We start from the raw sequence: 72,089 nt of genomic DNA on the forward strand, positions 1-72,089 counted from the left end.
ATTTTCAGTAGCTGTGTAACTATGTACATGAAATAACTGGTTCTGTATAAGCTATGTGATGTTGGTAACTAAAAAAAGGTCTTTAGATGGAAATTTGGGTCCAATTATGTTGGAAAATTTAGCACATATCAGTTCCTTACCACCGGTCCTGGATCGTAAGAAATTGAATTGACTTACGCTATTCATTACTAATGTGAATCATTCAGGAGATATTAGGAGTCATTCCACTTGGTGCTTCAAAGCAATCACCCGATTGCCAAGCAATTCTGCAAGGCATTCTGTCAATTACTGTAAAGAAAGTGGTGAAACTGTGATTTTCATGTTATTTTAATTGACTTTGCACAACAGCATAAATACATCACAGAAATAGCCACTGACTCCTTATTAATGGTCACACATCAGTGATATTACAGTTGTGGGAGGACAAGATTCAGCTATCAACTAAAGCATTTTGACCAAATACCTCATACTTTTTAATCTAGTGGCATTTTTCAAACTGTATACTTTATTTTGATACACACTGCATTTGTAATGTTTACATGTACGGGTGTCCCAACTTACACATAGATGGAATCAGCCAAATTTGTTGTGTTTATCAGGTCAACACAAATTTTGATATCATATCATAATCACACATTAAGTCCGTCATAGAACTCCATGTTAAATGACCAAAAATGCAAAATAATAAATCACATGATTGAACAAATTTATCAGGATTGGTAGCGTAAACTAGTAACCAAAGTTTGTAGTATCTGATCCAGATATAATACACTTACCGTGTATGTTTCAGCAACCACTGTTGCCTTTGTCAACACTTGATAAGGAGTAGTGTTCAGCAAAAAATTCATACTGAAAATCCCTGTAGCGTTGGTTGTAAGTTAAATATTTTTTCAAAAAGTTTCAGTCAAAATCAAAATATTTTGGCCAAAAAATGGCTAATTTTACATGATTTTCATAAAACTATATAAAAAAGTTCCCCAAATCGAAATCTGGGTTGGTCGGACCCATCAAACAGGGTTTTTATGTGCCTAAGCACTACTTATAAATAATAATGTCTGTACTCATCATTCATATATATTTAGAATGATCACATGTATTATGCTGTTCAGCATTAATATATCAAATCCCATGCACTGGGGATCAATTTCAGCTCAGCCTTCTGCTTCACATTTTAGAGCATGTTCAATATTGTATACCCTTTATATATAAGTGGACATTTTTGCAAGATTAACTTTTTCCATTTGGCCAATTTTGAACTGTTTCCCTTGTTTTTAAATTTGCAAATCTATGTTTCCTTACATTGGCCTATACACACAAGAAATCTATTCGCGGTGAGTTTTTTTTTTTTTGTGGTAGGAGCTATAGAGGCGAAAAGTGTGAAAATAAAAGTAGTGCAAAAAATTCCACTTTTACAGTAGTTGATATCTGCTAAATTTGTTGGAATGAATATTTTCAATACAAGGAAATACTTATTATTATAGCTTTATTTTGACACAGAAGGCCCTGTATCGGCAACATGCATGCTGTTCATCCCTGGGGCAATGGTACAGAAAAACATTATTGGTGAGTTGCTAGATCAGATCTTTAAAAAAAATCATTAAAAAGCAGATTTTTGCAAGTGATAAACCAAAAGCATCTTAATAAGGATACAATTTGACATTTTAATCAATGTTCAAAGTTTGTGTCTATACAGACACTTATAGCAATACCCAATGTAATGGGACATCACATTATTTCAGCACTGATGTTTTCTTCCTTTTGTTTATTTTTCATATAATTATGTAAAAAGACTTGTAGAAGATTAACATGTTATTAAACTTCCACAGGGATCATTGATAATGTCTTTTAAACATGGAATGTTACAAATGATGTAAAAGAAAGCATTTTGATGTGTATGTACCTTTATATAAACCCCTGAGATGTACACAGTGTAATCTCAACCTGTCTCAATAAATACTTCACCAGACTCGACACATTCATGAATAATTCAGACTGACATTTAGTACAGTTTTCATACTAGACTAGCTCACACACAGCTTTATTTGTCGTACATGTAATTTACTGCACATTAAAGAGGCAAGACTTGGGTGATCCTGTTTTGTACAGTGGCGGTGCTATGGGTGGGGGGGCAAAGGGGCATTTTCCCCAAATATTTTTCTGCCCCCCCAGTTTGCCCCCCCCCACTTTTGAGGCAAACCCCCAAAATCACGTAAATTTCCAAAATGTGCCAATTCCCCGAAATTCACTCCCCCGAAAAAAATTCCTGGTGCCACCACTGGTTTTGTACCATATAAGCGCCCAATCCAGACAGTACCCTACCATCATGTGGCAAAAGGAAGAAATGACCAATTTTATACTATTAAGATATAGGCTCAAACATTAATTTGTTTGATTTGATAAATATTGAAGAAAATACTAAGATTTTTTAGTTTATTAGTTGGAATTTATCAAATACCAACAACTTTCTTTTAAGGTGATTTCTAATTTTTATAAAATTGTCAAAACAATTGGCAATTATTTGGTCATTACTTCATTTTGTCATGGTTTTTCAGAGATTGTCCTATACTTTCTATGATGTACATAATTGAAGGAAGCAAGTATTCAACATAAGATTTGCAACTTTTTAGAGACGTAACTATACTTTTATTCAGGGGGAGATACTTGTATATAGGTGTAATAATATTACACCTAATTTATAAACAAATATCTTCCCCTTACTAATATAGGCAAGGGCGGAGCTACATCATGCCAGTGAAAATAATTGACTCGCTTGTTGCTAGTGAATTTAGCTGAATTTGTTGCTAAGCACCCGGATGTCCGCGCCTGCCTATAGGCAATAAAATGCATATTGGAAAAAAAATGGTCATTGCTTCCTTTTGTTGTGGTCGACATTTCGTTGACTACATGATCCTCCATCATTATGTGCAGAATCCAACTATATATGTGCCCATCCACCACAAACTGGTCGTAAAGTCGGCATTTTCCATTTTGAGATTATACAATCAAAAACAGTATATGGATTTCTATGTAAAGTATATTAGGAATTTGACCTTTGATGAACCGTAACTTCACTTCTGGATGTTCGATGAAGCTGGTTGAGGTGTCATTTTAAAGCTAAATGTGCATTCTTTCAAAATCCGGAATAAACAGAAAATGATCTAGAGCCGACTTTACTACCACTTTGTGGTGAATGGTCACATATGTGCTGCATCCAACTACACGTAAGGACCATCTACGCATAGTTTGGGCCATTTTTACGGATGCAATTATGTAAACAATATAAAAAAAATTAAGTGCCCACCCAAAATGACTTTGTTAACACCCTGGGCAGTAATTGGAATGAATACAGTACAAGTGTTTCTCAAAGACCACATTAATTTTGTGAATTTTATGATAGATATAGGGGCATAACCAGATTTATATTTTTTGGGTTATAACTGAACTGACAACTTGTACTGATGGCCCAAAGTACTGACAAGTTTTTGCAAAAAACTTATAATAAAATAATGGTCCATTAAAAAATATGACATATGAAAAATAAAATAAAGGTCAAGTCAGCATTTTTGCGCATGAAGACCAAATTGGTGTACATTTTGTGCATTTTTATACAAAATTGATGGATTTTACCAGCAACTGTAGACATATTGAATGCAGTATTTATTCAGTAGTCCCCACAACCTCTCTGGTTATGCCCTTGATAGATAGCATACAGGAATTGTACATAGGAGCACAAAATTGAATTTGATATTGGCAAGGATATTGTGATATATTTGTTTTGGAGTAAGTAACCAAAGCCATTAACACTGAATGACATTTATTGCTATATTTACAGCATGGTAGCCAATGAATACAGTGTTTTTTTCAACTATGAGGTTGTGTACATTTCCATCTAGATATCATATTTTTTATAATTAGAGGTTAATAACTGCGCATCGGTTATTTGGAGGGCATTGTGAAAAATCTAAACATTTTGCCTTTGGAACCGAGGAATATTCCGAGGTCCAAAGCAAAATGTTTAGATTTTTCACAATGCCTGACATATAACCGATGCAAAGTTATTAAACTCATTCATTAGCGTCACTTTGATCCCTTCACTGTACAAAATAACACAAAAGTTTGCTCAAAAGTTTGTAAAAATAGATGATTTTTACATCTTCCCATTCCAAAAATCGATCAGGCGAAAACAGGACGACCAATAACAAAAGTGCGTATCACAATCTGTACAAATATGGTAGCGCGCAATCCAAATACGGCAGCCAGCGTGCGCGCAGTTTGTTCGACGCACAATACGGCGCTCGCGGAGATTACTAATATTTTACTTTCGAACAATTACGCATTTTGCGGTCAATTGTGAGATATTAATGACCTTGATTTGCGTTCGCGTTTTCTCAAATAATTAAATGTAATTGGATCGCATGCATCGCATTTATTAATGAGGTTATGTTATGAATAATGTGATATCCTTCTTGATTCTTGACCTCGCTTTTGTTATTTTGTGAAATATGATATCAATGTGATATCAATGTTCACCCTATCAATGGTAGGAATGGTCTACTTTAATCCTACCTTCATGGCAGAATTTGCTATTTGCATGGTTTATTCACACACATATGCTTGTTTTAAAATTGCTGCAATGCAATTGTATATGTACATGCGTTCTGGGTTCTATGTTACTGATGTTGCATTAATACTTTAATATGATCATCTATAAAAAGCAATTGTTGCTTGTTTCAGAACAACCATTTGCAAGTTTGGGCATGTATATATGATTGTGAGCCCGTTACTATTCTTTGCTTCCACATGCTGTCCAAAGTGCATTTCACACATAAAAGTAGAAAATGTTTGTGTCACATAAATTTTGTGCTTTCCACACTCTTCTAAAGGCTTGTATAAAAATAAAAATGTACACAAATATTTGCTTACTCTGTTAATATATGAACAAAACTTGAAATTAGTGAAATTAAAAACAAGCCCAATCTGTTGAAATTTTAGGTTAAAAATTAATCACAGAAACTCCCCTTTGACAGTAATGGATGAATAGATTGGTAGCTGGATGCAGGGTGCTGAGGCAAGTGTACATAGTCATTTATTTGGATGACATGTTTTAAGGAGTATTAAATCTTTTCTTAGAAAAGATAATTATTAGGTGTATATGAAAACTATACACCTGTTTTATGTCAGATGGACTTTCCAGGTAGGTCATTTTGTCTCTCCCTCTCCTTGGAAGAGGCTAAATGACCTTAAAATTAACCTAAAGCTTGACAAATCTGAAAAATGTTGCAAAATTAAATTTCACAAAATGTCAGTTAAAATCAATCTACTTTGGCTAAAAATTGGTGTTTTATTTGCAAACAGCTAAAAAACACAAAACGCAAAATCTGAATTGTTCGGGCCTGTATGACTGGGTTTTCTTGTTGCCTTGTCCCTCTTTAAAATAGAAATGTTTTAAAAGTTTCTATAATTACAGATGACAACGGTCAAAAGCAGCAATTGAAATGTATCTTGTAATGTAAGTTTAATTTTCAATTTGTAATATATAGTTTTGTATATAATGTATATATTTGTGTATATTCTCAGTCATCCAGGTAAATAAAATATCAAGTTGATTTAATTAAAATCTAGTCAACTGGACTTACTATTTATTGACTGGCGACGTTTCGCATCCTATCCTGGATGCTTCCACAAGCCGTCTGATTTTTCGGCGGCGATTGGTCAGTGACCCGTGACGGGGTCACAGAACTGAGACGTCGAGGGATCTTTTGGATTGCAGAACTGTAGGCCCCCGCCAAGTTGAATCGCGGTGGTTTGAAAGAGGTGTGAAAGAGGCTGTTTATGTGAAGCGGGAGGAGCCATCTCTGAACAGAGGAGGAGGTCTACGCCACAACTTGGCGGGGGCCTACAGTTCTGCAATCCAACAGATCCCTCGACGTCTCAGTTCTGTGACCCCGTCACGGGTCACTGACCAATCGCCGCCGAAAATCAGACGGCTTGAGGAAGCATCCAGGATAGGATGTGAAACGTCGCCAGTCAATAAATAGTAAGTCCAGTTGACTAGATTTTAATTAAATCAACTTGATATATAATGTATAGCTTTGTATATTAAGCTTTTTGTTTTGTTTGTTGCTAAAAGTGTACCCAGATTATGTTTCCAGTGCAATTTTTACAGTACTTAGTACATTGCATATGGTACCGCAAGTTAGCAATTATATTTTAAACTGTAAAATTGATTTGTAAATATTAAGATTATTTGGGAAACTTTGATAATTCGTAAAAATAAAAATGAATACAAATGAAAGATGTGTCTCTAATCTGTTGGTAAAGTTATTAATAGCGTTGATGACGTCAGACCTGATTGGTATATTCGTCTCAGGTCAGACCTGAGGGAGTTTGGACTCCCTAAAGATGTTGCCAATTATCAAAGATGTTGGCAATCAAATTCAGATTTGTTTTCCAATCCAATACTCTACCCATTAAGGGGGTACTACACCCCTGCCCAATTGTGTGCCTATTTTTGCATTTTTCTTAAACATTATAGCGCATTGGTGACAAGTAAGATATGTATATTATAGGGGCAAGGACTACAACTACTGCACTGGAAATTTTATTGCAGCACAGACAACAGTTGTGGAGTTACAATCAAAAATGAGGGAAACCCAATATTTGATCAATAAATCAATAACTACTTGCCTCGAGTTGCTGAATTTTCAGTGCAGTAGTTGTAGTCCTTGCCCCTATAATATACATATCTTACTTGTCACCAATGCGCTATAATTGTTGAGAAAAATGCAAAAATAGGCACAAAATTGGCCAGGGGTGTAGTACCCCCTTAAGTTGCCACCGCCGGGAATTGAACCAATGACAAGTACCTGAACCAGTAATTAATTGATGCAATTAATATTTCATTCATTCAATCATTGGTCGTTTGATTCGAGCCCCCAATCACTGCATAGACTACTGTATTATTTATACCTTTTAGAGTACTCTGATGGTTTTGTCCCGTCCCAGGATTTGCCATGAATGCATTATCTAACAAAATTCAAGTACCGTTCTACTCCCGCGGGTCCGTTTCCTTTCACACAAAACGAAAGTTTCAACAGTCGGTCAAACAGTCAAATATTGGCGTTTTGAAAATGAATATTGTATCTTTTCAATACCATTTTCCCCAAGTGGGTAAATGCATTCTCAAGTTCATAGTTCTTAATCCAATTCAATTGCATTTGTGTTTTTCCTCGGATTTTTAGCTGCCCGGCTAAGTCAAGGCTTGACTTTTTCAACTGTGTTTGAAGATGCCTGATTGTGATTTTACTGTTAGTTTTCCTAAATGAATCAAGCCAATCACATTTCATTCTGTGGCATTACAAATCCATTATATGTCATTTGGTTGTATGCTGCCGCAGATAATATTTAATAAGTAGCATTGATGCCATATATTTTCAGTCTACGCAATGGAGAAGACTTTGATACCGGTTGAGTCTGCCACTGCTAGAGTCCCGTATTGAGTAAAAGTCGGCATCCGTGGATTATTTAGTCCTGCAACGCATACACAGCTTGATCGGAACATTCTACCAGGAGGCCCACGTATTTGATGCACTCTTACCTCACCGGTAGTTCTGCCATCATTACCTCGTCGTTGATGACAGGTGTAAATTCTCCCCGTTGAGTCACAGCATAAACCACCTGTCGCAGGATTCCGTAGCCTGAAGTAGCACAGAATTTCGAACTTGTGACAATCTATGATGTTAAGAACTTGAGCTTTAGAGTCCAGCAAGAGTAGATGTCCATTTGAGCCTTCGTGTGTGAGAGCATGGGGTATCATATGATCCATCTGGAGACTGATGCTTTGAGTTGCAGTCACCGCTTGTTTACTTAGCGTTAGGATATACAGAGTGCTGTTAGCTATATCCGTTACTATAACGTGTTTCTGATCTGCTATGATGCAGTTCAAATCGCAAGACTGCGATTTTGATGGCGTTGCTGTGAACTTGGAACTCTCGCCAAAGACATAAAGATCTTTTGTGCCGCAGACGACAACAAAAAGTCCTTCTTCAGTGACTGCAAATCGACGCCCTTCAGTTTCTAGTACAATATCTCGTTTGAAAGCCATATCGCCTTCACCAGCGTATATCATGATACGTTTGAATTGGCGAGATAAAACAGCCAGATCACCATTTGGACAGGAAGTGATGTCAATTGGATCGAGATCTTCTCCAAATTTGGTGATAAGTGTAACCACACTTCCTAAGCCGATATTGGATTGAAATCCAGTGTCGTTACTGTAGCTAACGAAATCTGAAGGAACTCCGAACGCATCGGGTGGATCTGGTCCTGTTGACAACAATTCCTCAACTTTAGTCGAAAGAGTCGAAAAAAGAGCCAAGACTTCGTCATCATTTACATCATCGGTCATGTTCTTGATTAGCTCGTATGCATTTTCGGCTTGTTTTCTAGTATTTTCACATTTGCTTCTCGCTTCTGTTATCCTCTGTTCTTTCTCTTTCTTACAAGCATACACCAAATTCAACAACCGTTGCTTTTCTTCAGAAATTCTGTCAGTCATTAGCATAGCAGTTGCTTGAATCTGATTAGCAACGTCAGTTATTTGGGTTTTTACTTGCTCTTGGAGTACGTCTAAGTTTTCGCCAGATTCTTTAAAAGTTTGACGTACTTTGATCAGATCATCCATCATACCTAGAAGTCGTTCCTGGCGTTCAGCAGATGCGCTAGAAAGCTCGGCGTGTTTGTGTTCCGGACTTGGGTGCTGCACTACAGTGCATCGTTGACAGATAAGCTCCTCGCAAGTTACACAATAGAACGCTATTTTCTCATCTGGATGATGTACACACTCCTGGATTCGTCTTCCAACTTTTGTCTTTACCTTTCCATCTTTCAAATCTTGTAACAAAGATACAGTGTGATCTTTTGTAGTTGTAAACCGATCGTGAGCATTCTTGCAATCTTTGCAGATAAATTGACTGCAATCTTGACAGAAAGCAACGGCTTCGCTACCTTCATCACAACAACTACAATGAATGGGAAATTCTTCTTTCTTCTCCAACTTTTCCTGCAATTCTACGTCTTCTATCAGACTTCTGAGAGGAAAATTGAGCTTCAATTTGTTCACGTCACCTCCAGGAACCTTGGTGGATTGACGACATGTGGGACATTTGATTGTTTTGGTTCCTTTGGGAGCATAATTGATGAGGCATTGAGTGCAGAAGCTGTGCAGACATTGCAGGATTTTAGGACTCTTGTATCGCTCGGTGCAGATGGCACATTCCAGATGAAGACGACTTATTTCTTCCAGTAAGGAATCACCCATGATGACACATCAGTCATTCAGTTAATTTGCGTTATAATCTGGAAAAGAATAAAAATGGGTTTAACAAATATTAATACTTCAATTGTCAGGACTCTGACCACCATGATTTGAAACGTTATTAACGTGTTGGTTTGGCTTAAAACGTTTAAATAACGTTTAAATGTCGGGTAATATAAAGGTCGTGAAAACATTTTTACCCGCATTTTTAAAACTTTTAATATGAAAAAACACTACCGACTATTTTTTATTGTAAAATATTGGCAAACGTATTTGGTAAATATTGTGTCAACTATGTTAGAGAATGTTTTACAAACTACACCAAGTTATCGAAAATGTTTTTTGCATTTTAGTAAAACATTGTATAGGCCTATACCGTTTGCATAACCCGACATTTAAATGTTTTCTGTAAAACGTTTTGTGTTTGCTGGGAAGGACCTAGCGCAGAAAATGCACAAAATGCATTAAACGTGGACGAATGCTACTTATATTATAAGGAATCTACAAATTATAAGGTACAGCTTATCTGCTTATGTCGTTTCGGTCTTTTCCAGAATCACAAAAACGCTAGAAAACTGACTGGGTAAAGCTCGTTTTACAGCCTGTAAGCTCATACATTGTGAACCTGGCATTTTAATTTTAGAAATGGGATGTTGTGTTTCCACGTGGAATATTATCTTATTCATAATTAATCTATCAATCAGTAGTATATGGTAGTATATCCAAATGGCAAATTGGTTCACACATTTTGGTGGTGCAGTTTTTATCTCAGTGGAATCCTGGCTATGTAGGTCAGTCAAATTAAGAAAAATAAGGGGTTAACCCACCAATATTTGCAACAGAATCCATTTAATCACCATAATCACCATTCATTTTAGAAAAGCATATTAGGCCTAAATAACACGTCAAAAGTCCCCAAAAATGCAAATAGTTTAAGGTGCCAAATTCAGAGGGCGAATCTTGTTGTTGTTGTTTTTGTTTTGTTTTGTTTTTGGGTTTTTTTTTTGGGGGGGGGGGTTAAACCATACCAATGTATTGTTCTCATTATATGGATTCAAAAAAATATAGTTTAACGAGTTTCCGACATAGTTCTTGAGTTATAGGCAAAACGATCAAAGGTTAAATTTTGGGACCCATTATTGAAATATGCTTCAAATTGAAATTAATATTGAAATATTAATCTAACTGGTCTCATTGTTCCTTTGGCAAAAATAAATCAAAATGAGGAAGGTTGCAATGTTTTGGATGTTTTGTTATATATGTATTACATCACAAAATAGGTCAAGGTCAACACGGCTTAATGGAATTTGATATTCTTTGCCATGTTACCAATGTAATAAACCACCCGAGATAGCAAAGTAACATGAGACCATTAGATCAAAATCAGAGAATTCTTTCAATTTTTGTCTCCTGTCAATGCTATGGAATCCAAATTTTGACATTTAACCTGTTCCCCTACAACTCAAGAAATGTACATCGGAGATAGTTCAAACTATACTTTTTCTGAATTCTCATGACGAGAGGAATACATTGGTATTAGTTTTAAACAAGATTTAACTAAATTTGAAATTTCACCACTGCATAAGCGGCCATTTTGGATTTATGCAAATTATGCACTGTTCCACTGCTTGGATTTTTGGGGCCCAGTTTTGATATGTTTTTGTGTGAGCTTTTGGGAGATGGATGCATGTTGCAAATGGATTCTGTTGCAATCAGTGGTGGGTGATTTTTTAATTTGACTTGCCTAATGCGCGCTATGTCAAGAACATGAAGAAGACTAGAAAAACGTTAGATAATCCGCTTCCCACGACATCTTGATGCATTTGTTCTTAGTGCACACCCGGGAGTACATGATCTCTATTTGAAACCCACGATCTCCATTTGAAACTCTGTAAATGCTCAGAGTGGATCTAGTGCAAGGAATCTTAAGGGACAGCAAATCCAAAAATAAATCAAACCTGGCTTTAATGTGTTGGCAAGATGACATTTTGGATCAATATGAATTCAAAGAATTTTGCGGCGCGGCATGAAATCTGTCCTGGATACACGCAATTCGATTTTCTCCCCACTATAATGATTCTTTTTGAAAAATATGTATTTCCTTGCCTTTTCAACCAAATTTCATCAAAATTTATAGCTTTCCTAGTTAAAATTTTCGGTTCTTCTACTAGTGCTTAACGAAATATTGTGCGTGGGCTTTGTTGTTGTGTTTGTTGTTTATTTTTGCTTGCTTGTTTTGTTTTGTTTTTTGTTGTTGTTTTTTAATATTAATTGGTTGTCTAGATGTTCTTCACGCTATTATAATTATTCTTTTCGCAAAATATTCGTTCCTTGCCTTCTCCACCAAATTTCGTCAAGATTTATAGCTTAAAGCACGGTGGCCCAATGCATGGTTAGGGCGCGAGCATCACAATCAAACGTTTGCAGGTTCGAACCCCACGACGGTAATTGTGTTGCATCCTCGGGCAAGACGGTTTAAAAAAAAAATCCATCCAGGTGTAAAATGGGGAGCTTCTGGGGTTAATCTAAGTCCACTAAGAGTAGGCCTACCTGCCCATACCGTCAGTTAAGGCCTTGTTTTGAAGCGGAAATGATTCTGATATATCCTATAAGGGAAGAAGTGCACCAAAAAGCTATTTTTTAACTAAACATGCTAGGAACTTAATACTTGGTATAAATGACACTTGAGACCAAAAAATCAGAAAAATGCACACAAAAAAACTCATTTGCATATGTAATTCGTGGCCATCTTGTATTTTAGGTGTCGGGTTTCAAAATAGAACCGGAACGCAACCGTAGATGCTATAGAGATGGAATAAAAAGTATGTGAACCAAAAAGTCTACTCTTTAACCTCACCTCAAATGACAATGAAATATGGCCATAAATGGGTGTTTTTTGCTGCACTTCTTCCCTTAAAGCCATATTATAACATTTGCCGAGGAGAACGCCCTCAAAAAAATTTAAAATTCAGGTTTTTACACGATTGTAATGTACTTTAGTAAACAAAGATTCTCTGCAAAAATCAAGACTTTAGGTGCTGTAGTGTTACCAAAATCCGAGATTTTGAATAAACCACCGGAACCGTCGTTTTATTATTACGATAGAAGTAAATTCCGATTTTCTTTGCTTTACCTCACTTGTTCGGCTCAAAATTAAAAGGGGACACATCTGACAGTAAATGCTAACATTTTATTAAACTTGAAATGAATACTAATCTATTTTTAAGGAAATGTTATAATATAGCTTTAAATGGCAGCGGTTGAAGTGTGTTGGTACTTGGGTGTAGCGCACGCTGTATCACCGACATTTATTTATGTTTTCTTTTAACCAGTTTTAAATATTGGAGATATTATAATTCAATTTTATTGAAGCTTATGGAACGTACAGTCTGCATTTATGATGAAACTCTCTTACGACATTGGGTTATTCCAGTTAAAACCATGCATTACACCCCCAGCAAATACAAAAACCTGAAAAACGTTTTAAACAAGTTATAGTTTGGGTTTTGGTTTAGGTAAAAACGTTTTAATAACATTAGAATGTCGGGTTATATGAAAGTTATGGAAACGTTTTAAAACGTTTTGTTTGAAAACACACTACAGCAATATTTTAAAAATGCAAACATTTTTTGCCAAATATTTTGTCAACATTTAAATACCATTATGTTAAAATATTTGCAGTAGGTTATCACAAAATATTTTTTAATATTATGAAAACGTTTTATGCCCCTTAGGCCTATATAACCCGACATTTAAAGGTTTTCTGCCAACCTTTTATAACCTTTTGCAAAAAAACGTAGAAGGCGTTTTGTGTTTGCTGGGCCTTCATCTCCAACACAGGGGGTGTAGATTTCAACTGGAGTCATCCATTCAGGTAATCCCATTTGAAATTGATGTCTTCCATAGGGGTGTATGGATTCAACTGGAATAGCCCATTTACAGGTTGATGTCCTTGTTTCCATTTCTCTCACGTCATAAGTTGAGATACCTTACATGTCAATGGACCCATGAGCTTTTCGCCAATAAAATTGACTGGGCTTTTAATGTTGATGCAACCGGCCACAATTCCACGAGGACTGGAAAGTGATAAGCGCTTATGTGTTCCATCCGCATCACATCTATCGTTAATTAAAGGCATTGACTTGATGTCAACTTGAAAACACTTTACTAAAGTGTTTTCGTTGTTGTTTGAGGGTGAATGTTTACTATTTAGATGATTTTATTTGAGATTCTTCCCCAATGGTACATATTAAGCAAATGCGATAAGCATCCCAATTCATGACAGCAACATTTAGCTCCTTTTCATACTGAGCTTTACTTTTATTTTTATTTACCTGTAAAGATTGAAAGTAAGCTTTTAATAAAATCACAGCAATTAGAGAGATTGCGATTTGCAAATGTATGTATCGAACGCCAGTGAAATCTATTCAAAATTACCATCATGTGAGGGGAATTTGAATAGATTGCACGCGGGAGTTCGATATGTGCGTTTGAAAATCGCAATTTTTCAAAGACAAATCACTAAAGAGGGTTAATAAAAGTCAACAAACAATTATTTATAAAATAATCTTCTTTTTCTTTTAAGTGCTTTGATAAGTACTTCGGGTATCACGACCAATAACTCATAGTTTATTTTATTTTTTCATTATGTTTATAGGCCTAAATGTTTATAATACATTTTGTATTTCTCTTACAATCCGGTCTGGACATGTTTTAGGAAAGGTCACAATTATAGTTTCCTTGGGAGCATTGTTAAAGCGGAAATTCGTTTAATTATTTTCCTTTAAAATAATGGAAAAACTAAATGTAGATCCATACCCAGGAAAACGTACATTGCAATCAATCAAACTTGTCTCAATATATGATTATGATTACATGCACTTTGATTGAAATGATATTCTATCGTGTTCTTAGTTAACCATCTAAATGATGATGATGATCATCATATGATGATGATCATCATCATCATTACACAAAACCATAGCGATAGTGTACGTGTAAACGTAGATCCATGCACAGGAAAACGTACATTGCTATCAAACTTGTCTCTATATCTATAGTAGTAACGCTCCCTACCGGAACCGGGCGTGTAGGAATTTGTGATGTGCGAGTGGGTTTTTTAGTAGTCTTGCATGAGGTGTTTCAACACTGCCGTTTTGAAGTTGGTAGTATCATGAATTTGAATTATTGAGTAGGCCTTATCATCATCATCATCGCCATCATTAGGCCTATACAAAACCACATAATAACGATAGTGTAAATGTAGATCCATGCACAGGAAAAGAAACATTACTATAATTATATCAAGCTTGTATTGATATGATTATGATCATTAATTGAAATGACATGGAATATATATATATCGCAATCATCATGTAGTTATCATCATCGACGTCGTCATCATCATTACACAAAACCCCACAGCGATAGTTTTTAAATGTAAATTCATGCACAGGAAAACACATTAGGCCTACAATTTATTTGTGATCATGAATTTGTACAATCTGACAGCTTCGTCATCAATTTGTTTTTATCCCAAGAATTAGGACTGAATCAGTCGGTATCGCCATTTGATCATTCAACATTGAAAAAATGTATCTGATTCCATTCCACACGTGTACCTTAAAAGAGACCCACGCTAATGGTTTAAATGTAGCTTATCCAATAATGCTGTTTATGACCTGGACAACAGGAGTGATGACGCATCATGCTACTGTGTTACACGTGCACGCTTATTTTATGCCTAGCTCGTTCCGTTGAACATTCTGTGCATTCGATATTCTTATACAAAATGTAATTTAATGTGCAATGAATATTCCAAGTATAGTCTCCATCATTTTGTAATAGAGTATTTTTGCCAAATGTCACCACTTAAAGCCATAATGTACGATTTCCTTCAAGTTTGAATTTTGTTATTCTTTACCTAAAATGTTGAAATAATATATTTGATAACTGCCGAGAAGGGTTTCTGTTCATGTTTAGCTGCAATAATATAACAAGGTATATAAAGTAAAATAAACCGCACTAGTCATTTTGGCCGTTTAAGATGGAGTTATATCATGTATAATGAGGAACTTAAAGTAAATTATGACTTGAGTCGAAATTACTCTACAAACACAATACATATACAATTGGCTGATTCCATATTTAGGAGCAAGTTGGGACATGTGTATAAACATTACAAATATGCCCAAATATTAGGGCTGAAAAAAATTATCCAATTTCATATTACAAGATCGTACATTAGGCCTATGGCTTTATATAGATATGTAGCCCTATTTATATATACTCAGCAAGCATGTATGAATATATATATTTATATATAGCCTACTCAGCAAGCATATATGAATAACACATGCTACACTGCACATGAATATTTTCAGATATAGTTAAAACAGCAATTTAATGAACCCGTTTATTACAAATATAAATGGTTTTAAATTAGTCACTACTTACATCAGTTGTGTTATTTGTAGACAGAAATGACAAGCGTCCATCTCATATTACCATCAGTGTGTTGTGAGCTGTCAGTACAAATTACATCGTTGTCTATGTCTGTCTACAGGTATGCTGTCTACTGAAGATAGCACGTCGCTGCATACGACGACTTCTGGTCACACCACCGAGTAACGCTATCTGTTGCACTGGTGTTTCTAGGTTGTAATTGGTCGATTGAAATGTCAATCTCTTAACGATTGATGATAGTAATCAATCTAAATAGATTAAAAAATAGATTGAAATGTTTTTTGTTTTCACTCTAACTCTCTTTGTAGACTGATTTCACTATCTAATCAAGTGTTACTCCGTATACTGCCCAATGACGTGTGTTATGTTTGGAATGAGAGTTCAAACTGTTTTAGAGTGAACATTTACAATCTTTTTTCACTGGAAAGGACTTGTCCCTAATTTGGGTTGAAAGGTTGAAAAAACAACGAAAATCAATAATTTCTACTCAGTCGAAAAAGATTTGCCCCTAACTTTAATCGCTAAAAGATTGTAAAAGAGATACAAGACACATTTTACTATTTTAATCAACTAGTACATTTTAATTTATTATTATTTTTTTATATTTCAATGTTTATAACTTTTATTCATTTCAGCAAACAAATTAAGAAAATCAACAACAAATCACAAAAAAGCAGCAAGAATTAGAAATATTAGTACAAAGTTATGCAGTCACACTATACATTCTAAGTTACATAATAAAATAACCATATCAGTCCCAAAATAAATAATACAGTTACACATTCCTAAACAATACAAGCTAAAACTGAAACTAATATCAAAGCTATATAAAGCTCCGAAAGACCCTTGATTTTGATCATTTCAGCTCTAAAAGCCCCAAAAATTGCTCATTCCTCATATTTCTTGTTTTTTCAGGCGATTTTCAACCAAAAAGCCAAGAAAGACCCTTGATTTTGACTTTTCGCAGCTCCAAAAGACCCCATTTTACTTGTTCACAGCCCGGTTCACAGCTCCGAAAGACCCCCTTTTACCGGTACGCCGTCAGCTCCCAAAGACCCACCACCTCAAAATTCCGGGGGAGCATACCCACCAAATTTTTTTGATGTGCCCCCCCGGGCACTTGACATCAATGTTTATCAACAAAGGCGAGGGATTGGTCTTTCGATATGCTCGAACGAACCGCTTGACTGTTCAATGGCTTTCTTGTACTAGCCTATATGAAATATGGTGGGAGATTTAAAATACACATGCCCTGAGCAAACTACGATGCGCACGCACACTGCAGGGCAAAGAACAATGGAAAGTGCCACAATGCGTGCGCATACTGCCGGGCAATGACGTCACATGTCAAGTGGTCTATACGATGCAAGTGTGCAAGTGACGTCACGATGCTATGTAATATGTGATAGGAGTATCATTCTTAGTGAGAAACATGTTTTTTGGCCATAATGACCTTGACATGACCTTTGAGCCAAACATTTTCACGTAACATTTATGGCACCCCAATGGTCATAGTAACCAAATGTGGTCAAAATCGACAAACTCATATGGCTATGATGGCTTATTATACGATTGATAGAAGAACCTGACAGAAAGAGAACCTTAAAGTATAAAAGAAATGTTCCACAATAAACATGATAAAGATTCAACTGGTACTAGTATATTGTTAGGGTGCAACATTGTTGTTATCATATATAGCATCGCAAAATTTCATTTAATTCCTGAGGCAGGTCCTTTTCAATTTGACAGTAAAATAAAGTAATCAATGAAGTGGCTACAACGATAGCAAATCCAAATTTGCACGATAAAAATTGGAGATTAGAGAAGAAATTGAAACGTGCCTACTAAAGACGAAGGACAAGATGAAGAATTGATTCCTTCTGGATGTTGTAGTCTGAGAGAGTACGGCCATCTTCCAACTGCTTGCCAGCGAAGATAAGACGCTGTTGGTGTGGTGGAATACCTTCTTTGTCTTGGATCTTGGCTTTTACATTCTCAATTGTGTCACTTGATTCAACCTCAAGGGTAATGGTCTTTCCAGTGAGGGTTTTGACGAAGATCTTCATAACACCACGCAGACGGAGTACGAGATTGAGTGTGGATTCCTTCTGGATGTTGTAATCTGAGAGAGTACGGCCATCTTCCAGCTGTGATATGTGATATAAGAAGTTCATTACATGTTATATTTTCAATTTCACATAAAACGATAATATGAAAAAAAACACATTTACCAATCATAACGATCATCACCTGGTATGTTGCGATAACAAAGTTAAAGGATGTCCCCGGCAATCACCACATTATGCCTTATATGTAAGAAAAATAATTATCATGCACGAATTACACGGTTTTATTTCAAACAAACTCATATTGATCATCAAAAAGAATAAAAACAGCCGGCTCTAAACACGCGATATTCAAATTCCCGCCCCAAAATTGTCGAGTGCAACAACGTTGGTTATCTGTGCTCAATTGGTGTTAGCCTTCATTGTATTACTGGGACGTCATTGCACTCGACAATTTCGGCGCCCGGGAATTTTGAATATTGCGTGTTGAGAGATGGCTGTGTTAATTCGTTTTATGTGGTCAATATGAGTTTGTTTGAAATAAAGCCACGTTTTCTGGTTGCTCCCAGAATAAGCAATGTTTTGCTAAGCGTTGAACCTTTGCATCACCGAATCATTACAATGACAGTTGAATTGAATGGAAAAGAATGCACATCATCAATTGCCACATGCCAACCGCTTGTGCTGCTGATATCGTGGAAACGCATGATTGCATTGACATCATCGGACAGTACCTCTCATCAAGACCAAAACGGAACCTATCAGTTTTTATAGGAGACCTCAATGCTGACCTGCCCCCTGATGGACATGCAATAAAGAACAGACATCAATATCATGCTAAAACACGCGCAACTCCACACTCAGAAGCTGTGAAAGATTTCATCACCAGTACGAATCTAGTGGCATGTAACGGCGTGATGCGGCAACGCCACTCCAGATTGCTGACATTCTTTGGACCGCGAAAACGCAAATGTCGTCTGGATTACATCTTTGTTGACAAGAAATGGACACGTCTAATGCGAAAGGTGTGCAATATCAGACCACAAAGCGTCCGCTCTGCTGACATGCACTCCCAGTCTTCAACTTTGGAGGCCAACAAAACACGTCAAGAAAGAACGCCCGCCATTGTGGTCTACATTACAACAGCCTGATACGCGTGACCGTTTTATTAATGAAGCTCTAAGGAAGCTGGACGATAAGACCGAATATTTGCCATTTGCGGAAGCCGTCGCATATGCAGCTAAGACTGTATTGCTAAAGCGTCGCCCTGCCCAGAAGATGTGTCTGTGGGACGCTGATCCGGAGGTTTGTAGGGCCAGAAACCAGCTCCTCTCTGCTCGTCGTGCAAACCCTGCAGCAGTGTTGACACATCTGGAAGCTGAGCTGCAGGAGACATATTCACGGCAGAGGGAGAAAACAATCCATGAAATGGCCAACAAAATCTCTCAACATCACGAGGCAGGACGTAGCCAGGCCGTCTGGAAATCCATTGACATAATCACGGGGCGGAAAAAGCGTTTAAATACCTTCGTTTCTCCTAAATGTGCCGTCTGTTGACCTCGATCTTATTCCTTTAGATGGCCTTCCACAGGCACCTGAGGTGAACACAGACCCGATAACTCTAGAAGAGCTCCGCAAATCAGCTCTAATGACACCTGTAGGCAAGTCAGCTGGTCCGGATGAGCTACCATCGGACACTGTTGGTATTCTTCAACTTACAGCACGCATTCTCCCTCATGAATGACATACTCGCTGGCAAGGAACCTCCGCAGATATGGCGACGCTCAATCATAGTCGCGATCCCCAAAGGAAATAGCGCTCTCCTAACCAACCAACGCGGACTTAGCATTATGTGTGCCAATGCCAAGTTATTCAATCGCATTCTTCTGATACGACTGCGGGAACGCATGGAGATGCTACTTTCACCTTGGCAGGCAGGATTCCGACCCGAACGGAGTACAGTTGAGCAAATCATGAGTCTACGTATGTCAATTGATGCATGCCAGTCTAGGAAACGAAGTCTAGTGGTGATTTTTGTAGACTTTTCCAAGGCCTTTGACTGTGTTGATCGAGAAGCCTTAAAAGCCATCCTGGCTTTCTACAACACTCCTGCGTCTTTCATCAATGCAATTATGTCCCTATACACAGACACCGCTGCACGCGTCCGCACATCATCGGGCTACACCGACGAATTTGACACAACATCGGGAGTACTTCAGGGAGACACTCTAGCCCCTTACTTATTTGTCATCGTCATGGACTACATAATGCGCATATCTCTTAAACCCGACGACGGCTACACTGTGAGAAGGCGCATGTCCACACGACACCCTGCTATCAGAATCCCTGCTCTCGCATACGCCGATGATGCCGCACTGCTTGCCGATAGTGGAGAGGCTGCCCAGCGCAAATTGCAACGTTTCGAGTCAGCATCCGCAAAAGTTGGCCTTCGCCTTAATGCCAATAAAACAAAAGTCATGTTTATTGGCGACACTCCTCACATGGACATTCACACGACATCGGGTACCACCCTGATGGTTTGCGATGACTTTAACTACTTAGGCTGTAACGTGGCAGATAACACTAGTGCTTTCCAGCGAAGGAGACAGGTTGCATGGGTCGCAGCTCGGCGACTTACCACTGTGTGGAATAGTACGGCCAGCGATGGCGCCAAAATGCAACTCTTCAAGTCCACTTTCGAATCTGTTCTCCTATACAGCTGTGAAGCTTTGGTTATCACAGACACATTGGGCAATTCCATTGACGCTTCTCACCGTGCCCTGATGCGCTACTGCCTTGGAGTGCATTTTCCAGATTGCCTATCAAACGACAATCTGTATGCCCGGGCAAGTTGCACCCGCGACATTGACACTCACACGCAACAGGCTACGGATTGTGGGCCACGCAATAATGAAACCAGAACTGCCACTTTCCATCATCCTCCATCCTAACAATCAGGCCACAGAAGCCTATCACCGTGGTGGAGCACTTCGCCGCACATATCTAGCTCAGCTCATAGGCGATCTCAACGCCATTAACTTGACAATCAAGGACGCCTTCAGAGTAGCGCAAAACCGCACAGAATGGCAGAGACTTGTGGGATCTGTTAAATAACTGTTTCTTATAACTCATTCAGTCACAACGCCTCATGTTCTTGAACTTGAGTTGCGTCACCTTAATAGTAGTACAAGATTATTACGTAATTTACCTTTGGATTCCTGATATCGACAAGTTGCAATGCACGGAAAAATACCACGTTTTGGGCCAAAACTTTTTTTTTATTTATTCATTTTGCTTTTATATTAAACAGGACAAAAGACAAATAACTTGAGAAAAAGAAAATAAAAGATAGAAAGAATAAAAGCAACATACACAACACATACAAAAGCATCTCTTACATTATAATATAGGACTAGTACAATATCATGCATATTTTTAAATTCGTTTAATACTTTGTTCGTCCGTGGGCACACGAGGGGACAATAATATGTTATATTTATATATAATTACTTTGTTGTTACATTATTTTCTTACACAAAACTTTCCCATTTCATACGAAAAATATTCAATTTATTTATTCTCTGAAAACAAGCTTTTTCTTCTTAAAAATGTGAAAAAGTGGCGATATATGGTTTCTCATTTAAAAACCTGTTCCTAAATAAGTAATACTTAGCACTCGGAATAATATAGTTTTGCACTTTGAAGCTTGAATGTCCTTCCAGTCCCAAAATTATATTTTGTAACATAGATGTATTCGAGTCTGTATCTTTCCATTTAACCATGTATCTACCCAGCAAACACAAAAACGTTTTAAAAACGTTTTAAATAAGTTATATTTTGGCTTTTGGTTTAGGTAAAAACGTTTTAATAACATTAAAATGTCGGGTTATATAAATATCATGGTAACGTTTTAAAACGTTTTGTATGAAAACACACTACAACAATATTTCAAAAAATGTTATTGTAAACTATTTTTGGAAACATTTTTGCCAAATATTGTGTCAATACTTAAATAACATTATGTTAAAAAATTTGAACCCAGCAAACACAGAAATGTTCTTAAAATATTTTTTCAAAACCTTTTAATAACATTTAAATGTCGGGTTATATAAAGGTCATGAAAACGTTTTTAAAACGTTATTGAAAATATTTTGGGCAAACGTTTTTCGCAAAATATTTTTTCAACCCCAAAATAACATTCTGTTCAGAATGTTTTGTATCAAGTTTTCAAGAATGTTTTTGGAATGTTATTAAAACATTTTTATACCCTTTATATAACCCGACATTTAAACGTTTTCTGTAAAACATTTTTGTTTGCTGAGCAGTAGATTATCAACAAATGTTTTTAAGGTTATGAAAACGTTTTATACTCTTAATATACCCTTTATATAACCCGACATTTAAACGTTTTCTGACAACCTTTTATAACCTTTTGCGAATGATGTCGAAAACGTTTTGTGTTTGCTGGGTATCTCCTTCCAAAAAGAGTTTATTTGATGGCATTCCCAGAACATGTGATCAATTATTTTGACATAAATGACACTTTTCGTTCTCTTTCAGATAGCTTTAAATAACTATTACTTGGAATAATTCGATGAAGGATTTTATATTGAAAAAATCTCATTCTTTATTCAGTGGTAATTTGAAAAGGTAATGTCCAAATGTATTCCCAATTTAGATTACCCAGATGATCAAACAAACAAATTGTTTAAATACATCACGAGTTGTTACCTTCTTTACTTTCAACGAAATGTTTTTTTTTTTACTTTTAAGTTTTCCAATATTTGTTTCAGAAAGTTTCTTTATTTCTAATTTCCATTCCCTTGGTAAACTATTTATAACACCGTAATATGTTACAAAATCAATACAACGTCCATATTTTGCACAAAGGTTTTCGTATGAATAAAATGGCAGCCTTAATACATTCTGATGTGCAATCGGTCAACATGGCCATTCAATTGATTTAAATGAAGCGCCTAAAGTCAGGTGGGTGATAAAGAAGTGTACATCGACAGATAAAGCCTCCTCTACAGACTTCAGACCCGCATAAGTACGCATTGGGATACGTGAGAACAATGGCACCACTTTACACATGACTGCCCTTACACATGTCTGTTGCGTAGTCACTTATTGATACTCGCCTGTTGTGTAAAGCGTTACTATGCTGTCGGATCAGTAACCAATTTAATGGCGGAACCCTTTGTTCAAAACAATGGTACCACTTTATGTCGGAAAATCAAATCGGCACCATAGGAACAAAGCATTACGTAATCTATTGCCACTTATGTTTAAAAGCTCTTTGCTATAGACATTTAGTTCATGAAGAGTGTGTTTAATCTTTTGCAATGAAATTTGTTTGCAACTTTTTTATGCAATTTGCCGACAACGTAAATGCACTTTTGCATCACTAAGTTGCAGATATCTTATCACATTTTGAAAACTTTACGCTACTGTGCGACATGTTAAGAGATGGTAGGGACACGTAAGCATTTCATTCAACATGTAATAAAGAGGTTCTGTGTACTTTTATGGAGTTATCAAAAATTGCATTTCAATTAAATAGCATGACATTTTAAATGAAACCTACCCTTCTAAGTAAATCAAAAGGATTTTTTATTATTATTATTACATTTTACAGATATTAATTTCGTGCCATTGTAGGCACCTGTGTGCATTTTATGCATTTTTGCAGAGTTTGTATTCGTTTTTGCATATCAATACCATCAATACCATAAATTTAATGACATTGATGATCCTAGTGTGTACTTTCATGGAACTGTATGTAATTAAAAATAATGACAAGTCAATTAAGTGAATTAGTGAAATGTACCGTATCAATTTTCAACTTTAAGTGCATATCATTTGATTGATAAACTTTACTTCGAGGACTGTTTTAATGTCAAAAATATCATTTTTTAATAATTTGTCATAAAATTTGTATTATATCGCAAATTTCAAAAATTCAAAATTATTTGATATCATTAAGGGGTGGGACAGTATTTTTTGTGGGACATGAGAGCACAACAGACATATCGAATCGCATTCTGAATACGAAGAATGTCCTTCTGATATCAAATAATTTTGATTTTTTGAAATTCGCGATATAATACACATTTTATGGCAAATGATTAAAAATTGATATTTTTGATATTTAACAGTACTTGAAGTAAAATTTATAAATCTAATGATATGTACTTAAAGTGTATGTCACTGGGATGAAAAGCCGACGATCAATTGAAAATTTTGACCTTTCGTATTAAAGATATGGATTTTTTTTCTTAAAACACCAAAAAAATTAGGTCTTTTAGTCTTCAATATGAAAGGTCAAAATTTTCAATTGATCGTCGGCTTTTCACTCGAGGGGATACAACCCCTCTCCCAGCAACCCCTTCCCCTTGTCTCCGCTAGCTGATCTTTTAGATTTTACGTTTGCTAACGTGCAGTGCCCTTTTTCTTCTAAAATAGCCTCTGCGTCCCGATATATATATCCAGTACACAAGTTTTATGCATTTTCCAGGCATCAGTGGAGCTGTCCTCCTAACACTCATATTATTTATGATTTCATGATTTACATTATAGAAAGGATGTAACATTTCTCAGATTCGTGCTGAAGTTCGAGATGAAAAAAACCCCGGAATTTCCAAGGGGACATCTCGCAGATCTACTCACAGAATGGCTTTCCCGAGATAAACGCGCGCGAAATGCGCATCAATTTGGCATTTTAATACTAAATGGGCCAAAATAGGGTTAAGTTTGGGTCTAAAGTAGACCAAAAGGAAGATGCAAATCGTAAATTTTATCACAATATATCTGTCGACTGAGCAGGGGAGGGGACTGACTTGCCACCCTGCTCTATGGCTAATCTCAATTGGTGCTGATGAACAGTGGCGTAGATTTTTTTTGACATTGAGGGGGAGTGGGTTTGGAAAAAATTGTTGCGGTATAGTGAATTCAGCACCTTTTGGATAATTTTATGGTACAAATGCACGTGAAGCGCGCAAAAAATTTGCCATGTTAAAGCTAAACTGGTACAAAAGTGAAATTCGCGCGAAGCCCACAAAAAAATGGCACTTTTGTGACTAAAATCAGTGGCGTAGATTTCTTTTTGACATTTGGGAGGATGGGGGTTGAAAAAATTTCTTAAAGTGTCTTGAATCCAGCACTTTTTGGCGACAGAACAAGTACATTGGTGAAATGCGCGCGAAGCGCACAAAAATTGTGCTACTTAGTATATTGAATCTAAACTGATGAAATATGATGTAAAAGTGGAATAAATTCTCGCGAAGCGCGCAAAAATTGGCATTTTAGGAGCTAAAATGGCCAAATATCATTGAATATGAGGTTTGGCCAGAAACCCACATAGGCGTACATGCGTCAACATTGGGTGATTGTATGGACCACCCCTTGGCAAAATATTGGGGATCTACGCCTATGGCTAAAATGGCCAAATATGAGATTCATTTGGTCAGCCTTGACACAGACGTCAACACTGGGGGATGATTGTATGGATCACCCCTAGCAAAATATTGGGGGATTTATCCCTCGGCCCGGATCTATGATGCAGATGAAGGGCGCGGTGCGGAGAGGTGATGAGATGCTGTCGATCTTGCAAAATTATTAGTTCTTTGTTCTCAACGCGCCTGGCCAACATCATTGTAGGCCCAATATACCAGCCCAACCGGCCCTATAGGGTTTGCAGATCTCTCTCTCCTCTTTTTGTTTTTTTGGTTTTTTTTGTTTTGTTTTTTGATACCGGGGGGGGCGCTCGCCCGTTCAAAAAGGGCTAAATACGCTACTGCCTATACAGTACAGCTTAACAAACATGTACGTATACTCATGTAGCGAAATTTGACCGGCGCTGAAGGGTGACAGATTCTGCGAGATTTCAGCATAGGCCTAATTGAAGACCGGTGAGTGAAGCCCGGTGAATGTCGATGGAGGAATGAATGCCGTCGGAGCTGAATATGAGAGTCCATAGGTAGATATGGTACTCTGTTTCTAATCAATAATAAATGCTGATTTCTTCGTGGATCTGATAGCGGTACCTTCAGTAACTTGTCTACAAATAGCTGTTGAATGGATATATTTTGTGCTTACTTGCCCACCTGTTTATTTACCTCCGCATATGGCGTCAAAACCAGCACAAACCTGCAGTGAGTAAATCAGCTGATTGCCGATTCTGCACAAACATCAGGAGCAGCCGACAAGGTGACCCCAGGTGTGTGACCTGCTGCCTCGTACTCATTATTGCTAATGTCATATTATTATTTGTGTAGTCTAAGACCTTTTTATTCTTTATTTCATGTTTTATAAATTACAAATGTTCCATAAGGATTTAACTAATCCCTTCCACGCGACAAAATCCTTTTTAAGATGGTACATTCCTGGTGGGAATATCGCGCGACATGTTGAGGTTAAGGTCAGAGGTCAAAAACGTGAGAAAGAAAATGCTGAGATAAACAATGCAACGAGTGGGTTTTTAAATGAGATTTCGAGATGGACATGACACCGTAAATCCACCGTTTGATTTATATTTTGAACATTGGAAGTTTTCCAAAGGCAAGTAATCTATCACCCTGAACATTTCCATGCGCTGTCAGGACAAGCTGGCATCGCTATGAGGGTGATTTTTGACCATGCATTGGCCATTGTGACTGTCAAGTCTAAAGACACGATCACACGTTGTGTTTAGATGGATTATGCACAATCAGCATAATATATTATACCGAAGCCAGTTATGATACCAATCTCTATATTAGCTACCAGGGAACCCGGCCAAGGCTTCAATCTCTATATTAGCTACCAGGGAACCCGGTCAAGGCTTCAATCTCTATATTAGCTACCAGGGAACCCGGCCAAGGCTTCAATCTCTATATTAGCTACCAGGGAACCCGGCCAAGGCTTCAATCTCTATATTAGCTACCAGGGAACCCGGCCAAGGCTTCAATCTCTTTAGCTACCAGGGAACCAGGCCCAGGCTTCGTGGGATGTGTGCGTCAATATTTCATGTGGTCTAAATCATGTGAATAATTTTAAATTTGTGATAATAAGAACTCATACCGTGGGGAAACCGGACAGTAACCTATGTCCCAAAAATGACAAAAATATTGTACCGTTATTCATTACTGCCCTGAGGTAAAACTTCCGTCAGACTCCATACGCGTGACTACGATGGTTCGATTCCCATTTCGCATTAAATTAAGGATTAATTCATAAGAATCGCGCTGACCTCACATAGAACTCACACCATTGGTTGACTCACATTATTTTGGTTTATAATTATTACTGAAAATTTCCACCATCCAAATTATGCATTGTGTGGATTTATGATGAAAGGTGGCCACCGCAAAAGTGTGTTTGTACTAGTAATATTTATTGTGTAAAATTGTATAAGGTTAAAAGAATGTGTCATAACCACCTTAAGCTTTAAAAATCAGAGTGTGTATTTGTTTACAAACGTAAGCAACTTTCGTGTTACAGGAACATGAAAGGTTATTTTTTTATACTGGTGCATTAATTTTACAGGTGCTTTGAACTTTTCCGGTGTATGTTTTATTAGGCCAAATCTGATCATTCGCATACAGGTTTATCCAAATTATTCAATTCAATCATGTTCAAAGTCCAGTAGTGTGCACCGATCCATGATCTTTCATTTAAAGGTTTTTTTGCCTGACCATTAATTGACATTTTGATTTGAAGCGTGCCATTATAGATCCAAAATTCTATTTTTTTGTGGCTTATATTCCAACCTTTACGGTATTTTGTCAATTGACCAAATTTGCCTTACTTTGTGCCAAAAAGAGGTCTTCCAAATATTTGTAAATTAATGTGATTTAAAGGCAGCTTCATATTTTAAGTAATCATCATAACAGTTTCTATGCACCCGAGTCATGTTTACTGACCCCAGTAATTGTGTGTGCAAACTGTATCTCTTTTATTAAGCCGCGTGGTGCTACCAGTTTGCCCTATTTTTTTTTTTTATGCTGATGTGATCTGAAACCAAGAGTGTTTAAGGTTTGCCACCTAATTATGTGTGCTTAAGATTTATATTAAAGTTACTAAGTAAGTACCGAGTATGTACCGAGTAGGTATGTAAAGTGAGTAAAAAGTATTGTAAGTGAGTAAGTTATTCCTGCTGGGTATTTTTATGGTATTATTAAGGTGGCAGACTCAGGTAATTTTTTTAAGGTAGCCTACTCAGGTACATTATCCTGCTTAAGGTGGTTATGTGGTTTATTTTCAATGTTGTTATTTATATAAAAGAATGACCTGCTTTTAAATTCTTCTCTCATGCTCTGCATGGTGTATTATTTTAGCCTAAATTGGTTTTAAATAACCAGCCCACGCGCTGACCGCTCGGATCCCCATTCTTTTACAAATTGGTGTCAGGAGTGGGATCCTTTGGCTTTCTTTTTTATTACTGTACCAAGATGAATAGCTACCGGGATACAAGCTCCGATGAGGAGGGGGTTCCCCTGCCCCGTCGCTCAGTTCCCATGCCTACAACAGATGAGGTACTGCAGCTTAGGCGACAGTTACGACAAGAGGCAGAGTCTCGGTTGGAAGCTGAGATGAGGATCATCGATCTAGAGCATGAGATGGGATTAGATGGCAGTAAATCCAAGGCGGGCAACAAAGACGTGGTACCGGAGAAATATGATGGCCAGGGAAGCATTAAGGCCTACCTCAAGCACTTCGAGGCCTGTTCCAGACTTAATGGCTGGAACCGCAGGATGGCACGGGAGTGGTTGGCTGCTCGTCTAATGGGGGCAGCGACCCGTATCCTGGATGATGATTATCCAACCTATGCTGACCTTAGAGAAGCTTTGCTCAACACTTATGGGCCATCCGAGGGCCCGGACAATTACGCCCTTGAATTTAGGAGCCGGAAGCGGAAACCGGGGGAAACCCTGAAGGAGTTGGGGCAAGCCATCCGGGACTTGGTGGGTTTGGCATACCCTGAGTTGCCTCCGGAAGCCACGGACCGTTTAGCCCGGGAGCAGTTTAAGGAGGCAGTGGACGATGGAGAATTGCGCCAAGCGTTGTTTAGAGCGAAGCCAGAGACCTTGGAAGAAGCTGTTCAGGCAGCGCTGGAGGTTGAAATGTTTGTCAAAAGCGAAAAGTCACGAGCAAGGTCCAGCCGAGGATCTGTAAAGGAGATCCAGCTATTGGAGGCAAAGGTAGAGAAGTTGGCAGCGCAATTGGGTGAGATTTCGACTGCATCGAGTTCATCTGGGTCCACTCATCCCTGGTCACAACCCCCTCCACCTCCATCACAACCAGCATGGCACCAACCTCCTGCAAAGTGGCAAGCACCTGCTCAAGCACCACCAGCGTGGCAACAACCACCTGCTCAAGCACAACTGACATGGCAACAACCACCTGCTCAAGCTCCACTAGCATGGCAACAACCACCTGCTCCAGTACAAACAGATTGGCCGCCTCCTCCTCCCCCTCCAGCACAAGCGGAAGGGCGTCTACCACCCCGCCATGAACGGAGGCCAGCAGACCCCGAGTATTTACCGCCACCACCGCCAGAGTGGACTTCACAGTACCGTCCTTCTAATTCTCAGCCCAGGACCCAAGCAGAAAGGGAGCCAATTATTTGTTGGTATTGTAATGAACCGGGACACATCAGACCACGGTGCCCCAGGCTGCGGCAACAAAGACAGAACCAGCAGGGAAACTACAGGTGGCCAACCGCACAGCCCCAGGGAAGGCCTCCAGCACCAAGATGGGGCCAATTCTAATTAACAGCGCCACGAGTGACAGTGGACTACATGTCCGAGGTAGTATTGGCAAGCTTCAAGTCCTTATGCATGTGGATTCGGGAGCTTCACATACGATATTGCCACCGAGCCAGCTGCCTAAGTTTTCGGAATCCGTACAACTTAGCCCATCGGAGGAAATTGTAATGAATCAGGCAGACGGCTCACCGGTGTATGTGAAGGGAGCGGCTAAAATGGAAGTGAGAGTTGGCAGGACCTCCCGGACCCTCAATGTCATCATTGCCAATATTACCTCGGAGTGCATTCTGGGCAGAGACTTTCTGATGGCGACGGGTGCTCAAATTGATTTTCGTAATATGGAATTAGTGCTGGACGGTGAACGTATACCTTGCTTTTCGCCTGAAGAACCGAGTAACGCCTCTGCTGTATGTTACCGACTGACCGTTGCCAGAACCACTAAAATTCCTGCTGGTCATGAAATGGTTGTGGAGACAGTACTACCAGGCAAAGCTTATCAGAATGACACTTCTCCCGGGTTAGGATTAATTCAACCCCTTACACATGAATTTTCACCTAAAAATGGTCTTATGGTGGCAAGAAGTGTTGTGGACACCCAGAATGCAGTATGTGTCAGAATGTGTAATTTTGGAGACAAAAAGCAAACGCTTAAAGAAGGCACAGTGGTAGCAACCATGATTCCATTGGAGGAAGCTGAGATCTTCGAGTGTGATTTAGACGAGGACCAGCCTGCTAATAATGCACCTCCAGAGCATGTTAGAGAGATGTTGGCTAGTGCCCTACAAGAAGTCCCGCAATCTGAACAACCGATAGTGAATGACCTTATTAATCGCTATTCAACTGTATTTTCTACAGGGGAGACAGACATTGGCAGGACCGATCTAGTCAAGCACTCCATTGACACAGGCAATGCACGTCCCATTAAACAGCGCCCTCGTAGAGCACCTAGACAACAACAAGCAGAGATAGACCGTCAGGTGAACCTGTTGCTGGAGAATGACTTTATTCGTCCAACGCAAAGTCCTTGGTCAACACCAGTTGTTTTGGTTGCGAAGAAAGGCTCAGGATGGCGCTTATGTTGTGATTATCGCCGCCTGAATGAAGTAACCGTTAAGGATGCTTTTCCTCTGCCACGTATCGACGACACCTTGGACAATCTCTCCGGTGCGAAATGGTTTTGTACCCTTGATTTAGCTGCGGGGTATTGGCAGGTGGAGCTAGACGAGGACGCCAAACAGAAATCAGCTTTCGTGGTGCAAAGCGGCCTTTACAGCTGGAATGTGATGCCTTTTGGCCTCACCAATGCGCCCTCAACCTTCGAACGCCTTATGGAGCGTGTGTTGGACGGACTTCATTGGAGAACATTACTAGTGTATCTGGATGACATAATCGTTTTCGGAAGTGATATTCCCGAGACTGCTTCCAGGTTAGAAGAAGTATTTCAACGTCTCCAAAGTGCTGGATTAAAGTTGAAGCCCTCCAAATGCTCTCTGTTTAAATCCAGTGTGCATTATCTGGGCCACGTGGTTTCTGCAAAAGGCATCCAGACGGATCCAAGTAAAGCCCAAGCAGTTCAAGATTGGCCAGTTCCTACCAGCGTCACCCAAGTTCGCAGTTTTCTGGGACTCGCTTCGTATTATAGAAGATTTGTGTACCAATTTGCACACATTGCACGGCCCCTGCATCGTCTTACACGCAAGAACACTCCATTTGATTGGACTCCGGAGTGTCAAGCAGCCTTTCAAGAGCTGAAGAATCGTCTAATGTCTGCTCCAATATTAGCATATCCCAGAGATGAGGGCCAGTACATTTTGGACACTGATGCCAGTGGATTTGCCATGGGTGCTGTCCTGTCCCAACTTCAGGATGGTGCGGAGCATGTTATCGCATATGCAAGCAAATCCCTCAGTAAGGAGCAGAAAAACTACTGTGTCACCCGACAGGAACTTTTGGCAGTAGTTTTCTTTCTGAGATACTTTCGGCACTATTTGTATGGACGACACGTGATAGTCAGAACCGACCATGCTGCGTTGAAATGGCTATGCAATTTCAAAGATGCAGAGGGCCAGATAGCCAGGTGGCTCCAGATCCTGAGTCAATATGATATCAAGATAGAACATAGGCCGGGAACCCGTCATCAAAATGCAGATGCCCTCTCCAGACACCCATGTCATCAATGTGGGCGAGTTGTCTGTTTCAATGCCAAGATAACCCAGAGGCCTTTCATCCCGATCAGCAGACTACTACAGGTAGTACGAAATGCAGTACCAGAGGACAGGGTGGAAATTAAAGCCCACATAGAGAAGATTTCGGTGGAAGTACAGACAACTGAAGTATATGAGGTTGATGCTCCCACAGCATGTATTGTGTCCTCTGATGTTCAGCCCGACGCTGACAACTCTCAACAGCCAAATATGAAAGCATGTATCCAAGCTGATGTGCAAGAATTAACACCAGCAGTCACACTGCAAGATATCCGTACAGAACAGTTGAAAGATCCAAGTATGAATCTTATCATAGGAATACTTGAAAGTGAAGAAACCAGGCCAGACTGGAAGACTGTTGCTGCTGAAGCACCAGATTTGAAGGCCTACCGAGCACAATGGAACCTTTTATATATGAAAGATGGTGTCTTGTGTCGACAATGGATAGCAGATGATGGGAAGAGTTTCGCCCGGAAAATTATACTTCCCCATGCGTTGCGCCAAGTCTGCTTCCAAGAGTTACACAGTACTAAATGCAGTGGACATTTAGGCTATTTCAAGACATATCGCCGAGTCAGAGACCGATACTACTGGATAGGCATCACTGCTGACATACGATCTTATTTGCGTCAGTGTACCGGCTGTGCTCGTAGAAAAAGACCATCAAAGACAAGAAGAGCCAAATTGCGACAATACAGAGTAGGGGCCCCACTTGAGAGAATTGCCATGGACATTCTCGGTCCCCTGCCTGAGACTGAAAAAGGAAATATATATGTATTGGTGATAGCAGATTATTTCACCAAGTGGGTGGAGATTCTACCATTACCTGATCAAACCGCTGAGACTGTAGCTAAAGCCTTCACAGAAGAGTTTGTCTGCCGATTTGGAACTCCAAAAGAAGTTCACTCCGATCAAGGACGTAACTTCGAGTCAAATGTCTTTGCAGAAACTCTTCGTCTCCTGGGAGCATCCAAAACAAGAACTACTCCATATAATCCAAAAAGTGACGGAATGGTGGAACGCTTCAATAGGACATTACTGAATATGGTTTCTCAGATGCTCGACCCATTGCGACACCAGCGTGATTGGGATGAGCAACTTCCTTATGTTGGCATGGCGTACCGAAGTGCAGTGCATGAAAGCACTGGGGAGACACCCAATATGTTAATGATGGGACGAGAAGTGAGTTTGCCAGTAGACCTCATGATAGAACCCCTCCAAGAGGATATTGAAGAAGACGAAGAAGATAATCTAGTTACAGATTATGCTTGGGAGTTACGAGAGAAGTTGCGCACAGCCCACGAACATGCCAGAAAAGTACTTGGTACAAGTGCAAAGAGACAGAAAAGCAGTATGACAGAAGGGCACATGGAGATTCCATTGGAGAAGGGTCATTTGTCTGGCTATACATCCATGCAAGAAAACCGGGTATGACTAATAAGCTGAGACTTCCATGGGATGGACCTTATCTGGTTGTCCAGAAGTTTTCGGATGTGCATGTTCGGATCCAGAAGTCAGCAAAATCCAAGTCCAAAGTGGTTCACGTTGACCATTTGAAACCATATGCTGGTCCTCCGCTTCAGCCCTGGAAACTTCCAACTATACATGTAGCCCCAACTGAAAGTAGTACCTTGCCACCTGTGACAGACCCAGAGAATAAAGACAAAGAAGCTAATGCAGATGGGAATGCAGCTTCAGATCCAAAAGATCAAGCTGAAGAACCCAAAAAGGACAAAAGACAAGATACAGTGCAAAAGACTTCTGAGAGTCTTGTATCAGAACAATCAGTAAGAGAACCTAAAGCTGCTGTGAAACCAACCTTGGAAGAACCAGATACATCTGTTGAGAATCGTGATGAACTGCCAGCACCGACCAAAGAATCCAGTGGTGAAGAGAAATCAGATCATAAAGAATCTGAAACCCCAGCAGATAATGGTGACCATGAGCCCCACATTTCTCAGCATGATGATAACAGTAATACTGCCATACAAGTACCAGATACAGATTTGCCAGTGAAAATTACCAGTGAACAGGAACTTGACAATACATGTAATGGCGAGTCTAAGCAACCCAGTGCCAGACGCAATCCTGCTAGGGATCGCAGGTTGCCTGCCAGATTTCGACTAAACGAATTGACAGTTACATGTTTATGAGGGATCAGATGAAACTTCTGCATCCACGATTTTCCTGCCTGAAATTTTTCAATAGTAGCAAATCTGGTGAAAATTCACTGCTGTATTCTCCATTGCGAATAGAAATCCCGTATGGTGTTACATAAATGGTGTAGTAACAATTCTGCAGTTACAGTAACCCTTTTCTACATGGTGTGAATCCCAGCCTCGAGCTAAGCTATTACATCGGTTGGATAGGAAGAATTCTTGGATTCTTTCGATAGACTGGGGTCTTTCCGGGCTGATACGACGATAGCTTATGCCGTTGTGAAGACGTATGTACCAGATTGTCCCAGCCTACTTCCGACGAAGGATCCTGAATGCGCTACCGGATGGTAATAGGACAGCTCTATGGAGATTCCACCCAATGACCTGAAACTTCAATTTGATCCAGTGGATTAGCAGTTTGTTACAGTGAAGAGTGGACAAGCACTAGCACCTTTAGTTATATTACCTGTGTGTAAAGGTGAACTCATAATGTTAATAGCTACTTCAATAGCCAGTCTGGGATACTTGGCATTTACTGTGCCTTTCTATTGTACTATGCCATGTACAGGTTCTCTGCAGTTGATGTATTTTATGTACAAATTTGTTTCATCATTTATACTTGTGTTTGGATGAAACCACACTTATTATGCTTAAGTAACATGTATGTGTAGTATGGCATTATCTACTTATCAATCCAAATAACATTATGTGTAGCGCAGAATATGTAGCAGCAATACGTAGGAGTCAAATTTCGCTCTCCTGCGGCAGACCACTGTCATGCCGTGGACGGCATCGTCCGAGGAGGGGGTTCTGTAGCGAAATTTGACCGGCGCTGAAGGGTGACAGATTCTGCGAGATTTCAGCATAGGCCTAATTGAAGACCGGTGAGTGAAGCCCGGTGAATGTCGATGGAGGAATGAATGCCGTCGGAGCTGAATATGAGAGTCCATAGGTAGATATGGTACTCTGTTTCTAATCAATAATAAATGCTGATTTCTTCGTGGATCTGATAGCGGTACCTTCAGTAACTTGTCTACAAATAGCTGTTGAATGGATATATTTTGTGCTTACTTGCCCACCTGTTTATTTACCTCCGCATATGGCGTCAAAACCAGCACAAACCTGCAGTGAGTAAATCAGCTGATTGCCGATTCTGCACAAACATCAGGAGCAGCCGACAAGGTGACCCCAGGTGTGTGACCTGCTGCCTCGTACTCATTATTGCTAATGTCATATTATTATTTGTGTAGTCTAAGACCTTTTTATTCTTTATTTCATGTTTTATAAATTACAAATGTTCCATAAGGATTTAACTAATCCCTTCCACGCGACAAAATCCTTTTTAAGATGGTACATTCCTGGTGGGAATATCGCGCGACATGTTGAGGTTAAGGTCAGAGGTCAAAAACGTGAGAAAGAAAATGCTGAGATAAACAATGCAACGAGTGGGTTTTTAAATGAGATTTCGAGATGGACATGACACCGTAAATCCACCGTTTGATTTATATTTTGAACATTGGAAGTTTTCCAAAGGCAAGTAATCTATCACCCTGAACATTTCCATGCGCTGTCAGGACAAGCTGGCATCGCTATGAGGGTGATTTTTGACCATGCATTGGCCATTGTGACTGTCAAGTCTAAAGACACGATCACACGTTGTGTTTAGATGGATTATGCACAATCAGCATAATATATTATACCGAAGCCAGTTATGATACCAATCTCTATATTAGCTACCAGGGAACCCGGCCAAGGCTTCAATCTCTATATTAGCTACCAGGGAACCCGGTCAAGGCTTCAATCTCTATATTAGCTACCAGGGAACCCGGCCAAGGCTTCAATCTCTATATTAGCTACCAGGGAACCCGGCCAAGGCTTCAATCTCTATATTAGCTACCAGGGAACCCGGCCAAGGCTTCAATCTCTTTAGCTACCAGGGAACCAGGCCCAGGCTTCGTGGGATGTGTGCGTCAATATTTCATGTGGTCTAAATCATGTGAATAATTTTAAATTTGTGATAATAAGAACTCATACCGTGGGGAAACCGGACAGTAACCTATGTCCCAAAAATGACAAAAATATTGTACCATTATTCATTACTGCCCTGAGGTAAAACTTCCGTCAGACTCCATACGCGTGACTACGATGGTTCGATTCCCATTTCGCATTAAATTAAGGATTAATTCATAAAAATCGCGCTGACCTCACATAGAACTCACACCATTGGTTGACTCACATTATTTTGGTTTATAATTATTACTGAAAATTTCCACCATCCAAATTATGCATTGTGTGGATTTATGATGAAAGGTGGCCACCGCAAAAGTGTGTTTGTACTAGTAATATTTATTGTGTAAAATTGTATAAGGTTAAAAGAATGTGTCATAACCACCTTAAGCTTTAAAAATCAGAGTGTGTATTTGTTTACAAACGTAAGCAACTTTCGTGTTACAGGAACATGAAAGGTTATTTTTTTATACTGGTGCATTAATTTTACAGGTGCTTTGAACTTTTCCGGTGTATGTTTTTATTAGGCCAAATCTGATCATTCGCATACAGGTTTATCCAAATTATTCAATTCAATCATGTTCAAAGTCCAGTAGTGTGCACCGATCCATGATCTTTCATTTAAAGGTTTTTTTGCCTGACCATTAATTGACATTTTGATTTGAAGCGTGCCATTATAGATCCAAAATTCTATTTTTTTGTGGCTTATATTCCAACCTTTACGGTATTTTGTCAATTGACCAAATTTGCCTTACTTTGTGCCAAAAAGAGGTCTTCCAAATATTTGTAAATTAATGTGATTTAAAGGCAGCTTCATATTTTAAGTAATCATCATAACAGTTTCTATGCACCTGAGTCATGTTTACTGACCCCAGTAATTGTGTGTGCAAACTGTATCTCTTTTATTAAGCCGCGTGGTGCTACCAGTTTGCCCTATTTTTTTTTTATGCTGATGTGATCTGAAACCAAGAGTGTTTAAGGTTTGCCACCTAATTATGTGTGCTTAAGATTTATATTAAAGTTACTAAGTAAGTACCGAGTATGTACCGAGTAGGTATGTAAAGTGAGTAAAAAGTATTGTAAGTGAGTAAGTTATTCCTGCTGGGTATTTTTATGGTATTATTAAGGTGGCAGACTCAGGTAATTTTTTTAAGGTAGCCTACTCAGGTACATTATCCTGCTTAAGGTGGTTATGTGGTTTATTTTCAATGTTGTTATTTATATAAAAGAATGACCTGCTTTTAAATTCTTCTCTCATGCTCTGCATGGTGTATTATTTTAGCCTAAATTGGTTTTAAATAACCAGCCCACGCGCTGACCGCTCGGATCCCCATTCTTTTACACTCACCAATAATTCCAAGAGTTGGTCCTCAAATCCAGCTTCATTTAGAGATTTTTTCCCCTGCGGGACAGCACTCACTCCAGCCATCAAAGCCACAGTAACTACCACCAAAAATACAAAGTACTTCATGATGACGTTGACGATCTCACTATAATGTATTTCCACAACACGATTTTCTTTTCCGACCCAAAGTAGCCTCGACTGGAAGAATGTGATGTTTGTTGCGAACACAATTGGTTCAGCATGTACGTCTAAATGGGTATTAGACCAAATGGCAAATCCTCCTGCCCATTTCGTTCGTTCGTTCGTTCGTTCGTTAGGTTCGCTCGTGGAGCAGGGTCATTGCTAAAAGCTTGTCCCTCTGGTTGCAAAAATCTGTTCAAAAGAACAGGAACTGCGTAACTTTTGGTCGCTGTATAAGCCGACCCACTCTGGTTGGTCAATCTGAAGTGACTTCTTGAAGACTTGTGTTTCAGCGTAGCCCCTGTGGCAGCCATGTAAGGCGCGTATCGGTTTTATACTAGCTCGCACTAGTCCGAGTCGTCGGTTCCCTTATAGCAAACTGCCAAGTCTTGTGAATAGTAAATTATTCCCCCAGTCCGTTAACCGGTCAAGCCAGTACAACGAACCATAATGGGATAATGTTACTATTCGGTATAACTTTGGTTCGACCTTATGCTGCTGGAAAGCTCGGGATAGCTTGGGTGCTTCGACACAACAGGTAGGCTCATGTGCAGTGACACGGCGGTATGCACATTCAAACGTCTAGCTGTTGCCGCCCTCGTCACTATCCTTAAGTCCTTAACCTTCTTAGCGCAATAGGTCTTGCCTCTATTGTACCTTCACGTGCTCGTACCGTAGTCACTTCCCGACCGCCACTCACGACGAGTCGGTGACTGATGATTGATAGCGCAGCTGCTATAAATAGGCCTACGCCTATAATAGCGCCCCAGGGGGGGCACTCCAACTTGGGAGGTGACGCGTATGTAGGGCTGTTAAGACCCCCTTTTGCAATTTAACTACCAATGAATTGCTTGATACGACGTGCTCAGGAGCTTTTTCGACTTGCTTCAGGACCACGTCTTATTTGGAAACATGCTCCAGAATGGAGCTAGACTACTCTGTAGTCCACTTGCCCATTGTGTATACTCTGGATATTGTATTTAGGCTTAAAACTCTGATTTAATTAAGGGATCTGGAATGAGCGTTTTGAGTGTTTCGACAGTATTTTTAGGGGACATGAGAGCACCTCAGACATATCGAATTGCATTCTGAATACGAAGCATGCATATCTGATATCAAATATTTTTAATTTTTTGAAAATCACGATATAATACAAATTGTATGACAAATGATAAAAAATTGATATTTTTCAAATTTTTGATATATAACAGTCTTCAAAGTAAATTTTATAAATCTAATGATATATTCTTAAAGTGTATGTAGCTGGGAAGAAAGCCGATGATCAATTGAAAATTTTGACCTCTCATATTGAAGATATGGATTTTTTTCCAAAAAGCCCTAATTTTTTTGGTGTTTTGGGAAAAAAATCCATATCTTTAATACAAAAGGTCAAAATTTTCAATTGATCGTCGGCTTTTCATCCCACCTACATACACTTTAAGAATAAATCATCAGATTTATAAAGTTTACTTCGAGTACTGTTAAATATCAAAAATATCAATTTTATGATTTGCTATAAAATGGTTATTACATTGCGAATTTCAAAAATCAAAATTATTTGATATCAGAAGGACATTCTTCGTATTCAGAATGCAATTCGATATGTCTGATGTGCTCTAATGTCCCACAATAAATACTGTCCAAACGTTCATACCCCTTCCCTTAATGTGTTCACAATTGATAGATTTTCACAACTGATCTTTTCAGTTACCATACCCCTCTGTTTGTTAGCTTCCCAAGTGGACTACTGACTTTGACTTGCGGTTAACATTTTTAACTCAGGACTCTATGGAGAGTTTGGCCAATTTTTGGCCTAACTAAAATTGGCCATGATGTAATACATCTTTAATTGGATCTGGCTTGTGATATGTCGCCCAGATCTCGTTATGGTTTAAATCCTCCGGGCACCTGCCATTACCATTTTTTAAATAATAACTACATGGTATACAACTATGCGGTCTTTGTGTTGGCGGGAACATTGAACTCTCAGTAAGTACATGAGCGCGTCTTGTATTTGCTTGCGGTTAAATTGGATTGATAAACAATTGTGATTGTCATTCCGCGCATCAGTTGTTCAAACGCAATTATTTCCGAATTTGGAGTGAATCAGACAAGCAAACTTACATAGTCATAAAATGTAACTATTTTTGAAGACAAAATGTACAGGATTTTAAGAAATTTAAGAATGTTTAAGCCTACCGCGGCCCATCTCAAATCATGCACTTCTCACTACCATGTCCATTTCATATGCTATCCATCATGGCTTCCATGCACACACAGTGTATTGCTCAATGTATTAAAGATAACCTTTGAGTTGGAGCAAATTTCTCAAAATTGGTAGTGATTAATATTACCAAACTTATGCCATGATGAAATATAATAATTTTTGAAGATAAAATGTGCTGACCGTAAAAGATTGAACAATGTTTAAGACTACCGCCATTCATTTGAAATAATGCACTTATTGTTCATCTCCTCTATGGAGATATTTTCCATGGCGGCCATCTATGATCATGCTTGCGGTTTCACCAAACAAACCATGGGTTTTGAGGTCTTATATTTTTTGTTGTATGTCAACAAAATCGATTAAATTTTCAGGATGATCTTATTTTCATGTTGTTATAAGCAAATATAATGTTCCAGATAACGCTAGTTAATAAATACATTAAGAAAAAGTACCTTAAAATTGCACTTTCTGTTAGTAATCCTTTTTGGACTTTAACTTTTTAACATGTTCTAGCAGCCCTATATAAAACCGTAACACTCAAAAGGCCATATCTCTGGAATGAAACGTCCGATTAAGATTATTTAAACGCCAAAATGTTTCTTTCATCAATTCCCAGCCAATAAGGTAGGTCTGAATCAATTTAAAAGTACTTCAATTTTTAGTGGACATGCCTAGTACTAGTAAATGTGTCTTAGCCACTCTAGCTCTTGTCACAAGTACCTTGCACAAGTGTAGTTTTGAACTGGCCACTATCCAATGTTGTGACCCCAATTTATATACATTTCTTTTCAACCATGGTGAATCTAATCTTTCCTGTGGTCATTCAATTCAAACAATACAAATCAGGTATGGCCATAATGACCATGGAGCTATTATAAGATGGAGAGGAAATAGATTACGTAACGCATTGAAACCTTGTGCCGATTTGAAATCTGACAAGCTATTCATCGAAAGGTACCTTTTGTTTGGGACAAAGGGCTTCCACCATTAAATCGGTAAGCTGACCCGACAGTGTATTAACGCTTTACCTAGCAGGCTACTGTCAATAAGTGATCAAATGCAAGTCGCGTGAAAGCGCTTAATGGAATGAAAAGTACCTATTGTTATACATAAACCCAAGGGTGTGATTGAGTAGCCGTAAGCACAAAAGGCACACATTAGCCGCTAATGCATAGTTCGTTGTCACCCCACTGACATTAGGTGCTTCATTTAAATAAATTGAATGCGCCTGCTGAATGATTACACATCATGGCTGCCATGTCTATAATGGTATTAAATAGCTACGTCCCGGGAGCTACGTATACATGTAACATATAATAAGTATACCGGTATAGGCCTAGATATAAAAGTTGTTTTACAAATTGAGATTTTATTTTATTTTATTTTAAGAAGGAGAATGTCATAATCAGTGGCGTACTGAAGGGGGCAGCTCTTCTGTGAGAGGTCTTGGGAGGGGATGAGGTTGAAGAAGGGGATATGAAGAATGAGAGGGGACTGGAGGAAGAGAGAAAGAGGAAGAAATAAAGAGAAATAAATAAATAGACGTAAATAAATAGAAAGGTAAGGAAAATGATAGGAATGAGAGGGGACAAAACGTAAGAGGGGATGGAGAAGGGAAGAGATAAGAAGAGGGAGTGATACTTTAGCAAGTACAGAGAAAGGAAAAGAAATGAATGACAAATAAATGTAGGCCTTATAATAATTATTATAGAAACTAAACACAGCTCCCCCCGCCCCACACACACACACACACACACACCCACACCGGCCTAACACTAACAGCACTATAGGCAGCCATTCGATGATGCCAATGCCTTTATGCGTTACGTATTTAAAACGCCCAGTCAGATGTATTTTACACCTGCCAAGCACAAGTCACCCAATTTCGAAAATTGGACGTTGAATGTACACTCTCATGAATATTGATTGGCAACATTTTCCAATATGTCAGCGCTCAAATCGGACACAATAGAACAATAGACCATTCAGTGCGTTGATAATGACCACCCCTGATACAGATGTATGGATTTTGATAGTTACTATTACATAAGATTTCAAAAGCTGGTATCACCATTGGGGTAAACTAATATGTGAAGAATTTTAATCTTTTTTTTATCAACAGTTCAGTTCAATAAGGTATAAATTTGGGGTGCCTGGTGGGATTCCAGGGGATATCCCAGGGTATTCTTTTCTTGAGCTACACACCCTCTGTCACTTTTGAATTTTTTTTATTATTACAGTCAACTATGAACTTTAATTTGGTAAAAACCCATGTTTTCACAAAGTTAGGTATATCATTGAACATTTACTTCAGTTTTGCAAACCTGGTAGACTTTTTAGGCCCTGAAATAAGCGTTTGAAATTTTTGACAAAAAATCCCATTGACTTTGTGTACAAAAGTTCATTGACTGGTAGCACCCCCTAAACTTTTTTGAATTTTTTTCATATTTTGCAGGTATAATTTTATAACCAAAATGAACAAAATGAGGGGGTGTCCCGTTGAAAAATAACAATTTAATTTTTTGTGAATCACCCTAGTCCCCAGCAAACACAAAAACGTTTTTAAAACGTTTTAAATAAGTTATATTTTGGGTTTTGGTTTAGGTAAAAACGTTTCAATAAAATTAAAATGTCTGGTTATATAAAAGTCATGAAATCGTTTTAAACGTTTGTATGAAAACACACTACAACAATATTTTTAAAATATTTTCGAAATGTCATTGTAAACTATTTTTGTAAACATTTTTGGCCAAATATTTTGTCAACCCTTAAATAACATTATGTTAAAATATTTCCACCCAGCAAACACTGTTCTTAAATGTTTTTTACAAAACGTTTTAATAACATTTAAATGTCAGGTTATATAAAGGTCGTGAAAACATTTTAAAAACGTTATTGTAAATATTTTGGGCAAACATTTTTTGCAAAATATTTTTCAACACAAAAATAACATTCTGTTTAGAATGATTTGTACCACGTTTTCAAAAATGTTTTTGGAATGTTATTAAAACGTTTTTATACCCTTTATATAACCCGACATTTAAATGTTATATGTAAAACATTTGTGTTTGCTGTGCAGTAAATTACCAACAAATGTTATTTAATGTTATGAAAACGTTTTATACCATTAATGTATCCTTTATATAACCCGACATTTAAACGTTTTTTGACAACTTTTTATAACCTTTTGCGAATGATGTCGAAAACGTTTTGTTTGCTGGGTAACAAACCACCTGAGATATGCACATTATTCTTTTTATTAAATGCTTTTGAAAGCGGAACAATATGAGACCATTTTTTAAAATCAAAATCAGAGAATTTTTTTGTGTCCCAATGTGGAGTCGAAATTTTGTCATTAACATATTCTCCTATATCTCACGATATGTACATCGGAGATAGGTCAAACTATACTTTTTCTGAATCCTTATGACGAGAGCAATACATAGGTTATGATGGTTTTTTAGTAACTGGGTAATAACAAAATGGATTCTGTTGCAATTAGTGGTGGGTGGTTTGTTTTTATTTGCCTAGCCTATTAAGGGTTGACTAGGTATTGTTGGTCGAAGCAGCCCAAAAAGACAAATCGATTTTCATTATCTAAATCAATATATTATTGAACAATAACAAATAACAATTATTAAATAACAAATAACACTTAGAATAAATAACACTGTAATATAGTATAAATAATATAAATAAATAATAACGAAATAAAAAAATATATCAGACCGGAAGTGACCCCTTAATGACATTTTACCCCATATAAAAATACCACGTATACACTGAGTAACATCAATCATGTGTGAATGTACCGTCTCTGTGCTATATTTTCTTGGCTGATAAAGTTTTTGAAGTTATTTCGTTTTATACCGGAAGTGACCCCTTAATGACCTTTGACCCGAAATCTGTATAGCTCAGTACACACCATAGACACTGGGTAATAACAATGCATATGTGCAAGTGGCATCACTGTCCTACGTAATTGTGGGAGAAGATGCATTTTAAAGGTATTTCGTTTTATACCGGAAATGACCCCTTAATGACCTTTGACCCCAAATAAAAAAAATACCATATATACATTGGGTAAACACAATTCATGTGTGAACATACCATCACTCTCCTATGTTTTTCTTAGCTAATAAAATTTGTTGAAGGTTTTTCGTTTTATACCGGAAATGACCCCTTAATGACCTTTGACCCCAAATCTGTGTACACCCCATAGACACTGGGTAATAACAATGCATGTGTGCAAGTGGCGTCACTGTCCATATCTTCAATACGGAAGGTCAAAATTTTAAATTGATCGTCGGCTTTTCATCCCACCTACATACACTTTAAGTATAAATCATCAGATTTATAAAGTTTACTTCGAGTACTGTTAAATATCAAAAATATCAATTTTTAATCATTTGCCATAAAATGTGTATTACATTGCGAATTTCAAAAAAAATCAAAATTATTTGATATCAGAAGGACATTCTTCGTATTCAGAATGTAATTCGATATGTCTGATGTGCTCTAATGTCCCACAATAAATACTGTCCAAATGTTCATACCCCATCCCTTAATTAGTTTCAAAAGCACTGAAAATCTCCCTGCGGGCTAAACACTCAGTAAACAATGAGGAAACAGTCACAATACTCTACAAGATATACATTTGGTGCATACGCACCAATATGAACCTCGCGCCAATCGATCCGTGTTCAACGTCTAACCTTGAAAATAGGGACCCAAATTTTATAATTTTTCTTATAACTTTAATACTGTTAGGTGTACGACCCCAGGTTTGTTTTATTGTATTTGAGCCCGATCGGACAAAGTTTGAAATTTGATCCCTCTGTGATGACCTTTGACCTCGGTTGACCTCAATTTTATTTCGGGCATGTATTTCCCTCGTATCAAGGATTCCACCTACCAAGTTTGGGCCTGATCGGACAAAGTTTGAAATTTGACCCCTCCATAATGACCTTTGACCACGGTTGACCTCAATTGTATCTCGGGCATATATTCCCCTCGTATCAAGGATTCCACCCACCAAGTTTGAGCCCGATCGGACAAATTTTGAAATTTGACCCCTCCGTAATGACCTTTGACCTTGGTTGACCTCGATTTTATTTCGGTCATGTAATCCCCTCGTATCAAGGATTCCACCCACCAAGTTTGAGCCCGATCGGACAAAGTTTGAAATTTGACCTCTCCGTAATGACCTTTGACCTCACTTGACCTCAATTTTATTTCGGGCATATATTCCCTCGTATCATGGATTCCACCCACCAAATTTGAGCCCGATCGGACAAAGTTTGAAATTTGACCCCCTCCGTAATGACCTTTGACCTTGGTTGACCTCGATTTTATTTCGGGCATGTAATCCCCTCGTATCAAGGATTCCACCCACCAAGTTTGAGCCCGATCGGACAAAGTTTGAAATTTGACCCTTCCGTAATGACCTTTGACCTCGCTTGACCTCAATTTTATTTCGGGCATATATTTCCCTCGTATCAAGGATTCCACCCACCAAATTTGAGCCCGATCGGACAAAGTTTGAAATTTGACCCGTCCGTAATGACCTTTGACCTCGCTTGACCTCAATTTTATTTCGGGCATATATTCCCCTCGTATCAAGGATTCCACTCACCAAATTTGAGCCCGATCTGACAAAGTTTTGAATTTGACCTCTCCGTAATGACCTTTGACCTCGCTTGACCTCAATTTTATTTCGGGCATATATTTCCCTCGTATCAAGGATTCCACCCACCAAATTTGAGCCCGATCGGACAAAGTTAGTGACATATTATGTTGCTTAAGCTTTCCAGGAAGCTTTCCTTTAAAGAAAATTTTATCAAACACCCCAATCAATTTGCCCATGACTATCAATGACGTGCAATTCAGCCTCTACACAGCAAACAGAAGTCATAGAACGTCTAAAATATACAAAAACTCTGAAAATACTAAAATTTCACGTTTATTATATTACACATTATCTGATATCAAATTTATTTGATATCAGAAGGACATTCTTCGTATTCAGAATGTAATTCGATATGTCTGATGTGCTCTAATGTCCCACAATAAATACTGTCCAAATGTTCATACCCCATCCCTTAATTAGTTTCAAAAGCACTGAAAATCTCCCTGCGGGCTAAACACTCAGTAAACAATGAGGAAACAGTCACAATACTCTACAAGATATACATTTGGTGCATACGCACCAATATGAACCTCGCGCCAATCGATCCGTGTTCAACGTCTAACCTTGAAAATAGGGACCCAAATTTTATAATTTTTCTTATAACTTTAATACTGTTAGGTGTACGACCCCCAGGTTTGTTTTATTGTATTTGAGCCCGATCGGACAAAGTTTGAAATTTGAACCCTCTGTGATGACCTTTGACCTCGGTTGACCTCAATTTTATTTCGGGCATGTATTCCCCTCGTATCAAGGATTCCACCTACCAAGTTTGGGCCTGATCGGACAAAGTTTGAAATTTGACCCCTCCATAATGACCTTTGACCACGGTTGACCTCAATTGTATCTCGGGCATATATTCCCCTCGTATCAAGGATTCCCCCCACCAAGTTTGAGCCCGATCGGACAAATTTTGAAATTTGACCCCTCCGTAATGACCTTTGACCTTGGTTGACCTCGATTTTATTTCAGTCATGTAATCCCCTCGTATCAAGGATTCCACCCACCAAGTTTGAGCCCGATCGGACAAAGTTTGAAATTTGACCTCTCCGTAATGACCTTTGACCTCACTTGACCTCAATTTTATTTCGGGCATATATTCCCCTCGTATCATGGATGCCACCCACCAAATTTGAGCCCGATCGGACAAAGTTTGAAATTTGACCCCCCTCCGTAATGACCTTTGACCTTAGTTGACCTCGATTTTATTTCGGGCATGTAATCCCCTCGTATCAAGGATTCCACCCACCAAGTTTGAGCCCGATCGGACAAAGTTTGAAATTTGACCCTTCCGTAATGACCTTTGACCTCGCTTGACCTCAATTTTATTTCGGGCATATATTTCCCTCGTATCAAGGATTCCACCCACCAAATTTGAGCCCGATCGGACAAAGTTTGAAATTTGACCCGTCCGTAATGACCTTTGACCTCGCTTGACCTCAATTTTATTTCGGGCATATATTCCCCTCGTATCAAGGATTCCACTCACCAAATTTGAGCCCGATCGGACAAAGTTTTGAATTTGACCTCTCCGTAATGACCTTTGACCTCGCTTGACCTCAATTTTATTTCGGGCATATATTTCCCTCGTATCAAGGATTCCACCCACCAAATTTGAGCCCGATTGGACAAAGTTAGTGACATATTATGTTGCTTAAGCTTTCCAGGAAGCTTTCCCTTTAAAGAAAATTTTATCAAACACCCCAATCAATTTGCCCATGACTATCAATGACGTGCAATTCAGCCTCTACACAGCAAACAGAAGTCATAGAACGTCTAAAATATACAAAAACTCTGAAAATACTAAAATTTCACGTTTATTATATTACACATTATCATCGTTTGAATATTTGTTTTGACGTACGTGTCATAAATATTTAAATGAAGGTAAATGTAATTTACTATATTCAGGCTTTCCCCATGTTCCCACGTTCGATTCAGAAGTAAACACTAATAGCTCGCGCCTACAGTCATCTGTCCGAGAAGCCTCAGCTGTGTAGTCCGTTACTCCGGTCACTGAATTAACTATTATTATACCCTAGGCATTCAATATCCTTTTTGGAGATCCAGACTCAGGGTTGTCAAAAAATTTCAGTCAGATTCGCGGGGCCAAATCATCAGGACATCGCCTAACTGTTCTCTTATAAAACCATTGGTTTTCTAGGAAACTACCGGAAGTCACGGGAGCCAATGTTGAAAACTAGCTCAATTTCTTTCCTTAACCATTGCTTTATAAGGAACAGGAAATGTACAAACTGCAGGGAACATTTCAAAAGTCACCCAATTGGCTAACCAAATTGTTGATTTTGCAACCCTGACTATGAACAAACATCTCATTAACACCCATTGTCACACATCTTGAAGAGTCTCAAACCAAATCAGCTCAATTAGTACATCATTTGGAACCAAGTAATACCGGTATGCGGCACTCATGTGCTATAACCATGATAACATAGTGATGGGACTGGGGTCTGAGTATTGAAAGAACGTATACAATATCATCACTGATGCATGCAGCTTGACACGCCCGTTGGTTGCAATGCCGCACCGGGATCAAAGCATTAATGGAAATACCCATCAGATCGTTGTTTAAAAGTTCCTTTTTTGGTATTATTCATGAATTAAACACACGCTGTTTAAAATTCAAGGACTGTCTTTTAAACAATGTTATTCAAAGTTTGAACAACATCGTTTTAAACAGCGACGTTTTAAACAGTGTTTTTGCTGTGTAGCTGAATTATTTTCCCACCAGAGCATTTATTTAGTTATGTTTAGTTGTGGCGTTAAAATACCCAAACAATTAAGTTTCCGACGATACAGTTCTTTCAGTGACACCCTGTATGTCACAAGTTTCTGATCAACTGCAGAGAGAATAATATATTCCCCGGTATTCTATAATAAACTGAATATTCATCTCATTTGTAACATGAATAAGGGAAATTATGTTATTAAAAGTCAAACATTTATTTATTTTTACACCAGTACGTATACGTTTGATATAGGTTTCGATGCAAACCACATGCAATTTGAACTTCACGTTACCAAGTTTTCTTTCTCGGATCTGTGATGAAACTTAATAATATGGCGACATGAAACTCATGTCCCATGATCGTGTCAAATTACTCATTTGTCGTCATGGTCGTATCTATAGCGTCATCCGGATCCGCTGGTTGGACATTTATCCTCCGAAGCTTCAAAATAGAAGAAAAATATATTAAGGTTGTCATTTAATAATAATAGCAATAGTCTGGTGCATTTCAGAATATTCGAGAGGGGGGCGTTCTCCAAATACATTTGCCCTCGGGGCTCTTTTGACCAAATTTGTAGTCTACTGTGTAGACCGTTTTTATTTAATAATCACTGTTATTTGACCTTCCCCTCTGACCATGGAAGCGCCATCTATGCTGTTCTGAGCCAACAGCTAATCTTCAAGTTGAGGGCTCACTCCGAAAACCGCTGCCCGTCGAGAACCACACCACTCCACGCCATACATAAATTCTCCCAGTCACATTTCCCCAATATGAAATTTAAAAAAAGTTAAAATTTAATTTTAATTTTACTTCTTTTAAAGTTTGGCAGAGGCGGGGTTCGAACTCACGGCGGACCACGCCGCTTTGGAATGATATGCTCTATGAGCCTAGCGCCTTAGACCACTAGGCCACTTGTCTTGATGGAATCCATTTGACACTTATTTGAACATATAATCGCAACTTCAATATAGGCCTACCACGTGACAAGCAAAAGCAGAAAACGTACCATATTTTGGAATTTTATTTGTCTAAAAACATTAATGTGTATTAATAGCGCTCAATTGTTGTTAATCCGACAAATAAACATGATAAATGCGCGTCTATATGGACAATTCATTATATCGATTTTGACATGTGCTCGCACGGTGTCAGTACATTTCCATGGTCAGTAAAATACTATAGAGGAACCTACCATTTTTCTTGTATGTCGTTTTTATCAATTACATAAAAAATCCATTTTAGACCCCAAATGTTTTTTCAGGAAATAAAAGATTAGATTACCATAAAAACGGAACAGCAATCTTTTGCCGGGTCTAATGTTATTTATACATAGAATTTTTAACTTTTTTTCTATCCTTATTATTGAAAAAAAAAAAAAATATTTTGGCGTATATAAAATTGAAATAAAATTCTCTGTCTCATAAACGACATCAAATGTGCCACAATTGGGTATCACGAATCGTTATATATGATGTGCAGTTAATATTCATATTTTCTTTTATACAGAGGATGCTTCAGTTTTGACAGGAAAAATATTTTCTTGAAAACCCTCTCACTCGGTTATTTCAAAACGGTAACCACGCTTCCCTAGAATGTGCAATAATTTAGCATTAAAATTTTTCTTATTCTAACAGCAAGCGTTTCTAGAATGAATTATGGCGAAATGTGGTGTAGTCGAGAACCGCACCATCCCGGGTCTCGGCTTGCAGCTTTCGTAGTGAGCCACCAACGTTAAAGATTAATAGCTATGCTGTTGGATCAGAATAGGAAAGATGGCGTTTCCCATGCATAAACAGAGAGGGGACGACAGAAAACAGTGATGCTAAATGAAAGGAGTCTACTACAGTAGACTACCAAATTTGGCGCATTGGTCTCCACTAAAAACTCAACAACCCGAAATCACTGAAAAGTACCCCCAAAACCATGGCACATCCCGCCTACCATCAACAAGGAAGAACCCAAACCTAATATTAGCCTGGATGTCGTTAAAACAAATAAAGGAATAAAACAAATGACCCCCTTTCACACCCCCCCCCCCCCCACACACACAGGACCGAAACAAAAGGCGTAGACATTTTAACACATTTACAGGACCTTTTATCATTCTGTGACCCCCTCTGGTGTAAACAAATTACGACTGCATATTTTTGGTTTTCCAATATAGGACCACCAACACATTTGGGAACCCTCAAAAAGCAGAGAAAAACACATTTAAAGAATATGTTGTTGGTGTGTGCCGATTTGTTGTAATTTTGAGCGCTGTTTGTGTCAGATATATGCCAAAAATGTAATTAAATATTTATGTTTGATGTATGCATTTCAAAGTTTTTAATTAGCATGGATAGTGGACAGATTAAGCTTTCGTAGAATCGTTACAAGGCTATACCTTTTAAATATGTTGGGATCGCAAGCTTGTTTCTAATCTTGACATACAACTTATTTCATATATGAATAGTGCATTTTTGTAACGTCTTAGCATGATATTTTTGGCTTACGTTTATATGCTCGACCCGTCCATTTCTTCTACTCCATTCGCTCTTCAATGCATTACGAACCTGAAATTAATAATGAATGAATCAACATTATGTTTAAATCTAAGTAGCTCTAAGTATAGCGCCTGACAGCACACCAACATCACTGGCATCACCAATCAGCCAAAAAATTTTTTTGTCTCAGTTAAGGGATCTAAAATGAGCGTTTATTGCGTTTCGACAGTATTTTTTGTGGGACATGAGAGCACCTCAGACCTATCGAATTGCATTCTGAATACGAAGCATGTCTTTCTGATATCAAATATTTTTCATTTTTGAAAATCACAATATAATACAAATTTTATGACAAATTATAAAAATTTGATATTTTTCAAATTTTTGATATATAACAGTCCTCGAAGTAAATTATATAAATCTAATGATATATTCTTAAAGTGTATGTAGCAGGGAGGAAAAGCCGACGGTCAATTGGAAATTTTGACCTTTCATATTGAAGATATAGATTTTTTTCCCAAAAAGACCTTTTTTTTTTTGGTGTTTTGGAAAAAAAATCCATATCTTCAATACGAAAGGTCAAAATTTTCAATTGATCGTCGGCATTTCATTCCACCTACATACACGTTAAGTATAAATCATCAGATTTATAAAGTTTACTTCGAGTATGTTAAATATCAAAAATATCAATTTTAATGATTTGCCATAAAATGTGTATTAAATTGCGAATTTCAAAAACCAAAATTATTTGATATCAGAATGACATTCTTCGTATTCAGAATGCAATTCAATATGTCTGATGTGCTCTAATGTCCCAAAATAAATACTGTCCAAACGTTCATACCCCAGCCCTTAATGTGAAAGCCCTATGTCTTGGCTACATACGACCCCAATCTCAGGACTGTAAGCCTCACAATAGCAACAGAGCAAACAGCAAATAAACACATTTGCTAAGCGGGGCAGGTTCGCCCATGTTGGGGCAGGTTCGCCCATATCATGCATATTCTGGGATAAGTTCGCCCTAAGAAAAAGATAAAAGGTTAAGATACTGCATAACAAAAACATGTTTAGTAAATGGTGTATTGAGCAGTCAATCTATTCCGGGGGTTAATACATTTATTTGAGGGGTATAATGTTAGCTAATGTACTGTGAGTAAAAACAGGACTATTTACCATGTTTACAACTTCGGGCGGGGATTATGGTTTAGGACATAAACGATGGTGCTGATACCACTTAAACTTTTTTAAAAAAAACATGCTTACCTATACGCGATATTTCCCTTTTTTTGTTGAAAATAAAAATCGACAATTTGGTCGCGAAGTGGCAAAAAATAATAAAGAAGAAGTAACAAATCCCGCGTAGCCATTTTAAAGAAAAGTTGAACAATGATGACGCTATTTATCTAAAATCTTATTTGCATCTTTACAAGGGGTAGATACTTGTAAAATGGTATTAGAACATCAGCAAACAGACTAACAAAATGACAAGGAAATTTTCAAAAAACTTTTTATCATGAAATGTAAGGTATAACTCATATTATTTGGCTAATTTAAATTAAAAATATATGTAAATAGCGCCCTCAATTTGTACACAAATGTACAGTTTATATAGAATTAAAATTACCACAAATAAAAATTCCTTTAAAAGGAATAGGGTGGGCAAATGAAAAATTGTCAAGATATTCATTTTTGACAACTTTTATAACCTTTTGCGAATGATGTCGAAAACGTTTTGTTTGCTGGGTAACAAACCACCTGAGATATGCACATTATTCTTTTTATTAAATGCTTTTGAAAGCGGAACAATATGAGACCATTTTTTAAAATCAAAATCAGAGAATTTTTTTGTGTCCCAATGTGGAGTCGAAATTTTGTCATTAACATATTCTCCTATATCTCACGAAATGTACATCGGAGATAGGTCAAACTATACTTTTTCTGAATCCTTATGACGAGAGCAATACATAGGTTATGATGGTTTTTTAGTAACTGGGTAATAACAAAATGGATTCTGTTGCAATTAGTGGTGGGTGGTTTGTTTTTATTTGCCTAGCCTATTAAGGGTTGACTAGGTATTGTTGGTCGAAGCAGCCCAAAAGACAAATCGATTTTCATTATCTAAATCAATATATTATTGAACAATAACAAATAACAATTATTAAATAACAAATAACACTTAGAATAAATAACACTGTAATATAGTATAAATAATATAAATAAATAATAACGAAATAAAAAAATATATCAGACCGGAAGTGACACCTTAATGACATTTTACCCCATATAAAAATACCACGTATACACTGAGTAACATCAATCATGTGTGAATGTACCGTCTCTGTGCTATATTTTTCTTGGCTGATAAAGTTTTTGAAGTTATTTCGTTTTATACCGGAAGTGACCCCTTAATGACCTTTGACCCGAAATCTGTATAGCTCAGTACACACCATAGACACTGGGTAATAACAATGCATATGTGCAAGTGGCATCACTGTCCTACGTAATTGTGGGAGAAGATGCATTTTAAAGGTATTTCGTTTTATACCGGAAATGACCCCTTAATGACCTTTGACCCCAAATAAAAAAATACCATATATACATTGGGTAAACACAATTCATGTGTGAACATACCATCACTCTCCTATGTTTTTCTTAGCTAATAAAATTTGTTGAAGGTTTTTCGTTTTATACCGGAAATGACCCCTTAATGACCTTTGACCCCAAATCTGTGTACACCCCATAGACACTGGGTAATAACAATGCATGTGTGCAAGTGGCGTCACTGTCCATATCTTCAATACGGAAGGTCAAAATTTTAAATTGATCGTCGGCTTTTCATCCCACCTACATACACTTTAAGTATAAATCATCAGATTTATAAAGTTTACTTCGAGTACTGTTAAATATCAAAAATATCAATTTTTAATCATTTGCCATAAAATGTGTATTACATTGCGAATTTCAAAAAAATCAAAATTATTTGATATCAGAAGGACATTCTTCGTATTCAGAATGTAATTCGATATGTCTGATGTGCTCTAATGTCCCACAATAAATACTGTCCAAATGTTCATACCCCATCCCTTAATTAGTTTCAAAAGCACTGAAAATCTCCTGCGGGCTAAACACTCAGTAAACAATGAGCAAACAGTCACAATACTCTACAAGATATACATTTGGTGCATACGCACCAATATGAACCTCGCGCCAATCGATCCGTGTTCAACGTCTAACCTTGAAAATAGGGACCCAAATTTTATAATTTTTCTTATAACTTTAATACTGTTAGGTGTACGACCCCCAGGTTTGTTTTATTGTATTTGAGCCCGATCGGACAAAGTTTGAAATTTGAACCCTCTGTGATGACCTTTGACCTCGGTTGACCTCAATTTTATTTCGGGCATGTATTCCCCTCGTATCAAGGTTTCCACCTACCAAGTTTGGGCCTGATCGGACAAAGTTTGAAATTTGACCCCTCCATAATGACCTTTGACCACGGTTGACCTCAATTGTATCTCGGGCATATATTCCCCTCGTATCAAGGATTCCACCCACCAAGTTTGAGCCCGATCGGACAAATTTTGAAATTTGACCCCCTCCGTAATGACCTTTGACCTTGGTTGACCTCGATTTTATTTCGGTCATGTAATCCCCTCGTATCAAGGATTCCACCCACCAAGTTTGAGCCCGATCGGACAAAGTTTAAAATTTGACCTCTCCGTAATGACCTTTGACCTCACTTGACCTCAATTTTATTTCGGGCATATATTCCCCTCGTATCATGGATTCCACCCACCAAATTTGAGCCCGATCGGACAAAGTTTGAAATTTGACCCCCCTCCGTAATGACCTTTGACCTTGGTTGACCTCGATTTTATTTCGGGCATGTAATCCCCTCGTATCAAGGATTCCACCCACCAAGTTTGAGCCCGATCGGACAAAGTTTGAAAGTTGACCCTTCCGTAATGACCTTTGACCTCGCTTGACCTCAATTTTATTTCGGGCATATATTTCCCTCGTATCAAGGATTCCACCCACCAAATTTGAGCCCGATCGGACAAAGTTTGAAATTTGACCCGTCCGTAATGACCTTTGACCTCGCTTGACCTCAATTTTATTTCGGGCATATATTCCCCTCGTATCAAGGATTCCACTCACCAAATTTGAGCCCGATCTGACAAAGTTTTGAATTTGACCTCTCCGTAATGACCTTTGACCTCGCTTGACCTCAATTTTATTTCGGGCATATATTTCCCTCGTATCAAGGATTCCACCCACCAAATTTGAGCCCGATCGGACAAAGTTAGTGACATATTATGTTGCTTAAGCTTTCCAGGAAGCTTTCCCTTTAAAGAAAATTTTATCAAACACCCCAATCAATTTGCCCATGACTATCAATGACGTGCAATTCAGCCTCTACACAGCAAACAGAAGTCATAGAACGTCTAAAATATACAAAAACTCTGAAAATACTAAAATTTCACGTTTATTATATTACACATTATCTGATATCAAATTTATTTGATATCAGAAGGACATTCTTCGTATTCAGAATGTAATTCGATATGTCTGATGTGCTCTAATGTCCCACAATAAATACTGTCCAAATGTTCATACCCCATCCCTTAATTAGTTTCAAAAGCACTGAAAATCTCCTGCGGGCTAAACACTCAGTAAACAATGAGGAAACAGTCACAATACTCTACAAGATATACATTTGGTGCATACGCACCAATATGAACCTCGCGCCAATCGATCCGTGTTCAACGTCTAACCTTGAAAATAGGGACCCAAATTTTATAATTTTTCTTATAACTTTAATACTGTTAGGTGTACGACCCCCAGGTTTGTTTTATTGTATTTGAGCCCGATCGGACAAAGTTTGAAATTTGAACCCTCTGTGATGACCTTTGACCTCGGTTGACCTCAATTTTATTTCGGGCATGTATTCCCCTCGTATCAAGGATTCCACCTACCAAGTTTGGGCCTGATCGGACAAAGTTTGAAATTTGACCCCTCCATAATGACCTTTGACCACGGTTGACCTCAATTGTATCTCGGGCATATATTCCCCTCGTATCAAGGATTCCACCCACCAAGTTTGAGCCCGATCGGACAAATTTTGAAATTTGACCCCTCCGTAATGACCTTTGACCTTGGTTGACCTCGATTTTATTTCAGTCATGTAATCCCCTCGTATCAAGGATTCCACCCACCAAGTTTGAGCCCGATCGGACAAAGTTTGAAATTTGACCTCTCCGTAATGACCTTTGACCTCACTTGACCTCAATTTTATTTCGGGCATATATTCCCTCGTATCATGGATTCCACCCACCAAATTTGAGCCCGATCGGACAAAGTTTGAAATTTGACCCCCCTCCGTAATGACCTTTGACCTTAGTTGACCTCGATTTTATTTCGGGCATGTAATCCCCTCGTATCAAGGATTCCACCCACCAAGTTTGAGCCCGATCGGACAAAGTTTGAAATTTGACCCTTCCGTAATGACCTTTGACCTCGCTTGACCTCAATTTTATTTCGGGCATATATTTCCCTCGTATCAAGGATTCCACCCACCAAATTTGAGCCCGATCGGACAAAGTTTGAAATTTGACCCGTCCGTAATGACCTTTGACCTCGCTTGACCTCGATTTTATTTCGGTCATGTAATCCCCTCGTATCAAGGATTCCACTCACCAAATTTGAGCCCGATCGGACAAAGTTTTGAATTTGACCTCTCCGTAATGACCTTTGACCTCGCTTGACCTCAATTTTATTTCGGGCATATATTTCCCTCGTATCAAGGATTCCACCCACCAAATTTGAGCCCGATTGGACAAAGTTAGTGACATATTATGTTGCTTAAGCTTTCCAGGAAGCTTTCCCTTTAAAGAAAATTTTATCAAACACCCCAATCAATTTGCCCATGACTATCAATGACGTGCAATTCAGCCTCTACACAGCAAACAGAAGTCATAGAACGTCTAAAATATACAAAAACTCTGAAAATACTAAAATTTCACGTTTATTATATTACACATTATCATCGTTTGAATATTTGTTTTGACGTACGTGTCATAAATATTTAAATGAAGGTAAATGTAATTTACTATATTCAGGCTTTCCCCATGTTCCCACGTTCGATTCAGAAGTAAACACTAATAGCTCGCGCCTACAGTCATCTGTCCGAGAAGCCTCAGCTGTGTAGTCCGTTACTCCGGTCACTGAATTAACTATTATTATACCCTAGGCATTCAATATCCTTTTGGAGATCCAGACTCAGGGTTGTCAAAAATTTCAGTCAGATTCGCGGGGCCAAATCATCAGGACATCGCCTAACTGTTCTCTTATAAAACCATTGGTTTTCTAGGAAACTACCGGAAGTCACGGGAGCCAATGTTGAAAACTAGCTCAATTTCTTTCCTTAACCATTGCTTTATAAGGAACAGGAAATGTACAAACTGCAGGGAACATTTCAAAAGTCACCCAATTGGCTAACCAAATTGTTGGTTTTGCAACCCTGACTATGAACAAACATCTCATTAACACCCATTGTCACACATCTTGAAGAGTCTCAAACCAAATCAGCTCAATTAGTACATCATTTGGAACCAAGTAATACCGGTATGCGGCACTCATGTGCTATAACCATGATAACATAGTGATGGGACTGGGGTCTGAGTATTGAAAGAACGTATACAATATCATCACTGATGCATGCAGCTTGACACGCCCGTTGGTTGCAATGCCGCACCGGGATCAAAGCATTAATGGAAATACCCATCAGATCGTTGTTTAAAAGTTCCTTTTTTGGTATTATTCATGAATTAAACACACGCTGTTTAAAATTCAAGGACTGTCTTTTAAACAATGTTATTCAAAGTTTGAACAACATCGTTTTAAACAGCGACGTTTTAAACAGTGTTTTTGCTGTGTAGCTGAATTATTTTCCCACCAGAGCATTTATTTAGTTATGTTTAGTTGTGGCGTTAAAATACCCAAACAATTAAGTTTCCGACGATACAGTTCTTTCAGTGACACCCTGTATGTCACAAGTTTCTGATCAACTGCAGAGAGAATAATATATTCCCCGGTATTCTATAATAAACTGAATATTCATCTCATTTGTAACATGAATAAGGAAATTATGTTATTAAAAGTCAAACATTTATTTATTTTTACACCAGTACGTATACGTTTGATATAGGTTTCGATGCAAACCACATGCAATTTGAACTTCACGTTACCAAGTTTTCTTTCTCGGATCTGTGATGAAACTTAATAATATGGCGACATGAAACTCATGTCCCATGATCGTGTCAAATTACTCATTTGTCGTCATGGTCGTATCTATAGCGTCATCCGGATCCGCTGGTTGGACATTTATCCTCCGAAGCTTCAAAATAGAAGAAAAATATATTAAGGTTGTCATTTAATAATAATAGCAATAGTCTGGTGCATTTCAGAATATTCGAGAGGGGGCGTTCTCCAAATACATTTGCCCTCGGGGCTCTTTTGACTAAATTTGTAGTCTACTGTGTAGACCGTTTTTATTTAATAATCACTGTTATTTGACCTTCCCCTCTGACCATGGAAGCGCCATCTATGCTGTTCTGAGCCAACAGCTAATCTTCAAGTTGAGGGCTCACTCCGAAAACCGCTGCCCGTCGAGAACCACACCACTCCACGCCATACATAAATTCTCCCAGTCACATTTCCCCAATATGAAATTTAAAAAAAGTTAAAATTTAATTTTAATTTTACTTCTTTTAAAGTTTGGCAGAGGCGGGGTTCGAACTCACGGCGGACCACGCCGCTTTGGAATGATATGCTCTATGAGCCTAGCGCCTTAGACCACTAGGCCACTTGTCTTGATGGAATCCATTTGACACTTATTTGAACATATAATCGCAACTTCAATATAGGCCTACCACGTGACAAGCAAAAGCAGAAAACGTACCATATTTTGGAATTTTATTTGTCTAAAAACATTAATGTGTATTAATAGCGCTCAATTGTTGTTAATCCGACAAATAAACATGATAAATGCGCGTCTATATGGACAATTCATTATATCGATTTTGACATGTGCTCGCACGGTGTCAGTACATTTCCATGGTCAGTAAAATACTATAGAGGAACCTACCATTTTTCTTGTATGTCGTTTTTATCAATTACATAAAAAATCCATTTTAGACCCCAAATGTTTTTTCAGGAAATAAAAGATTAGATTACCATAAAAACGGAACAGCAATCTTTTGCCGGGTCTAATGTTATTTATACATAGAATTTTTAACTTTTTTTCTATCCTTATTCTTGCTCAATTAAAAAAATATTTTGGCGTATATAAAATTGAAATAAAATTCTCTGTCTCATAAACGACATCAAATGTGCCACAATTGGGTATCACGAATCGTTATATATGATGTGCAGTTAATATTCATATTTTCTTTTATACAGAGGATGCTTCAGTTTTGACAGGAAAAATATTTTCTTGAAAACCCTCTCACTCGGTTATTTCAAAACGGTAACCACGCTTCCCTAGAATGTGCAATAATTTAGCATTAAAATTTTTCTTATTCTAACAGCAAGCGTTTCTAGAATGAATTATGGCGAAATGTGGTGTAGTCGAGAACCGCACCATCCGGGTCTCGGCTTGCAGCTTTCGTAGTGAGCCACCAACGTTAAAGATTAATAGCTATGCTGTTGGATCAGAATAGGAAAGATGGCGTTTCCCATGCATAAACAGAGAGGGACGACAGAAAACAGTGATGCTAAATGAAAGGAGTCTACTACAGTAGACTACCAAATTTGGCGCATTGGTCTCCACTAAAAACTCAACAACCCGAAATCACTGAAAAGTACCCCCAAAACCATGGCACATCCCCGCCTACCATCAACAAGGAAGAACCCAAACCTAATATTAGCCTGGATGTCGTTAAAACAAATAAAGGAATAAAACAAATGACCCCCTTTCACACCCCCCTCCCCCCCACACACACAGGACCGAAACAAAAGGCGTAGACATTTTAACACATTTACAGGACCTTTTATCATTCTGTGACCCCCTCTGGTGTAAACAAATTACGACTGCATATTTTTGGTTTTCCAATATAGGACCACCAACACATTTGGGACCCCTCAAAAAGCAGAGAAAAACACATTTAAAGAATATGTTGTTGGTGTGTGCCGATTTGTTGTAATTTTGAGCGCTGTTTGTGTCAGATATATGCCAAAAATGTAATTAAATATTTATGTTTGATGTATGCATTTCAAAGTTTTTAATTAGCATGGATAGTGGACAGATTAAGCTTTCGTAGAATCGTTACAAGGCTATACCTTTTAAATATGTTGGGATCGCAAGCTTGTTTCTAATCTTGACATACAACTTATTTCATATATGAATAGTGCATTTTTGTAACGTCTTAGCATGATATTTTTGGCTTACCAACATCACTGGCATCACCAATCAGCCAAAAATTTTTTTTGTCTCAGTTAAGGGATCTAAAATGAGCGTTTATTGCGTTTCGACAGTATTTTTTGTGGGACATGAGAGCACCTCAGACCTATCGAATTGCATTCTGAATACGAAGCATGTCTTTCTGATATCAAATATTTTTCATTTTTGAAAATCACAATATAATACAAATTTTATGACAAATTATAAAAATTTGATATTTTTCAAATTTTTGATATATAACAGTCCTCGAAGTAAATTATATAAATCTAATGATATATTCTTAAAGTGTATGTAGCAGGGAGGAAAAGCCGACGGTCAATTGGAAATTTTGACCTTTCATATTGAAGATATAGATTTTTTTTCCCAAAAAGACCTTTTTTTTTTGGTGTTTTGGAAAAAAAATCCATATCTTCAATACGAAAAGTCACATTTTTCAATTGATCGTCGGCATTCATCCCACCTACATACACGTTAAGTATAAATCATCAGATTTATAAAGTTCACTTGACCTCAATTTTATTTCGGGCATATATTCCCCTCGTATCATGGATTCCACCCACCAAATTTGAGCCCGATCGGACAAAGTTTGAAATTTGACCCCCTCCGTAATGACCTTTGACCTTGGTTGACCTCGATTTTATTTCGGGCATGTAATCCCCTCGTATCAAGGATTCCACCCACCAAGTTTGAGCCCGATCGGACAAAGTTTGAAATTTGACCCTTCCGTAATGACCTTTGACCTCGCTTGACCTCAATTTTATTTCGGGCATATATTTCCCTCGTATCAAGGATTCCACCCACCAAATTTGAGCCCGATCGGACAAAGTTTGAAATTTGACCCGTCCGTAATGACCTTTGACCTCGCTTGACCTCAATTTTATTTCGGGCATATATTCCCCTCGTATCAAGGATTCCACTCACCAAATTTGAGCCCGATCTGACAAAGTTTTGAATTTGACCTCTCCGTAATGACCTTTGACCTCGCTTGACCTCAATTTTATTTCGGGCATATATTTCCCTCGTATCAAGGATTCCACCCACCAAATTTGAGCCCGATCGGACAAAGTTAGTGACATATTATGTTGCTTAAGCTTTCCAGGAAGCTTTCCCTTAAAGAAAATTTTATCAAACACCCCAATCAATTTGCCCATGACTATCAATGACGTGCAATTCAGCCTCTACACAGCAAACAGAAGTCATAGAACGTCTAAAATATACAAAAACTCTGAAAATACTAAAATTTCACGTTTATTATATTACACATTATCTGATATCAAATTTATTTGATATCAGAAGGACATTCTTCGTATTCAGAATGTAATTCGATATGTCTGATGTGCTCTAATGTCCCACAATAAATACTGTCCAAATGTTCATACCCCATCCCTTAATTAGTTTCAAAAGCACTGAAAATCTCCTGCGGGCTAAACACTCAGTAAACAATGAGGAAACAGTCACAATACTCTACAAGATATACATTTGGTGCATACGCACCAATATGAACCTCGCGCCAATCGATCCGTGTTCAACGTCTAACCTTGAAAATAGGGACCCAAATTTTATAATTTTTCTTATAACTTTAATACTGTTAGGTGTACGACCCCCAGGTTTGTTTTATTGTATTTGAGCCCGATCGGACAAAGTTTGAAATTTGAACCCTCTGTGATGACCTTTGACCTCGGTTGACCTCAATTTTATTTCGGGCATGTATTCCCCTCGTATCAAGGATTCCACCTACCAAGTTTGGGCCTGATCGGACAAAGTTTGAAATTTGACCCCTCCATAATGACCTTTGACCACGGTTGACCTCAATTGTATCTCGGGCATATATTCCCCTCGTATCAAGGATTCCACCCACCAAGTTTGAGCCCGATCGGACAAATTTTGAAATTTGACCCTCCGTAATGACCTTTGACCTTGGTTGACCTCGATTTTATTTCAGTCATGTAATCCCCTCGTATCAAGGATTCCACCCACCAAGTTTGAGCCCGATCGGACAAAGTTTGAAATTTGACCTCTCCGTAATGACCTTTGACCTCACTTGACCTCAATTTTATTTCGGGCATATATTCCCCTCGTATCATGGATTCCACCCACCAAATTTGAGCCCGATCGGACAAAGTTTGAAATTTGACCCCTCCGTAATGACCTTTGACCTTAGTTGACCTCGATTTTATTTCGGGCATGTAATCCCCTCGTATCAAGGATTCCACCCACCAAGTTTGAGCCCGATCGGACAAAGTTTGAAATTTGACCCTTCCGTAATGACCTTTGACCTCGCTTGACCTCAATTTTATTTCGGGCATATATTTCCCTCGTATCAAGGATTCCACCCACCAAATTTGAGCCCGATCGGACAAAGTTTGAAATTTGACCCGTCCGTAATGACCTTTGACCTCGCTTGACCTCGATTTTATTTCGGTCATGTAATCCCCTCGTATCAAGGATTCCACTCACCAAATTTGAGCCCGATCGGACAAAGTTTTGAATTTGACCTCTCCGTAATGACCTTTGACCTCGCTTGACCTCAATTTTATTTCGGGCATATATTTCCCTCGTATCAAGGATTCCACCCACCAAATTTGAGCCCGATTGGACAAAGTTAGTGACATATTATGTTGCTTAAGCTTTCCAGGAAGCTTTCCCTTTAAAGAAAATTTTATCAAACACCCCAATCAATTTGCCCATGACTATCAATGACGTGCAATTCAGCCTCTACACAGCAAACAGAAGTCATAGAACGTCTAAAATATACAAAAACTCTGAAAATACTAAAATTTCACGTTTATTATATTACACATTATCATCGTTTGAATATTTGTTTTGACGTACGTGTCATAAATATTTAAATGAAGGTAAATGTAATTTACTATATTCAGGCTTTCCCCATGTTCCCACGTTCGATTCAGAAGTAAACACTAATAGCTCGCGCCTACAGTCATCTGTCCGAGAAGCCTCAGCTGTGTAGTCCGTTACTCCGGTCACTGAATTAACTATTATTATACCCTAGGCATTCAATATCCTTTTGGAGATCCAGACTCAGGGTTGTCAAAAATTTCAGTCAGATTCGCGGGGCCAAATCATCAGGACATCGCCTAACTGTTCTCTTATAAAACCATTGGTTTTCTAGGAAACTACCGGAAGTCACGGGAGCCAATGTTGAAAACTAGCTCAATTTCTTTCCTTAACCATTGCTTTATAAGGAACAGGAAATGTACAAACTGCAGGGAACATTTCAAAAGTCACCCAATTGGCTAACCAAATTGTTGGTTTTGCAACCCTGACTATGAACAAACATCTCATTAACACCCATTGTCACACATCTTGAAGAGTCTCAAACCAAATCAGCTCAATTAGTACATCATTTGGAACCAAGTAATACCGGTATGCGGCACTCATGTGCTATAACCATGATAACATAGTGATGGGACTGGGGTCTGAGTATTGAAAGAACGTATACAATATCATCACTGATGCATGCAGCTTGACACGCCCGTTGGTTGCAATGCCGCACCGGGATCAAAGCATTAATGGAAATACCCATCAGATCGTTGTTTAAAAGTTCCTTTTTTGGTATTATTCATGAATTAAACACACGCTGTTTAAAATTCAAGGACTGTCTTTTAAACAATGTTATTCAAAGTTTGAACAACATCGTTTTAAACAGCGACGTTTTAAACAGTGTTTTTGCTGTGTAGCTGAATTATTTTCCCACCAGAGCATTTATTTAGTTATGTTTAGTTGTGGCGTTAAAATACCCAAACAATTAAGTTTCCGACGATACAGTTCTTTCAGTGACACCCTGTATGTCACAAGTTTCTGATCAACTGCAGAGAGAATAATATATTCCCCGGTATTCTATAATAAACTGAATATTCATCTCATTTGTAACATGAATAAGGGAAATTATGTTATTAAAAGTCAAACATTTATTTATTTTTACACCAGTACGTATACGTTTGATATAGGTTTCGATGCAAACCACATGCAATTTGAACTTCACGTTACCAAGTTTTCTTTCTCGGATCTGTGATGAAACTTAATAATATGGCGACATGAAACTCATGTCCCATGATCGTGTCAAATTACTCATTTGTCGTCATGGTCGTATCTATAGCGTCATCCGGATCCGCTGGTTGGACATTTATCCTCCGAAGCTTCAAAATAGAAGAAAAATATATTAAGGTTGTCATTTAATAATAATAGCAATAGTCTGGTGCATTTCAGAATATTCGAGAGGGGGGCGTTCTCCAAATACATTTGCCCTCGGGGCTCTTTTGACCAAATTTGTAGTCTACTGTGTAGACCGTTTTTATTTAATAATCACTGTTATTTGACCTTCCCCCTCTGACCATGGAAGCGCCATCTATGCTGTTCTGAGCCAACAGCTAATCTTCAAGTTGAGGGCTCACTCCGAAAACCGCTGCCCGTCGAGAACCACACCACTCCACGCCATACATAAATTCTCCCAGTCACATTTCCCCAATATGAAATTTAAAAAAAGTTAAAATTTAATTTTAATTTTACTTCTTTTAAAGTTTGGCAGAGGCGGGGTTCGAACTCACGGCGGACCACGCCGCTTTGGAATGATATGCTCTATGAGCCTAGCGCCTTAGACCACTAGGCCACTTGTCTTGATGGAATCCATTTGACACTTATTTGAACATATAATCGCAACTTCAATATAGGCCTACCACGTGACAAGCAAAAGCAGAAAACGTACCATATTTTGGAATTTTATTTGTCTAAAAACATTAATGTGTATTAATAGCGCTCAATTGTTGTTAATCCGACAAATAAACATGATAAATGCGCGTCTATATGGACAATTCATTATATCGATTTTGACATGTGCTCGCACGGTGTCAGTACATTTCCATGGTCAGTAAAATACTATAGAGGAACCTACCATTTTTCTTGTATGTCGTTTTTATCAATTACATAAAAAATCCATTTTAGACCCCAAATGTTTTTTCAGGAAATAAAAGATTAGATTACCATAAAAACGGAACAGCAATCTTTTGCCGGGTCTAATGTTATTTATACATAGAATTTTTAACTTTTTTCTATCCTTATTCTTGCTCAATTAAAAAATATTTTGGCGTATATAAAATTGAAATAAAATTCTCTGTCTCATAAACGACATCAAATGTGCCACAATTGGGTATCACGAATCGTTATATATGATGTGCAGTTAATATTCATATTTTCTTTTATACAGAGGATGCTTCAGTTTTGACAGGAAAATATTTTCTTGAAAACCCTCTCACTCGGTTATTTCAAAACGGTAACCACGCTTCCCTAGAATGTGCAATAATTTAGCATTAAAATTTTTCTTATTCTAACAGCAAGCGTTTCTAGAATGAATTATGGCGAAATGTGGTGTAGTCGAGAACCGCACCATCCCGGGTCTCGGCTTGCAGCTTTCGTAGTGAGCCACCAACGTTAAAGATTAATAGCTATGCTGTTGGATCAGAATAGGAAAGATGGCGTTTCCCATGCATAAACAGAGAGGGGACGACAGAAAACAGTGATGCTAAATGAAAGGAGTCTACTACAGTAGACTACCAAATTTGGCGCATTGGTCTCCACTAAAAACTCAACAACCCGAAATCACTGAAAAGTACCCCCAAAACCATGGCACATCCCCGCCTACCATCAACAAGGAAGAACCCAAACCTAATATTAGCCTGGATGTCGTTAAAACAAATAAAGGAATAAAACAAATGACCCCCTTTCACCCCACCCCCCCCCACACACACACAGGACCGAAACAAAAGGCGTAGACATTTTAACACATTTACAGGACCTTTTATCATTCTGTGACCCCCTCTGGTGTAAACAAATTACGACTGCATATTTTGGTTTTCCAATATAGGACCACCAACACATTTGGAACCACTCAAAAAGCAGAGAAAAACACATTTAAAGAATATGTTGTTGGTGTGTGCCGATTTGTTGTAATTTTGAGCGCTGTTTGTGTCAGATATATGCCAAAAATGTAATTAAATATTTATGTTTGATGTATGCATTTCAAAGTTTTTAATTAGCATGGATAGTGGACAGATTAAGCTTTCGTAGAATCGTTACAAGGCTATACCTTTTAAATATGTTGGGATCGCAAGCTTGTTTCTAATCTTGACATACAACTTATTTCATATATGAATAGTGCATTTTTGTAACGTCTTAGCATGATATTTTTGGCTTACGTTTATATGCTCGACCCGTCCATTTCTTCTACTCCATTCGCTCTTCAATGCATTACGAACCTGAAATTAATAATGAATGAATCAACATTATGTTTAGATCTAAGTAGCTCTAAGTATAGCGCCTGACAGCACACCAACATCACTGGCATCACCAATCAGCCAAAAAATTTTTTTGTCTCAGTTAAGGGATCTAAAATGAGCGTTTATTGCGTTTCGACAGTATTTTTTGTGGGACATGAGAGCACCTCAGACCTATCGAATTGCATTCTGAATACGAAGCATGTCTTTCTGATATCAAATATTTTTCATTTTTGAAAATCACAATATAATACAAATTTTATGACAAATTATAAAAATTTGATATTTTTCAAATTTTGATATATAACAGTCCTCGAAGTAAATTATATAAATCTAATGATATATTCTTAAAGTGTATGTAGCAGGGAGGAAAAGCCGACGGTCAATTGGAAATTTTGACCTTTCATATTGAAGATATAGATTTTTTTCCCAAAAAGACCTTTTTTTTTGGTGTTTTGGAAAAAAAAATCCATATCTTCAATACGAAAGGTCAAAATTTTCAATTGATCGTCGGCATTTCATCCCACCTACATACACGTTAAGTATAAATCATCAGATTTATAAAGTTTACTTCGAGTATGTTAAATATCAAAATATCAATTTTTAATGATTTGCCATAAAATGTGTATTAAATTGCGAATTTCAAAAAACCAAAATTATTTGATATCAGAATGACATTCTTCGTATTCAGAATGCAATTCAATATGTCTGATGTGCTCTAATGTCCCAAAATAAATACTGTCCAAACGTTCATACCCCAGCCCTTAATGTGAAAGCCCTATGTCTTGGCTACATACGACCCCAATCTCAGGACTGTAAGCCTCACAATAGCAACAGAGCAAACAGCAAATAAACACATTTGCTAAGCGGGGCAGGTTCGCCCATGTTGGGGCAGGTTCGCCCATATCATGCATATTCTGGGATAAGTTCGCCCTAAGAAAAAGATAAAAGGTTAAGATACTGCATAACAAAAACATGTTTAGTAAATGGTGTATTGAGCAGTCAATCTATTCCGGGGGTTAATACATTTATTTGAGGGGTATAATGTTAGCTAATGTACTGTGAGTAAAAACAGGACTATTTACCATGTTTACAACTTCGGGCGGGGATTATGGTTTAGGACATAAACGATGGTGCTGATACCACTTAAACTTTTTTTAAAAAAATATGCTTACCTATACGCGATATTTCACTTTTTTTGTTGAAAATAAAAATCGACAATTTGGTCGCGAAGTGGCAAAAAATAATAAAGAAGAAGTAACAAATCCCGCGTAGCCATTTTAAAGAAAAGTTGAACAATGATGACGCTATTTATCTAAAATCTTATTTGCATCTTTACAAGGGGTAGATACTTGTAAAATGGTATTAGAACATCAGCAAACAGACTAACAAAATGACAAGGAAATTTTCAAAAACTTTTTATCATGAAATGTAAGGTATAACTCATATTATTTGGCTAATTTAAATTAAAAATATATGTAAATAGCGCCCTCAATTTGTACACAAATGTACAGTTTATATAGAATTAAAATTACCACAAATAAAAATTCCTTTAAAAGGAATAGGGTGGGCAAATGAAAAATTGTCAAGATATTCATTTTTTGACAACTTTTTATAACCTTTTGCGAATGATGTCGAAAACGTTTTGTTTGCTGGGTAACAAACCACCTGAGATATGGCACATTATTCTTTTTATTAAATGCTTTTGAAAGCGGAACAATATGAGACCATTTTTTAAAATCAAAATCAGAGAATTTTTTTGTGTCCCAATGTGGAGTCGAAATTTTGTCATTAACATATTCTCCTATATCTCACGAAATGTACATCGGAGATAGGTCAAACTATACTTTTTCTGAATCCTTATGACGAGAGCAATACATAGGTTATGATGGTTTTTAGTAACTGGGTAATAACAAAATGGATTCTGTTGCAATTAGTGGTGGGTGGTTTGTTTTTATTTGCCTAGCCTATTAAGGGTTGACTAGGTATTGTTGGTCGAAGCAGCCCAAACAGACAAATCGATTTTCATTATCTAAATCAATATATTATTGAACAATAACAAATAACAATTATTAAATAACAAATAACACTTAGAATAAATAACACTGTAATATAGTATAAATAATATAAATAAATAATAACGAAATAAAAAATATATCAGACCGGAAGTGACCCCTTAATGACATTTTACCCCATATAAAAATACCACGTATACACTGAGTAACATCAATCATGTGTGAATGTACCGTCTCTGTGCTATATTTTTCTTGGCTGATAAAGTTTTTGAAGTTATTTCGTTTTATACCGGAAGTGACCCCTTAATGACCTTTGACCCGAAATCTGTATAGCTCAGTACACACCATAGACACTGGGTAATAACAATGCATATGTGCAAGTGGCATCACTGTCCTACGTAATTGTGGGAGAAGATGCATTTTAAAGGTATTTCGTTTTATACCGGAAATGACCCCTTAATGACCTTTGACCCCAAATCTGTGTACACCCCATAGACACTGGGTAATAACAATGCATGTGTGCAAGTGGCGTCACTGTCCATATCTTCAATACGGAAGGTCAAAATTTTAAATTGATCGTCGGCTTTTCATCCCACCTACATACACTTTAAGTATAAATCATCAGATTTATAAAGTTTACTTGAGTACTGTTAAATATCAAAAATATCAATTTTTAATCATTTGCCATAAAATGTGTATTACATTGCGAATTTCAAAAAAAATCAAAATTATTTGATATCAGAAGGACATTCTTCGTATTCAGAATGTAATTCGATATGTCTGATGTGCTCTAATGTCCCACAATAAATACTGTCCAAATGTTCATACCCCATCCCTTAATTAGTTTCAAAAGCACTGAAAATCTCCCTGCGGGCTAAACACTCAGTAAACAATGAGCAAACAGTCACAATACTCTACAAGATATACATTTGGTGCATACGCACCAATATGAACCTCGCGCCAATCGATCCGTGTTCAACGTCTAACCTTGAAAATAGGGACCCAAATTTTATAATTTTTCTTATAACTTTAATACTGTTAGGTGTACGACCCCAGGTTTGTTTTATTGTATTTGAGCCCGATCGGACAAAGTTTGAAATTTGAACCCTCTGTGATGACCTTTGACCTCGGTTGACCTCAATTTTATTTCGGGCATGTATTCCCCTCGTATCAAGGATTCCACCTACCAAGTTTGGGCCTGATCGGACAAAGTTTGAAATTTGACCCCTCCATAATGACCTTTGACCACGGTTGACCTCAATTGTATCTCGGGCATATATTCCCCTCGTATCAAGGATTCCACCCACCAAGTTTGAGCCCGATCGGACAAATTTTGAAATTTGACCCTCCGTAATGACCTTTGACCTTGGTTGACCTCGATTTTATTTCGGTCATGTAATCCCCTCGTATCAAGGATTCCACCCACCAAGTTTGAGCCCGATCGGACAAAGTTTAAAATTTGACCTCTCCGTAATGACCTTTGACCTCACTTGACCTCAATTTTATTTCGGGCATATATTCCCCTCGTATCATGGATTCCACCCACCAAATTTGAGCCCGATCGGACAAAGTTTGAAATTTGACCCCCTCCGTAATGACCTTTGACCTTGGTTGACCTCGATTTTATTTCGGGCATGTAATCCCCTCGTATCAAGGATTCCACCCACCAAGTTTGAGCCCGATCGGACAAAGTTTGAAATTTGACCCTTCCGTAATGACCTTTGACCTCGCTTGACCTCAATTTTATTTCGGGTATATATTCCCCTCGTATCAAGGATTCCACCCACCAAATTTGAGCCCGATCGGACAAAGTTTGAAATTTGACCCGTCCGTAATGACCTTTGACCTCGCTTGACCTCAATTGTATTTCGGGCATATATTTCCCTCGTATCAAGGATTCCACTCACCAAATTTGAGCCCGATCTGACAAAGTTTTGAATTTGACCTCTCCGTAATGACCTTTGACCTCGCTTGACCTCAATTTTATTTCGGGCATATATTTCCCTCGTATCAAGGATTCCACCCACCAAATTTGAGCCCGATCGGACAAAGTTAGTGACATATTATGTTGCTTAAGCTTTCCAGGAAGCTTTCCCTTTCAAGAAAATTTTATCAAACACCCCAATCAATTTGCCCATGACTATCAATGACGTGCAATTCAGCCTCTACACAGCAAACAGAAGTCATAGAACGTCTAAAATATACAAAAACTCTGAAAATACTACAATTTCACGTTTATTATATTACACATTATCTGATATCAAATTTATTTGATATCAGAAGGACATTCTTCGTATTCAGAATGTAATTCGATATGTCTGATGTGCTCTAATGTCCCACAATAAATACTGTCCAAATGTTCATACCCCATCCCTTAATTAGTTTCAAAAGCACTGAAAATCTCCCTGCGGGCTAAACACTCAGTAAACAATGAGGAAACAGTCACAATACTCTACAAGATATACATTTGGTGCATACGCACCAATATGAACCTCGCGCCAATCGATCCGTGTTCAACGTCTAACCTTGAAAATAGGGATCCAAATTTTATAATTTTTCTTATAACTTTAATACTGTTAGGTGTACGATCCCCAGGTTTGTTTTATTGTATTTGAGCCCGATCGGACAAAGTTTGAAATTTGAACCCTCTGTGATGACCTTTGACCTCGGTTGACCTCAATTTTATTTCGGGCATGTATTCCCTCGTATCAAGGATTCCACCTACCAAGTTTGGGCCTGATCGGACAAAGTTTGAAATTTGACCCCTCCATAATGACCTTTGACCACGGTTGACCTCAATTGTATCTCGGGCATATATTCCCTCGTATCAAGGATTCCACCCACCAAATTTGAGCCCGATCGGACAAATTTTGAAATTTGACCCCTCCGTAATGACCTTTGACCTTGGTTGACCTCGATTTTATTTCAGTCATGTAATCCCCTCGTATCAAGGATTCCACCCACCAAGTTTGAGCCCGATCGGACAAAGTTTGAAATTTGACCTCTCCGTAATGACCTTTGACCTCACTTGACCTCAATTTTATTTCGGGCATGTAATCCCCTCGTATCAAGGATTCCACCCACCAAGTTTGAGCCCGATCGGACAAAGTTTGAAATTTGACCCTTCCGTAATGACCTTTGACCTCGCTTGACCTCAATTTTATTTCGGGCATATATTTCCCTCGTATCAAGGATTCCACCCACCAAATTTGAGCCCGATCGGACAAAGTTTGAAATTTGACCCGTCCGTAATGACCTTTGACCTCGCTTGACCTCAATTTTATTTCGGGCATATATTCCCCTCGTATCAAGGATTCCACTCACCAAATTTGAGCCCGATCGGACAAAGTTTTGAATTTGACCTCTCCGTAATGACCTTTGACCTCGCTTGACCTCAATTTTATTTCGGGCATATATTTCCCTTGTATCAAGGATTCCACCCACCAAATTTGAGCCCGATTGGACAAAGTTAGTGACATATTATGTTGCTTAAGCTTTCCAGGAAGCTTTCCCTTTAAAGAAAATTTTATCAAACACCCCAATCAATTTGCCCATGACTATCAATGACGTGCAATTCAGCCTCTACACAGCAAACAGAAGTCATAGAACGTCTAAAATATACAAAAACTCTGAAAATACTAAAATTTCACGTTTATTATATTACACATTATCATCGTTTGAATATTTGT

The 72,089-nt window shown here is 38.1% G+C and overlaps 2 protein-coding genes across 3 annotated transcripts; both read right to left on the reverse strand.

Moving 5' to 3' along the window:
- Window positions 1-6,478: 6,478 nt before the first annotated feature.
- On the reverse strand, window positions 6,479-15,893 carry LOC140151221 (E3 ubiquitin-protein ligase TRIM56-like). The gene is made up of 2 exons (XM_072173484.1): window positions 15,773-15,893; window positions 6,479-9,357 (listed from the first exon to the last, which is right to left on the reverse strand). Exon 2 carries the CDS (start codon window positions 9,317-9,319, stop codon window positions 7,439-7,441), a length of 1,881 nt encoding a protein of 626 aa, XP_072029585.1. The 5' UTR covers window positions 9,320-9,357; window positions 15,773-15,893; the 3' UTR covers window positions 6,479-7,438.
- Window positions 15,894-17,601: 1,708 nt separating this feature from the next.
- Window positions 17,602-38,347, reverse strand: LOC140151222 (polyubiquitin-like). 2 transcript variants are annotated; one of them, XM_072173486.1, is made up of 3 exons: window positions 38,330-38,347; window positions 37,313-37,507; window positions 17,602-17,928 (listed from the first exon to the last, which is right to left on the reverse strand). In XM_072173486.1, exons 2-3 carry the CDS (start codon window positions 37,433-37,435, stop codon window positions 17,626-17,628), a joined length of 426 nt encoding a protein of 141 aa, XP_072029587.1. In that variant the 5' UTR covers window positions 37,436-37,507; window positions 38,330-38,347; the 3' UTR covers window positions 17,602-17,625. The 2 variants fall into 2 exon arrangements, with proteins under 2 accessions (XP_072029587.1, XP_072029586.1); XM_072173485.1 differs by lacking the exon at window positions 38,330-38,347 and having other exon boundaries at window positions 37,313-37,582.
- Between the last annotated feature and the right edge of the window lie 33,742 nt (window positions 38,348-72,089).

This window comes from Amphiura filiformis, chromosome 4 (genome assembly GCF_039555335.1).
Source record: "Amphiura filiformis chromosome 4, Afil_fr2py, whole genome shotgun sequence".
Classification (NCBI taxonomy): Eukaryota; Metazoa; Echinodermata; class Ophiuroidea; order Amphilepidida; family Amphiuridae; genus Amphiura; species Amphiura filiformis.

Bases quoted from the DNA above. Each gene is read 5' to 3' on its own strand.
- LOC140151222 (XM_072173486.1), bottom strand. From the start codon at position 37,435: ATGAAGTACTTTGTATTTTTGGTGGTAGTTACTGTGGCTTTGATGGCT. The intron at 17,929-37,312 runs GTGAGTGTAAAA...CACATATCACAG, and splicing joins ACCAACTCTTGGAATTATTG to CTGGAAGATGGCCGTACTCT.
- LOC140151221 (XM_072173484.1), bottom strand. From the start codon at position 9,319: ATGGGTGATTCCTTACTGGAAGAAATAAGTCGTCTTCATCTGGAATGT.